Source organism: Pangasianodon hypophthalmus, chromosome 29, assembly GCF_027358585.1.
Source record: "Pangasianodon hypophthalmus isolate fPanHyp1 chromosome 29, fPanHyp1.pri, whole genome shotgun sequence".
NCBI classification, from domain to species: domain Eukaryota; kingdom Metazoa; phylum Chordata; class Actinopteri; order Siluriformes; family Pangasiidae; genus Pangasianodon; species Pangasianodon hypophthalmus.
In genome coordinates, this window is record NC_069738.1 from 14,660,359 (window position 1) to 14,715,844 (window position 55,486).

Here is a 55,486-nt window from a genome sequence, read left to right on the forward strand (position 1 = left end):
AAAGCGGTTCGGCCTTTCGCGTCATTTAAGCATAACGTACGGAAAACAAAATCGGTCTAACTACGAGAAAGTATTAGCATTTCTATATTTTTGCTTATTGGACAGAAAGCTTTATTAATGAAACCGTGCATGGGTTCAGCGAATTAAAAGTAATAAAGTTCCCCTCAGAAACTGTTAGGACTGAGTCTACATAATGCTTACTGCACAGAAAAGTCCACAACATGATGCTAAATTTAATTAGTTCAATTTCAAATATGTTCAGTTCCAATGTGTATTAAATCATACTAAATCACATAAACCCGCAAAGATGAATGAAAAGGATTTCAGGTACTCATGACCTGACTTTCACTATTTCATATTTCACTACTGATCAATAATTCTCTTCCATATGATCAGTTACACAATTTCCATAAAATTACCAAATTGTTTCCTGCAAACTGTAATATATTTATAAAGTGCAGAAGCTACAGTACCCATGGCACGACTTTCATCCAATTTTACTGTTTAAATTTAGTGTAATGACTTTTCAAAATCCCCTAAAATGGTGATTCAGTTCTATTTCTGCTACAATTTAAACTCCCATAAAAATTAATAAATCATGTGTTTGAGAATCGAGGGGCAATTACTTGATCTGAGTTTGATCAGAAGTTTTTCAAAAAATGTTAACGCTAACAGATGTAGATCTTGCCCGAATCGAGCAGGTGGCTTTTGTCGACACACTTCGGGCAAAATGTTTAACATTTTTGAGCGTAGTGGCTGCAGTTAAAAGTCGGGGAATGCTTCGTCCTCCCTGAATCTGATGATAAACCCATTTGTATGACCTGCTATTGCATCATTACTGGTAGATACAAGCTTACATATAGGTAGCTGAGTTTTGTCAACAAATTCCTGTAATGTACAAAATGTGTCCTCTCCCCTTGTGTGTTCTTTCAAAGATAAAACTGCAGGAAGCTCCTCTTTAGATGCCATAGCATCTAATACTATTCCGATAAAAATGCAGAGCTACGCTGTATGGATGAAATGCGTCAGACTGAAGTGAAAAGCACACCCAGTCTCTTATGTCTTTTTTAAGTTGCTGCACTAGATCCTGACATCTCGCAGTGTCACCTAACTGTGCTTCTAGACAATTGAACAGCTTTAATTGCAGACACATCGAGTTTGCTGCCTCGACTAAGGGCTCTTTATCCATTTCCCCATCCTGAAATCATTTCTTATGTTTCACAGTAACATGACTCACCTGAATGATGCTACAGCAGCGGCATTGCTTTCGACCTGGGCTTTGTGAAGCTCGACTTTTGGGCAATTAATTGCGATTTCAGTTCATTCACTTTTTTCTTCCTGAGTTCACATTTGGCTAGGAATTCGCCATTGGACTTTCTGTGTAAATGCCTCCGACTATTGTTTGGCATGAAGTACATAAATATTTGGGCGACTCCCCAGTGTTGTCTTTCTTTTGGGGAAATGAACACTGGGGCAATTAACATATAATTTTTTATCCCGGCTAAAACTCGTATGAGATTTAAAATATGGTTAAATAAGGGCATAATTAAATTACTGGATCTTTATGAGGACAACAATTTGATGTTGTTTGATGAGATGAACTTGAAGGATGTTGTACCACAGAAGCACTTCTTGAAGTATTTACAGCTTAGAGGTTTTATTCTGACATGCCTAAAAAATTCAGTAAAACAACCCCCATTGTCCACATTGGAAATGTTTTCCACGTAAACAAATTTTCAGTAAAGACAAGTTACCCAGTTATACAATATATTTGGTGGGAAACCATAAAAAAACTCTGAAAGTAAGAGACAAGATTGGATACAAGACTTACAAGAGGACATCATTGGATGAATTGGGTATAATAGGTTCAAAGGCACAAACACAAACCATCAATACTCCACTGAGATTAATACAATACAGTTATATAATGAGAATGTACATCACCCCCATGAAGTTAAATAAATTTAATCCTAATATTCCTAATCAATACTATACCACCTCTTTCCCAATACCACTAAATCCTAAACTGTGTATACTAATCATTTACCCAGACAATTGTTCTCTCTCTAATAGTGAAAGGAAAATGGTTGACCTATGTCTGCTACAAGCTAGATGCTCGATTGCCCTGTGTTGGAAGAATGTTAGTTGCCCCTCCCGTGGACACTGGTCGAAAAACTTAATATCAAATTTGGCTCATGAGAAGCTCATATGTAGTGAAGAAGAAAGCTTGTGAATTTTACATTTGAAAATATGTGCCATACGCAGCCAAGTGTTTGTGATTGTAATTACTTTGTTAGTACTTTTATTTTTATTTCATACACTGTCATTTGTTTGATTTGTTCAGCTGCATATATGCAATGTGTTAAATGTATAAAACCAATAAAGATATGCTTTTTAAAAAAACTCCTGATTAAAAAACCCAACCACCCCTTTATCTCCAAGGTCCTAGAAAAGGTTGGAGCACAGCAGTTAGGCTTATACTTGCATATTAATAACATTAATTAACTCTATCTGTCAGGAATTAGGCCTCATCACAGTACTGAGACAGTACTGGTTAAAGTGGTACATGACCTACTACTGGCGTCTTGTCAGAGTTGTGTCTCTTTGCTTGTGTTGCTTGACCTTAGTGCAGCTTTTTATACCATTGATCATAATATTCTCCTAGAAAATGTTGTTGAAATTAAGGGAACAGCTCTCTTCTGGCTCAAGTTTTATTTGACTGATCATTATCAGTAACTGATGGTGACTTCTTTATGCATACTAAAATTTGGTTTTCGACAAGATTCTGTTTTAGGCCCACTGCTCTTTTCTCTATACATACTACCTCTGTGTACCTCTGTGTAAGAAAGTTGAGGAGTGTGTAAAGGAAATATAACACTGGATGCTGAGTAACTTATATCTACTTAATTCTGATAAGACAGAAGTACTTCTACTAGGACCATAGGCAGCTAATACAATGTTTATGAAAAATTGTAGAAGCAAGCTTTCTGATAGCGTAGTAACTCTGGATGGCCTTTCTGTTTCAGCAGTGAAAGACCTGGGTGTGATTGTTGACTCCAGTCTCTTTTTGATGTTTATGTAGATAATATTTCTAGGATAGGCTTTTTCATCTCAGAAGTATTGCCAAGATAATGCCAATACATAATGCAGAAAAACTAGTTCATGCTTTTGTTACCTCTAGTTGGACTGCCTTGCTGTCTGGATGTTCCAGTAGCTGTATAAACATGTTCCAGTTAGTCCAGAATGCAACAACCATTACTAGAACTAAGATATGAGCACATCACCCCTATCTTATCCACACAAAATTACACATTGATTATAAAATACTGCTCATGACCTACAAAGCACTGAATGGTCTCACACCACAGTACCTGAGTGAACTTTTGGTCTTGTGCTGCAGTACCTAAGCAAACCTTTTGTCTTATATAATCTGCGCTGCCTCCTTTGATCAAAAGGTGCAGGCTCTTTGTTGGTACTTAGAATAATGAAGGCTACAGCAGAGGGCAGAGCTTTTTCTTTCAAAGTCCCACAGTTATGGAACAGTCTTCCAATTCGGGACTCAGACACTGTCTCAGTCTTTAAGTCTAGGTTGAAAACCTATTTGTTTAGTCAAATTTTGTTAATAGGTTTTCTCTTAGGTAAAGCTGCAGATGTGGAGGGTTCATAGGCATTGAGTGTTTTGGGATGTTTGGATGCTGTTGCCCAAAAACCTTCTTGCATTCACTCAGGTTTGTTGACGGGGGAGTGGCTGGCTGCTTTATGTCCCAGGGCATCCTTATGTCTGTGTTAATCTTCTGGCTCTCCCTTTTGCTGTTATGCTGTTATAGCTAGTCTTGCTAGCAGTGTATACCTTCTTAAACCATTACAGGACATCTAATCTATGTTCTCTCTCTCTCTCTCTCTCTCTCTCTCTGTTGAGCTAAACATGCTACTCCTGCTTCCTGATGAGATTGCTGTGAATGGTACCACACAGGCACCCTAAAGATGGCTGTGGCTGTTCTTACTTGGATAGCCTAAAGATTGTACTTGCTAAAACAGTTTATGCTCAAGTTTCAATGGGCTTGACCCATTTTTTATTGTTTTGCACGGGAATGTATGTGCTCATGAATATACGTTAGCCTGAATCTCAAGGGAACACAACAATAATGATAATTAAAGACAAATTATCAAAGACCTGTTGTCTGTTACCCTCACTCAAGTTTCCCATAGCCCTGGAAATGGCAGAGACTGTTTTCAAATAAGTTTTCAGGTACTATGGTATACCTGAGGATGTTTTGTCCAATCGAGGTGTACAACTCATGTCCCAGTTCAGAAAAGCTTTCTGTTATCAACTGAAAATCAGTCTCACATGCCACCTGCAGTTAAATGGTCAAGTGGAAAGACTAAACCAGGAGATTGGAAGAGTCCTCAGATCATATCAAATTTTTTTGAATTGTCAGATGTGCCAGCCATCAATAAGTGGATGCATTGAAGTAAGCAGACCTGGGAGATGGCTCATGTTAGACTATAGTGAGCAGTTAGAAGAAAAAAGATCCAAGCAGATCAATAACAACGTCCACACCCACCATTCTGACCTGGACTGATGGTCTGGCTATTGATTTTAAACTGAAACTACCATTAAAAAAGTCCACAATTCAATGGTCCACTCTGTCCTTTACATCCTTTAGAATCCTTAAGATTAGATTTGCCTGCCCTGTATTATTTTGCACAGACTTTCCATGTCTTTTTCTTAAAACCTGCTGTTATCTCGGCACAGGGGCAGACAGCCAGAGCTGAGCCACCACCCCTTCTAGACATTGAGACTGGCATATGCTAAGTCTGCTGGAGTGGGAGGAGTATGGGCCAGAGAAACTTTCCTGGGTCTCCTCTGAAAACATCCTAGATCCTTTTAGTTTCAGACTTCTGACAGGAACATCTGGACAGATCTGCTATCCAGACATTAGATTAGATATTGACGAAGGGATGGCATGGCTTTTCTCCTCCCTGCCAGCAGAAGTTGTATTCACCAGAATTCTAGCATGACCTTGGTCATCTCACTTCCTTACCACTTCCTGGATCTACACTATATAAACTAGTCATGGACACTGCCATATTGCGAAGTTTTGCTGTTCAGTTGTGTTTGTGCATGTTCTCAGGTATGTTCTTTTGTTTGCCTAAATGTGTTTTGAGCCTTGCTATATTTATTGGATTTGTGTACTGAATAACCCTCTGGCCTTGATACCTGATTGAACTCTGCCTGCTTCTTGACTTTGCTTTTGAATTGCATTTTGAAATATGTTAGCCATTGTGTTTTTATTAAAACTTCAACACATGGATCCTGATCCTGTGTCTGAGTCTGCCTTGTTACAGGTACATCATTCTGATTTGTTAGTGTAATCTTGTGCAATTTCTGTTTTGGTGAAGGAAATGGTGAAATGGCTAATGATGGAAAATGGCAAAAGAATTATTAATACTAAATTATGCTGACTTGAAAGATTCAACAATCAGAACAAAAGTATGTGTTTATTAAAGCCATCATCTCATTTCAGTTCAGAAAAAAAATCTTTGGAATAATGTTATAAATAATGACTGTGAGTTTCACCCTGCTTTTCTATGTTTGCTACATAAAATTCCAATTTTAGCTGAAACCATTACTACATTTGCTACAGGCTGTCATACTGGAACAGGTTTGTGCTCGATTCCTTAAGTCCACATGTTTGAAACACAATCTGGCCCACAGCCTCAATTCATTCAGCCCTGGTGAACTTGGAACAAATAATACTGAAATGTCCTGTAATACACTACTCCTCAACATTTTCACACTGTCCAGAATTCGCAGCAGATCCGCCATTCTACAGTGTATGCAAGCTTACATCTCACAGTGCTTAAATAAAACCGACGAACAGCAGCGTTTTTCCCCATCCGAAGGGTAGTTAAGCTAAAACAACGTATACAGGTACACTCCGGTTTCTATGGCGGCTGGCTTGACAGTGGTGTGAAATGCTGGTTAAAACCAGTTCCTCTGTGCTGCCTGTGTAAGTACACTTGTGTCTAAAAATGATTCAGAAGCATGTCGTGTGTTGTGCTGGCAGTGGCATAACCATTTTAGTGGGATTAGGAAATATACAAAATAAACTCACAATTATTTTCCTGATCTGTACAATTAAATTGCTAAGTGCGACATGCTTGTGCATTTCAGGTGGATGTCAGACAGTAGTAGGAGCAGGGATGACAGATTTTGTATTGAATTATTTAAGGCACAATCTACCATCAAATTACACCTTCTGTTATAAATGCTTTTATTACTTTTATTGCAGTAAACTCTAGCAGGCTAATTCACTGGTTCTAATATAATATCTCTGTGCTTATAGCTATCTGACTAGTAGCTTTCAAACAGACACAAGAAAAATGCATAATCCCAATTGGCTAATCACACCGAAAAAGCACACAGAAAATCAAAGTTAAAAAATTGAAATTACAGGCTGATCCAACTTGCATGAATTTCATCACAGCAACTCATAATCATACATCATAGTGTGTATGGCCCCCACGTGTCCTGTATGCACTCCCGACAATGTCTGGGCATGCTCCTGATGAGATGGCGAATGGTGTCCTGGGGGGATCTCCTCCCAGACCTGGATCAGGGCATCAGTGAGCTCCTGGACAGTTTGTGGTGTTACTTTGCCTCTTTGGATGCTCCGATAAATAATGTCCCAGAGGTTCTCAATTGGATTCAGGTCTGGGGAACGTGATGGCTAGTCAATGGCATCAATGCCTTCATCATCTAGAAACTGCCTACACACTATGGCCACATGAGGCCGGGCACTGTCCTGCACCAGGAGGAACCCAGGGCCCACTGCACCAGCATAAGGTCTGACAATGGCTCTGAGAAATTAATCCCGGTACCTAACAGCAGTAAGGGTACTGTTGGCTAGCAAGTGGAGGTCTGTGCGATCCTCCAAGTATATTTCTCCCCAAACCATCACTGACCCACTGCCAAACTGGTCATGCTGGATGATGTTGCAGGTAGCATAACATTCCCCACGGCATCTCCAGACTCTTTTACTTCTGTCACATATGATCAGTGTGAACCTGCTCTCATCCGTGAAGAGAATGGGGCGCCAATGATGGACCTGCCAATTCTGGTGTTCTCTGGTAAATGCCAGTCGAGCTGCACGGTGCTGGGCTGTGAGCACAGGTTCCACCAGAAGACATCGGGCCCTCATGCCACCCTCATGGAGTCTGTTTCTGACAGTTTGGTCAGAAACATGCACACCAGTAGCCTGCTGGAGGTCATTTTGTAGGGCTCTGGCAGTGCTCCTCCTGTTCCTCACACAAAGGAGCAGATACTGGTCCTGCTGCTGGGTTCTTGCCCTTCTACTGCCCTGTCCAGCTCTCCTCGTGTAACAGTCTGTCTCCCGGTATCTCCTCCATGCTCTTGAAACTGTGCTGGGAGACACACCAGACCTCCTTGCAACGGCATGAATGGATGTGCCACCCTGGAGGAGCTGGACTACCTGTGCAACCTGATTGGGTTGCAGGTACTGCCTCATGCTACAAGTAGTGACAAGGACCCTAACAAAACACAAAACTAGAGACAAATCAGTCAGGAAGGATAAGGAGAGAGCAAGTGTCTGTGGTCACCACCTGCAAAACCATTCCCTTTTTGGTGGTTGTCTTGCTGTTGCCTCTCCAGTGCACCTGTTATCACTTTCATTTGCACCAAAGCAGGTGAAACTGATAATTTATGCTTCCTAATTGGACAGATTGATATCCCTCAAGTTTAACTGACTTGGTGTTATACTGTAATGATTAAGTGTTCCCTTATTTTTTTGAGCAGTATATATACTGTACCTGGTGATCATGGACACCAAGCACATCACACAAAGAAACTGCTATTTTTTTGTCGTTGTTGTCTTGGGGACTCTCAGAAATTTCTCGTACACCAATGAGAGAATTTCATTAAATTTGTAAGCGTAACTGAAATACACATTCTCTTTAAACTGACAGCATAATCCATATTATATAAAAGTGCAGAAACTCAGTGCAAATCAAAAGAGTCGAAGCAAATCATTCAAGGTTTACATTAGTTAGTCTTCTTATGCGTAAATTTACACACACTCTGGACCATGAGCAGGATACAAATGTTTTTTTCTGAAATTACAGGATTTTTTTCATGAGTACCTACTTCCTGGTGGATTTTCTTGAACTGGCCAACTGTTGTGAAGGAGCTTTTCTTCATCAGGGAAAGAATTCTTCTGCCAGTCTGTTCTTTCTTTTTAAGAATGTACCAAATAATTGATTTGGCCACACCTAATGTTTTGCTATCTCTCTGATGGGTTTGTTTTATTTTCTGCCTAATGATGGCTTACTTCACTGGCAGTGACAGCAAATCTCCCGTTCTACCAAATCCCAAAGGTGTGATACTGGATTCAGATACAGTGACTGAGAAGGCCACTGAAGAACTCATTGTCATGTTCATGAAACCACTTTGAGATGACTTTTGCTTTGTGACATGGCACCACCTCCACCAGCCTGGACTTCAGGCCTTCCTTTTACACTGTTCTGTGTAGATGTTTTTAATATTAGGGAGGCTGGTGCCTGTGACTCGCTGGGCATTCTTCACGACCTTCTGGAGTCAGAACAGTTACCATACCAGACTGTAATGACTCAATGATTTTCCTGTAGAAGCTGGTAAGGATCACTGATTGCATACCTGCTTTTTTCATCTTCCTCATGAAGTAGCGGCATTGGCGTGCCTTTTTAGTTAAAAGTGAGGAGTTCAGAGTCCATGTGAGGTCGTTGGTGATGTTTACACCTAAGAACCTGAAACTGGACACCTGTTCCACAGGTGTTCCATTGATGTATATTGGCTGGTGTGTAGATCGTGTCCACCTAAATTCCACCATCATCTCCTTTGTTTTACTGACATTTAAGACAAGGTTATTATCTTTGCACCAGTCCTCAAGTTGTTGCACCTCATCCCTGTATGCCACCTCATCATTAGTTGTGATGAGTCCCACAACTGATCACAATTAATGATCTGGTTGCTCTGATGTTTAGTAACTCAATCATGTATGAACAGGGTGAGTTTGTCCATTAACTTCAGGGGAATAACAGTATTAAAAGCAGAGCTGACAACAGTTGTACATAAAAGTGTTTCTTCTCCAGACGTGTCAAAGATGCACAGAGGAGATGGCATCCTTGGTGGAGTGATAGTGCTGATACGCGTATTGATGAGGGTTTAGAGTGGATGGAATGGAGGCTTTTATGTATACCATGACCAATTGTTCAAAGGACTTCATAATGATGGAGGTTAGCACTATAGTATGATAGTCATTAAAGCATGTGGAGATTGAAACAGGTGGGAACAACAGCTGGGGTTAAGGAGATGTTAAAAATCTCAGTGAACACTTCTTTTATCTAATGGGTGCACTCCTTAATTACTCGTCCTGTGATGTTATCAGGTCCCGTGTGTTTCCTTGGGGAGTCCTTTAAGGAGAGTTCTTCTCACATCCATTGTGGTAAGAGATAGTGTCCAGTTGTCAAAGCTAGATGTTGCTCTTCCTCTCGTTGATGGGTTTGATGACTCAAATCGGGCATAAAAATAATTTAAAGCATCCAGAGAGAGTCGTCCTTATTACAGACAGGAAGGGACTTATTGTTGTAGTCCATTATTGTCATTGTCAAATGCTCTCCACAATTGCTGCAGATCATTGCTTTTGAAGTATTTCTGTACCTTTTGTGCATATGTGGTCTTGGATCTTTTAATGCCAGCATTTAACTTGATCCTGGCTATGCGTAGTGCTATCCTGCAAATCTAGTAATCTAGACAAATCTAGTATGCGTAGTGTACACCACTACATTTCTTGAGATCTACAAAGGTTAATAATTACATGCACCAGCAATCTGTGAGCCTCATAATTAGCAGGTAAATATGCACTAACATGCATTTAACTGCATTAAATGCCAGTCAAACCCACAATCGGCGTTGCCTGGGACACACTCTGACCACATTCAACACAAGCGTAAATTCTCATTTTATTGTCCTTGGTAGTGGCATTCTAGTATATCCTGGTGGAAGCACTCACCTTGCTCCTCTGAGTACGCTCCCATGTTCTCCTTGAATTTATCAAGATGAGCATCAAGGATATGGACTTTGAGAGACATCCTGCAGCCCATTGTGCCGTAGTTCTTCTCCAGAGTCTCAAACAGCTCCACATAGTTTTCAGCTTTGTGATTGCCCAGGAAACCCCAAACCACTGTGACAAAGCTGTTCCAAGCCACTTTCTCCTTCCTAGTGAGCTTCTTGGGGAATTCCTTGCACTCCAACATCTTCTTTGTCTGTGGTCTGAGGACGTCACCAGCTTTGACTTTTGCCTCAGACAACTTTCCAAAGAAGTCTTAAAGGTACTTGAATGCTGCCGACTCCTTATCTAGAACTGTGACAAATTTTTTCATAAAGCCCAATTTGATGGCATCAGCACTTTCCGGGGGTCCACCAATGGCTCCCACCTGATGTTGTTCCTCCCTACAGTGAAATAGTCCGCAGTGGCCAGTCCCGCCTTTGGTAGTGTCCTTTGGTGTCCCTGCTGTCCCAAAGACAACGATAGCAGGGAAACTTGGTAAAAACCTCTTTGGAGACCCATCAGGAATGCCACCATTTTGAAGTCTAAATCTAAAGTGTAATCTAAATTGTGTGTATGGGCTAAATCTGTGTTTGATCCACATTGTAACCTAATGTAATACCTTCATCTTAAATTTTTATCTAATTAAAGTCTAGGGAATATGTACTTGTGTTAAAATGGAAACTATCTAATTTTTGGTGTAGATGCTCACCAATTATAAATAAGAATTCTACCAACATTTATGCAATAATTGGTGAGCATCTACACCAAAAATTAGCATAGATTTGCAAATTTTCAGATAAAAGGTCAATTCTTCCCTTCACTATCTGTCAACTGTTTATAGATTCCAGGGGTCGAAGCTCCCCAATGTTTTTGACCAATGAATGTCATTGACACAGATATTTGCTTTTAGTCTCAAGTGTTCATCATAAAGGGATAACCATTTTCAAATTATTACAGGATTTTTTGGGGGAAGGGTTTTGATTTTTGGGGTTCTTTTTTTTTTTGTTTGTTTTTTGAAAAATGGCTTCACTGTGCCACCCTACTCTCACCCAGGTGTGCAGAAAATTTTCTTGTGCATGGGGTGAACAGTTCCTGCCAGAAAGGCACCTTGGTAGCCTCCCTTTTATGTTTATGTTTGTTTGTTTGTTGCAAACTCTCATTAAAGATTGAAAAGATCTAGTACAATCTACTTTAGATTTATCTGTTTGAGGAAATGTATAGGTAAGGGATCTTGGTAATGTATAGGTAAGCTGATGACTTTGAAGTGGACATTAGTGAAATTAGTTGTAGGCCTGTTGGATTGATGTAAAATATTCTAATCGCTGTACTCGTGTTTATATTTTTTCTTTTTTTTTTTCAAAATGTTAGGCTTCAAACTGTTAATACTGATGAATTGAGTAAAGTCATTTACTCAATCATTTGTCTAATATTTAAAATTTTGTCACTGAATTAAAGTTTGCCTCTCCTCAGTGTGACACATGAAAGCATAAAAACATGAAATTTGAATTTTTTTTTTCCAAATTCCAAGCAAGCTTTCATGCATCTTCCACTGAGGAGAGGCTTCTGTCTGGCCACTCGGCCATAAAGCCCAGATCAGTGGAGTGTTGCAGTGATGTTTGACCTTCTGGAAGTTTCCCCACACATGATCTCTGGAGCTCAACCAGAGTGACCATCAGGTTCTTGGTCATCTCTAGGAAGAGTTCTAGTTGTTCCAAACTTCTTCCATTTAAGAATTATGGAGGCCACTGCGCTCTTGGGAACCTTCAATGCAGCAGAAATCTTTTATAGCCTACGCCAGATCTGTGCCTCACCACAGTCCTGACTCTGAGCTCTGCAGGCAGTTCCTTTGACCTCATAGCTTGGTTTTATGGTTTAGACCTTATATAGACAGATGTGTGCCTTTCCAAATCATGTCCAATCAATTAAATTTGCCACAGGTGGACTCCAGTCAGAGTGTAACATCTCAAAGATGATTCAGAGAAATGGGATGCACCTGAGCTAAATTTCATAGCATTTCATTAAAGTGTCATAGCAAAGGGTCTGAATACTTATGTCAATGTGATATTTCAGTTATTTCTTTTTAATAAATCACAAATCTGTTTTTTGCTTTGTCATTATGGGGTATGGAGTGTAGATTGATATGGAAAAAAATAATAATTTGAAGCATTTTAGTATTATAAGGCTGCAACCTAAAATTAAAAAAAATGAAGGGGTCTGAATACTTTCTGAATGCACTGTATGTTGGGTGAACCATTCAAAGTTGACAACTATAGGATATAAGATTTTCAATAAAACCGTGTACAGTAGCTGACATGATTTTACACTTGATGCCATAGCATGGTGTAGTGCATACATTATAAGCAAAACAAAACTTAAATTTGACTACAGTAGTGTGACTATGTTTTCTACATTTAATTCAAATATCAGTATCAATCAAGGGTGTTTCTGCCATAATTAGTGGGTCCTATTATGCAATGATTATCCACCACTGAGCCTAGAATGGACACAAATGTTGTTCTCAGAGGGTCTTGCAGATTATCAAAATGAATATATTCAACAATTACTTCTTCATCTACAGAAACAACCAGGTTTGAGACGAAGTCCGCAAATTCATGTACAACTTCAGCCCTCGAGATCTGTAATTACTAATTAGTGGAAATGACTTTTTTTGTGGCCACCTATGTTATGTTAGTATAAAGAACTTCAGATAAGTTAAATTCACATCCAGATTTTTGTGTAATCATTATAAATGTCTCCTCCTCTGCAAGTTTCACAGGGTGGTGCATATATACACTATACCACCAAAAGTTTGTGGACACCTGACCATCACACCCATATGTGCTTGTTGAACATCTCATTATATATTTATTCCCCCTTTGCTGTTATAATAAGCTCCACCCTTCTAGGAAGACTTTCCACTAGATGTTGGAGCGTGGCTGTGGGGATTTGTGTTTGTTCAGCTACAAGAGCATTAGTGAGTTCAGGCACGGATGCTGATTGAGGAGGTCTGGGGTGCAGTCTGTGTTCCAGTTCATCCCAAAGATGTTCAGTGGGGTTGAGGTCAGGGCTCTGTGCAGGACAGTCGAGTTCTTCCACTCCAACAACATACAATGTCTTCATGGAGCTTGCAAAATGCTTACAAAAAACATTTGATTGCAAAATGTTGCATCACTTCTGCTGCATGCAAACTACATTTATCTACTGTTCATCTTAAACTGATGTATTTATTTAAAGAGTTTTCACCTGTATGTGACACAGGCTAAAGTTTTGGGTGAAGTCTTTCTTCAGTTTTTGAGGTGTAGTCATTTTTAACTGCTTTCTTGACTCCAAATAGAGAGAGGTCATTTCCTGCCATTATGGAACTTGAACATGAAAGTTATCACTTGCAAATACAGTGCAGCACACAGCACAGTTAACTTAAAGTAAAACCAGACAAGCATATTCAAGAGGACTGACAATGTTGGGACTGTGCCCAAGTTAAAGAACAGCTGTCCATGCTTGACCAAACTTTGACAAAACCAACTGGGGTCCAGAAGTGTGGAAATGCCCAAAGACTCACTAGCCTACTATCAAGTTCGCAGACAACACTACATTGGTCAGCCTGATCAGGATGATCAGATGAGGACGAGACAACCTACAGGGAAGGCCAATAACAACCTCGACCTTAACACACAGAAAACCAAAGAACTGATTGTGGACTACGGGAAGTCCTCGAGGAGCCACAAACACATCCTTGTTAATGGGACTGAGGTAGAGCAGGTCTCTAGCTTCAAGCTTCTGGGTGTCCACATATCTGCTGACCTTTCCTGGAACCTCAACACCTTCTCTCTTCTCAAAAAGGTGCAACAGCGCCTGTACTTTTTAAGAAGAATGAAGAAAACTCACTTTGCTCCTCAGATCATGGTGAACCTCTATCGCTACACAATTGAGAGCATCCTTACAAACTGCATCACAATATGGTACAACGACTGCACAGTTGTGTGACCAGTAGGCAATACAGCAGGTAGTGAAAACTGCTCAACACATCACTGGAACACGGTTGCCCAACATTTCAGAAATTTACCAAAAGCGTTGCTTGTGGAGAGTGAGAAGTATTATCAAGGACACTTCCCATCCCCACCATGGACTATTTGTGCATCTCCCATCAGGAAAACGCTACAGAAGTCTGTGTTGTCGCACAAAGCTTTTTCCCTTCAGCTATACTAATGCTGAACTCAGCTTCCAAGCACTAACTGCCAGCCTCCCCCTAAGCATTAGCAACTACTGTTCTCTGCACTTTGTCAATATTATTAATTACTATTACTTATATTCAGACTGTTATTTGCACATCTGCATTTTTATCCACTGTTTCTACACACTGCATCATATTGCATGCATCATGCTGCTTACCACTACCTTGTATACCGTCCATCTCAACTACCTGCACCATAATTCCTATTTATTCCATTTAATTTAATTGCTATTTGCATTACTGGTATGCATCATACTGTTTACCACTGTACACTGTTAATTTATTGCACCATAACCTTGTCACCTAATTTTATTTACTATTTGCACTACTGGTGGGATGCTAACTGCATTTCATTGTCTCTGTACTCGTACTCTGACAATGACAATAAAGTTGAACCTGAACTTTTGCCCTTGCAACTTGGCCAAAGCCATCACAGTATAGTGGAGAATTAGGTAGTAGGTAGATTTTAGCAGTTGTGAGAAAATGCAGTTAACCCTCAGGTCTACACTTGGATTGTATTCTGTCTCACTTTTGTGTCATTTTAAAATGTTTAAGTGTACTTGCATAGCATTTACTTGCATGGGACAAGGCCTTGAACTTTTTGTCCATGCAGAATTAGTAAACAAACAAGGTTCAATAAGATCAATTTTAAAACCGCATCATACTAGAAGAACAAAGTACATTATCTACATCATCAAGGCAGGTCTGATGAAGCATAGATACAAGATTGGGTTTGAGGATCCCAGAATATATGAGTATTAAAATATTAAATTTATAAAATATAATCCCTAGATTTAATATATTAAAAACAATGTGTAGTGTACAGGCTTAAAACTTCACAAAAAGTTTCTAGGAGCCAACATGACATTTTTTATTCCATTTTCTCAGAGGCATTTGACAAGTGGAAGTGTGTGAGGGCACAAGCACGGTCAGAGGGGTTGCAGCTCATGCTGAAATTGGACCACTTTCTGTAAACTCCACATCACATTCCCACTGAAACATGACTCACCACACAACACAGCCAAGAAATCGTATATTAGAATAAATGGTAGTATCATTTTACATAAGTATTGAGGGAAAACTTGACTCATTTGTAGTTCATAAATCAGAAGGCGAGTCCATTTTAAAGAAAACAAACAAAATCAAAACAAAAACTTCTGGGTTATTGATCAAATCCCAAATGAACAATGGCTTGATATAATATCTATGCATGAAATAAAGCCCAATACATGGAAGCCACACCACCAAAACTAAGAAACAGAAAAAGCAACACATTGAGGATTTAAATCAGCAATCAGATCACAATGCAGGCAAAAAGAAAATACATTAAAAATCACTCATTTGTCAAATATAACCATACGTGATTTTTTTTTTTAACATCTTCATTTTTTTCTGGTAGGGAAAGGAACTGAGAATTGACCCTAAATTCTAACAAATAGTAATATGCCTCTAATTCAAATGTGTCCAAGAGGTAGATCAACAATAGTGTAAGAGGAAGGCGGGGGGGGGGGGACGACAAAACACACACACACACACACACACACACACACACACACACACACACACACACACTTGTGCACTCCTGTGAACACAAGGCACGACACACTGAGCCAAAGCAGAACACGAGTGCCCACGAGGGGCTCAATGTATCGGCACAGATTTTTAACAAGGTAGCTAGAGGCACAAGCTTTAACGCCACCCACCCTTGATTCAGCTGAGGTAGACATTACTACTAGTGTGGAAGCATGAATATGCTCTTTCACCACAATCATATTTACATTCGCATGAAAAAAAAAAAAGAAACTCAGTTTTTCCTCCATATTTCTTCTAAAAGATTCATTATTTTTTTTTCTTGCTTTTCTAATTTTGAATTAAAAAAAAAAAAAAAAAAAAAAAAAAAAAAAAAAAAAAAAAAAAAAGTTCACATCCATTTCTACATTACTGCTGGCTATAAAGAAGCATCCATTAGTATTGTAACATCAAAAACATTTGAAACAGTGACTCCCCCAACCCTCACCATGCAGTGACGGACACTCAACACAGATGTCTGCAGTGTGGAAAAGCCTGGTGTGATGGAAGCCAGCCCACAAATAATGTCAAAAATAAAGGCTGGGAAAAGAAAAATGAACAAGTACCACAAAGGGCTGGGCTGTGATAATCTGATGAAAGCGCATCAGTGTGTTACAGCAGGACTTAACACGATCCCTGAACGCTGAAGCTAATCCCTGAATGCTAACTTGATGTTTGTGGGGAAAATGTACCTGCCAAAATGTTATAATTGCTAAACTAAATGGCATTGCTGCAATATGTATGGTCAGCATTTTTCGGCATCTATATCCTGTTTTTTGATGTTTCCAGAAGATGGTGGCTCCTCGGCAACACTGAGGCGCTTTACAATATTCCTATCTGCAAACAGCAAGCCCTCAAACCTCACACCTACCTACGTGCAGACATTCTTATGTACAGTTATTAGCTGTCTGCATCATAAACGTGGGGCTCAAGGTTCTTGTGTTAACAGCAGACTTTTACTTTTTCTTAAAAAAATAAAAATGTTCAAGAACTATTTAGGTTTTATAAAGTATACAAAATACCACAAAGCAAAATAAAAAAGAAAGGAACATTTTTTTCCATATATCATTTACTTCTTTTTTCTGAGGTACTCTAGCCTGAGGTAGATCAGTAAAAATGCATATTAACTTGGTTTCCTGGCTAACACCAATCAACACTTCCTGTAATCGTTAGTGGCAGTGTTGTTCTGCCACCTTTCATATTTCATCTGGTATCTATATATAATTATTTTCTTTATAAAATGCATCTGAATTTATAAAATGCCATTAGCAATACTAGGACAAAATATTTCTGACCACACCACTTCTAGTCCCATCTCATACCCAGAGCTTTCAGGACCCCACCCCTAGCCAGGCTAGGAGAGCAATGCCTTGACTTTTAGATGAAAAACTCAAAACCAATAAACAAAAAAGTAGCGTTAACAGGGAAAAACAAGAGGAAAAATATAGAGAGCGTTGTGCAGTTACCACACTACGGCAGTGAAGGGGAGACTAGTTTTCATAGCCGTGTTTTCTCATGTTTAGAACAAAACATTCTCAGAGAAAATCTGGGAGGTGGGTGGGGTGTAAGAGTAGGTGGGGTCAACTCCAGAGATGGGCACATCCCATGTCTGCTCTCTTGTCCATCACCATGCACTTGGTGAATCATTTCCTCCGTGGTATTGGAGCCCCAGTAGGCGAGGATTTGGGCTGCTGCCGCCTCACCTGTGAGAGGATCTCCTGAATCTTTCGCTGAGCCAGCTATGAAAGGAGATGCACACCCATCAATAACCCACAAATATATACAGTTAATAAAACAGATCTAAGAAATGGCAGCTTTGTTATAGTTTGTGAAACTTTCAAAATGCATTTTAATATGGTAATAAATTAATACCAGAAAGCATAACTGAACTTATACAACAGGGGCTACATTACCTGGCTTGCATAAAAGTGGCCAGTAATCTTCACTACCACTTGGTCATTTTCATCCGGTGTCTGATCGCGGGGGACGACCACCTCTGCACTAGTTAGGTTCTGTAGTTCATTCACCTATACAGGAATGTGACAATTTTGATCATGAAAGGCAAAAAAAAAAATGTTTATTTCAGAGAGTTTTACAACAGCTGAAACACACTGGTTTGGCTATTGCTCCTTAGGATCTCCGGTTATTGCTGTTCAAGCATCACTTTACACCACAAGTGATTGCTTTAAGACTACAAGCCCGGCTTCCACTAAAATTTCATTAAAATGTGGCAAAGAAATGTTTAAAATATCTATAATATTTATCAATCTTGGTGGAATTCAATATTTTATTAAATCAAATGATCAGCTCGCACTGCAATATCGTTTTGTTCATTCATTAAACTTGAACCGTTTCTAGCAAACAGCTTGCATGAAAATCATCTTTGAAGCCCTGACACAGAGCTAATACACAGCTATTGAGGCCAGGTGTACTCATGTACTCGTGGTCTCATGTACCATGGTTTAAATGGATTGAAAGGTTAATGTTCATTGGACAACAGGCTTTCAACAGTCATTTTGAGTCCTGCCCAGACACATGGCTTCACTGGGAGTGAATGGATTGTGGGTGGTTGCATATTGTACAGAAAAACACATCTAGACGTTATTAGACAGACTCGTTTGGAGCCTGTTGTAGTGGTGTAATTTGTAAATGTCTTTAATAAACTGCAAGTATAAAGTTCTGTTTATTTGCATTATTTCATTTCTGAAATTTTATGTTTATAAGTCTAGCTAGCTGCCACTTCCTTCTTCAGCTAGCAGCTTCGCAGACACTGTTATTGCAGAAATGGCAGACAATTACCTGATTTTAGAAAAAATGTCTTTTGATGCTCTTACTTATAAGGAGAGACTGAAAAATAAACACCAAAAGCTCTTGATTCAAAAGTTAGGGAGTCAAAAAAGTCCTTTTAGCTGTCTTGGTACATTAAAATTGGCTGTGTTTATTTTTTTTTGTCTTAGATTCCAAAATTCCTGTGAATGAGTGATAACATGTTAGAACGAATATACATTCACCATCCACTTTAATAGGAACACCTGCAGAGGGTCTGCAGGCTGAAACACCTTGTTGAGAGAGATCAGAGGAGAATGAGCAGACTGATCTGAGCTGACAGAAAGTCTACAGTAAATCAAATAAGCACTCTTTCAAACCATGGCAAGCAGAAATAGCATGCACAACACATCAAACATTGAGGTGGATGTGCTATAACAGCAGAAGGCCACATCAGTTTCCACTCCTGCCAGCCAAGAACAAGAATCTGAGGCTATCATGGGTACAGACCCTCACAAACTGGACAGTTGAAGACAGGAAAATGACCAGGTGTAGCCCATTCACCACAAGGTTCAATGTTTTGTGCATGCCAAGATGCTTTTCTGCTCACCACGGTTGTAAAAAGTGATGAGTTGCTACATCCATCCTGGCAGCTTGAACCAATCTGGCCATTTTCCTCTGACCTCTCTTATCAACAAGGCATTTCCACCCATAGAAGTGTTTTGTATTTCACATCACTCTGTGTAAATTCTAGAAACTGTTGTGTGTGACAACAGTTGTGTTGTCTGTTCTAAAATAGAATAGCAGTTTCTGAAATACTCAAACCAGCACATCTGGCACCAAGAACCATGCCACGGTTAGTCACAGATCACACTTTTTCATTACTTTTTTCTAATGTTTGATGTGAACATTACTTGAAGCTCTTGACGTGTATCTGCATGATTTTATGCATTGTGCTGCTGCTACATAACTGGCTAATTGGATAACTGCATAAATGAGCAGGTGTACAGGTGTTCCTATTAAACTGGATGGTCAGTATATTTATGTAGGTGTATACATACAGTCAGGTCCATAAGTATTTGGACAGTGATACAATTTTCCTAATTTTGCCTCTGTACACCACCACAATGGATTTGAAATGAAGCAATCAAGATGGGATTGAAGTGTAGACTTTCAGCTTATATTTCAAGGGGTTTAACAAAAATATGGCATTAACCGATTAAGAATTACAGCCATTTTTTATTTTTTTTTTAAATACAGAGTCTCTCCATTTTCACAGGCTCAAAAGTAATTAGACAATCAAATATTAGAATTTTTTTTAATACTTGTAAGCAAATCCTTTGCAGTCAATGACTGCCTGAAGTCTGGAACCCATGGACATCACCAAATGCTGAGTTTCCTTCCCTTGAGATGCTTTGCCAGGCTTTTACTGCAACCGCCTTCAGTTGCTGCTTGTTTGTGGGTCATTCTGCCTTCAGTTTTGTCTTCAGTAAGTGAAAAGCAGCTCAACTGGGTTGAGAACATGTGACTAACTTGGCCATTTAAGAACACCGCATTTCTTTGCCTTAAGAAGCTCTTGGGTTGCTTTCAGGGGTATGTTTTTGGTCATTTTCCACCTGCACTGAAGCGCAGTCCTAGCAGTTTTGCATTTGACGGAATCTGAGCAGAAAGTATAGCTCTATACACTTTAGAATTCATCCTGCTACTTCTATCGGCAGTCACATCATCAATAAACACCAGTGACCCAGTTCGATTGGCAGCCATACATGTCCATGCCATAACACTGCCTCCACATGTTTGACAGATGATGCGTTATACTTTGGATCATGAGCCCTTGCTTTCCTTCTCCCTACTCTTCTCGTCCCATCATTCTGGTACAAGTTAATCTTGCATCAGGACTGGTCAGGGTTTTTTTTTTTTTTTTTTTTTTTAAAAAGCAAAGTCTAATCTGGCTCTTCTGTTCTTGAGGGTTACCAGTGGTTTGCATCTTGAGGCAAACCATCTGTATTTACATTCATGAAGAAGTTTGTTGATTGTAGACTAACAATAATATGCCTACCTCCTTGACTGTTCTTGACTTGGCTTGATGTTGTGAAGGGGTTTCTGTGATCATCCACTTTAGTTGCCTTCCGTGGTCTTACAGGCCCTTTTGGTGTTGCTGAGGTCACCAGTGCATTCCTTCTTTTTCAAAATGTACCAAATTGTTAATTTGGCCACTTCTAAAGTTTCTGCCGTCTTTCTGATAGGTCTGTTTTTTTTTTCCAGCCTAATGATGGCCTCCTTCACTTGCATCGACACCTCTTTGGACCGCGTATTGAGAGTTCCCATGAACAGCTACCAAAAGCAAATTCAATGCTTGGAATCAACTCCAGACCTTTCATCACCTTTCATCTGGTCATGAAACACTGCTTATCAGTCAGTTGTCCATTTACTTTTGAGCCTGTGAAAATGGAGGGACTATATAAAAATGGCTGTGATGTTTAAACAGTTAATGCAATATTTTTATGAAACCCCTTGAATTAAAGCTGAAAGCCTACACTTCAATCACATCTTGATTGCTTCATTTCAAATCCACTGTGATGGTGTACGAAGTCAAAATTACAAAAACTGTGTCACGGTCCAAATACTTATGGACTTGACTGTATACACAGTACTGGGCAAAAGTCTTAGTCCTATTGTTTTTAGTACAAACTGTTATAGATTTTTACTTTATGACAACCATCAGTTTTTCAGCACAAAATTAAATGTTATGGAAAATGTATTTGTATGTCAGTAAAGAAAGTAGCAGATTACATAAGAGACACTTTTCAGAGAAAAAAAACATAATGAAGGCTGCTGGGTTTCGCTGCAAAAGTAAGAAGCAAGTGTGACAGTCAAAGACTCCAGAAGAACTGTGGCTGCTTCTGCAAGATGCTCAGTAACACTTACAGCTCATTTCCTTATAAAACTGCATATGTTGTACCCCAAGACTGGAATTTAAGTAAAGGATCATCATACCAAATATTGGCTTTGTTTTTAATGTAGAAACATTTAATTTCATTATTTTCACAGGCATCTTTGCTCTGCTGCATTTCTTTGCATGTGCATGAGACTTTTGCACAGTACTGTGTGTGTCTGCGTGCATATATATATAATCAATCTTTCTATTAGATAGTTGTGTTTCCCCATTTTGATAACCACCAGCCTCCAATGCTTTACATCATATTAGAATATCATGCAACAATTAAGGCTGGTATAAAAGGTGCAGGAACACGCTCCCTTGCACACTTCCTGCTGCTTTAACGACAACTGATGTAGATGACTGATCTTGTGAGACTGACCCTTATTTTTAAACTCAGTGTGAAACAGTTTAAGCATGCATTACATTGAGGAAGCACATTTGAAAATATAATGCTTCATGCATTATATAGTTCAGAAACATCCTACCACTAAATAGGTCCTTTACCGTTTTGCCCCCTTTACCAATGACCCTTCCAGCAGCAAATGATGGCACTTTAATGTGAGCTTCTAGTTTGACCTCCTCCTTTGGCCCAAAAAAGTTCTCTTCCTTCAGCTTTCCAAAGATACGTCCCTGAGCCTGAGAGATAAAGAGAGAGAGTGAGATAGACAGGGACTTTCATCCGTCATCAATTATGAGAGGTGTTAAGTAGAGGAGCCATGAACATTATTAAAACTGAGTAGCATTTTTCAGTCATCCTTGCATGTGAAATTAATTACCAAAATTAATGACTGGCAGGCCCAAACACCAAGGGTGCAGCAGAGTGCTTCAAGAGCAAGTACTGGCATGTGGATGTTATGTCACATCACTGAACATACATGTGAACATGCATTGAGCAACAGTGCATAATGTCACATTGATTAACACGTTAATTGCTTGCCTCGCCATGGCAATGCTGTTCCAGATGTACACACTGCCTTTCCTATTTAATGTCAAGGATATATTGACATCATTCTGATTATACGTGCTAGGACTGATGAAGAGAAGTATTAAAAAGGTTTGCATATAAGCCTCACTTTCTGTTGCCAGATGGTGGCACTATTGGCAATCAATATTGGCATGTGCGTGTGACTATGCCCCATCACTGAAAAAAAAATGTGAACCTTGGGCCATATTGCATGATGTGCTTTTCCTGTGCCATTTGCTATGCCATTTCCTGTTTGTGCAGCATAACCTGTTAATTGGTTGCCTTGCCATGGCAATAAAATTTAAGATTTCAAAAATTCGTTCACAATTTAGCATTGTGGACATTCACATCGTGCTGACCCAGTTTGGTTTGAATCTGATGAATCCCCTAGGAGGAATATTTCAAAGTTTGACACCTGTTAAAATGCACAAAACCCAAAATGGCTCACTTCTGTTGTGTGGAGTTAATGGATGCAATTGTGAAACTTGTTTAAGTAAACCCATATGCCTAACAAATTTGGTGCATGCTGGTGAAACTGGATGCTCAGGTTCAATCTTTTGCCAGATCCCGATGACCAGCATTTGCGATGTGTGTGCTATGTTTTGTGATTTTTTTTTTCCCAAGCACCTCAAAAATGCAAAATAAAATAATTAATAATCCTAACCAAGGTAATAGGGCACTGATTTAATAAAATTAGTTATAATTTAGTTTTGACATTAGACAAGGACTTAAAAGATTTTGCAGTCATGTAGCTTACCTACATCAAGATGTTGTTTCTCCTATCTGATAGATGCCAGGCTTTGTTTTATTTGAAACAGCTGGGTAAGAAATGTGCTTAGCATGACACTGACAGTTTAGAGGAGTTTGTCTCTTAAAATCAAGAAGTCAAATTGAGAAGTCTCTAGTCAGATAGGGAGATCCTGTGGACTGCTCAAACTCTGTTGCTATTAAAGCAGTAGCTACACCCTACAACTTCACACTTGCATCCTCTAATTAAAAACAAACTGGTCAGAAAATACATTTTAAAAACTGGCTATACAGTTATCTAAACTTTGTGCTTTTCTGAGATCTGCAACTCCAAGAAACAGCTATACCATAAGCCCAAGCAATTGGGATGATCATTATTATTAAGCTATGGGAGAGTTACATATTTTTAAAGATATGGTACATAGCTTGGCTAACAGTGTTAGCAAAACAGCAGTGCCTGCTCTAGTAGAAAAACTACAAATACAAAGATGCTTCATGACAATGCCTAATGTTAAAAGGGATATAAAACTTTAATTTATTTATTTATTTTTTTAAGGGGCATGATATCACTCCAAGAAGACTACACCAATGCCATGGAGTACCTCAGTGAGACATTTTTTCCATTTAACAGTTAGCATAATTCATTTTTCATAAAATTGCAAGATATAATTTCCTTACGAATGTAAATAATCCAGACATTGATTAGAGTAAAAAGAGTACAAAATCTGAATTTTGTGACATTTGATATTACTGAATCCTTCCTTTATATATTAACCTACCTCACGCAAAAAAAAAAAATTTAAAACACAAAACACACAAAAAGAAAACTACTGATTCCCCTCCAACACAGACACTAGTGCTGATTACTAGCACTTCTGCACCAAACTCATTAGCTGGAATAACAACCACCAGCTGCTAAATAAAACAAAAAAAAAAAAAGAAACATCTGTCCAATCACTGTAACATTAGAAAAACTGATAGCAGCTATTAGAAACAGAAACGAATCATATTTGGACACCTGGCCCCTGTTGCTGATTCCGCCAATTAAAAATATTTCTAAGGTGATTACCACCAAATGCTCTTATAAATCTGTAAGTAAGAGTAACACTGGGTAAATATGTCCTTGACTCACAGTGTTCTGTATCATTATATCAAAAAGTGCTATTCAAAATTAATTGCAAACTTGTTAGTGCAAGTCAATATGAAGTCATTCTGGGAGTCTTGGATCCAGTTGTCTTGCCCTTTAAGATAAAGCAGTATTTTAATTGTATAATTTTTTAATTTTAACTTTAATTGTAGCATTTATAAAATTTTACGATGTCAGTTTAAAAAAATTTAACATTAAAATTGTGCCAGTCTTAACTATGCTTATTTTTAAAGAATATATACAGTTGAGTCTATAATTACTTGGACAGTGACACAAAATTTGTAATTTTGCTTCCATACACCACTGCAATGGATTTGAAATGAAGCAATCAAGATGTGATTGAAGTGTGGACTTTCAACTTTGATTCAAGGGGTTTAACAAAAATACTGCATTAACCGTTTAGAAATTACAGCCATTTTTTTTTTTTAAAAACAGTCTCTCCATTTTCAGATGCTCAAAAGTAATTGGACAAGCTAATATGCCCATGCCATAACACTTCCACCACCATGTTTGTCAGATGATTTGTTATGCTTTGGATCATGAGCTCTTCCTTTCCTTCTCCATACTCTTCTCTTCCCATCATTCTGGTACAAGTTGATGTTGGTTTCATCTGTCTAAAGAATCTTATTCCAGAACTTTTTTTTTTTGAAGACGTTTTCTAGCAAAGTTTAACCTGGCCTTTCTGTTCGAGTGTTACCAGTGGTTTGGATATTGAGGTATTTACATTCCTGAAGGCGTCTCTTGATTGTAGATGTTGACAGGGATACGCCTACCTCCTCCAGAGTGTTACTGACTTGGCTAGATGTTGTGACTGGATTTTTCTTCACCAAGGAAAGAATTCTGTGATCATCCACATGTGGACATGTGGTCTTCCAAGCCTTTTGGTGTTGCTGAGCTCACCAACACATTCCTTCTTTTTCAAAATGTACCAAATTGTTGATCTGGCCACTCCTAAAGTTTCTGCTATCTCTCTGATAGGTCTGTTTTGTTTTTTCAGCCTAATGATGGCCTCCTTCACTTTGAATCGACACCTCTTTGGACCACATATTGAAAGTCCCCATGAACAGCTACCAAATACAAACTGAAAGCCTGGAATCGACTCGACCTTTTATCACCTTAATGTATAATGAAATAAGGAAACAGGTCACACCATGAAACTGCTCATCAGTCAATTGTCCATTTACTTTTGAGCCTGTGAAAATGGAGGGACTATGTAAAAAAAAAAAAAAAAAAAGGATGTAGTTCCTAAACAGTTAATGCAATATTTTTGTTAAACCGCTTGAATTAAAGCTGAAAGCCTACACTTCAATCACATCTTGATTGCTTCATTTCAAATCCATTGTGGCAGGCAAAATTACAAAAACTATGGTCACTGTTCAAATACTTATGGAGCCAACTGTACAGTCAAGGATATTTTAGTACACGGCCTTGACTATGGATCCTAGACCTATCAAACTGAATTTTGGTGGCTGACAGAGGGCTACAGGATGTGTCTTTATCTGCTCACATGTTCAGTACCTTGAACTGGGCTTCTGGTGGTCCTGAAATAATGACCATCCTCTGCTTGGCATCCATCCCATCAGCTGGAGCAATCTACACAGTGGAATTTAGAAAGGAAGAGAATAAAAATGCTTTAAAAAAAAAAAAAAAAAAAAAAAAATCCACTACACTTAAACATTAATTTTATTGTCACCTACTTTTATTGACGCACCAGCAAAACGGCTGAGCTGCTTTATATGCTGGCCCTGCTTCCCAATGATGGCACCCACTGCCAGTGCTGGGATAAAGAGATGCACTGTCTCTGACTCAGGCTGCTGCTGACAAAGAAAGTGACTGTACATACTTTCATATGTAAACAAATAAGACCTCATGTACAGTCAGGTCCATAAAAAAAATGACTGCAATTCCTAAACAATTAATGCAATATTTTTGTTAACCCCCTTGAATTAAAGCTGAAATGTCAATCACATCTTGATTGCTTGATTTCAAATCCATTGTGGTGGTGTACAGAGGCAAAATTACAAAAATTGTGTTACTGTCCAAATACTTATGGACCCAACAGTATAATGTAAACATGGTACAGAATGTCAGGCATGACTGAGGTCCACAGGTCACATATGTGATCCTGAGTTTTCAAATAAAAGGTTCCTGTTCTTATTTTTATTCCTGAAACAATAAAAATTGTGTGGGATCAAAGTCTGTACCCCTCCGCTTGTGTAGAATTTTCTAAAAATGTGAGGTTTGAAGCGAATTGCACACCATGTCAAATTCTGGCACAAGCAGAACCTTAAGTCTGTGAACAAGGTTCATCCTTGCTAACTCTCAGACAAAACAGCCAAATGTGTCTGCACATTTTTGACAACTGGCAAAATGCTCTAGTCCACTTCCCAGCTATAACAATATAATGCAGATTGCTTGGAAACACCGATTCACAGCTGTACCTATAAAGCCAGGCAAAGCAAAGTCACATGACTGGTTGCATAATGATGCTTTACATGCCAATCTTTCATATCCAAATGCATAAAACTGCTTTGAAGTGTATATTATAAAAGTATGTTAGAAAGCATGTTATCAAGCAATCAAAAGTCACCAGCATCTGCCCCGGATAAATCCCACACACTAATCGGTCCACACATGCAAAGGTGACAAGTTCAAGGTATTCTGATGGTGTAGGTGGACGAAGTCAAGCCATCACCTGGTCCAACTTCATTTACATACATCTCACACATACAAATACAGCACACAGTTTACCATGCTGCATTTTCTGCAGCTTTGTTACATGGGGGAGTTAGGCCACTTCATAGGATGCAGAAATACAGGAAGCCAAGGGTAACAACTGTGCCCTTTAGCCAATCAGGTAGAGAGCAGCCAACAGCCATGCAATGCATTGTGGTATGAGGGACTTACAGAAAGGGATGGGCTACCACTGGAGGACAAAAACGGCACCTCACTCCGAAACACGCTGCACTACAGGAGAAACACGCATTAACACACAGGCACACTGTTGCCTGCCTGTGCTTTCCTGCTGCAAGCTACACACATTAACACAATAATACTGCAACACTCCATCACAAACGAGCAAAAATACTCACTGGTCTCTCACACACAGTTACTTACTGGAGAGACACAGGACATACACACTTAACATGCCCAGATCATCCTAAAGCCTTCATGCATTCCCACAAAAGCAATTCTTGCAATTTAGAGTGTTAAGATTATGGCTTTTTCTTTCTTCAATGTCCACACCTTTTGTGAGCCTCAGTTTCGCTCACCAAGGTCAATGTAATATGCTAACTGGTCTAAGTAGAAAATTGGCATTACTCCTGTAAGGCTCTGTTCCTTCTTCAGAGTAGAACAATGGACTAAAAGTAAAAGTGTGCAGTGCTCACCAGACTTAAAATGTACTGACCCACTCACCCACACTTACCCCAAAAGATGGGTATCCAGCTTGTGCTCCAGATAAGGGTCCTGGCACCATAGAGGGGGATACTGCTCCTGTTGTCCCACCCGGGAAAAGACCCAGAGCATTCAAATTCAAGCCAGGAATCAGATTAGATTGGAGCTGCAGACACACAAACAGATAAATAAACTAGCGATAAATATCTTATTTAAGCGTTTAGCACAAACTTTAAAAGTGACGGACAGTTTTAAAACACACATCTTTGAGTGTTGCTTTTTGTTTTCTGCTTGACAAATAAATGTAGAGACTGTTTGCTCCCAACATACATTCATGGCAGCTACATCATTCTCATAGGCCTCTCTGATTTTCTTCATGACCTCCTCTTCAGCTCTGGCACATGCCTCTATTGAGCCCTTCACTGTGATTGTTCGCTCTGGGTTATACAGAGTCAGGTCCTGGAGACTGGAGAAAATAGCAAAAGATTACCTACTTGTTAGTTATGGATATTCAGCATCATATATGCTCAGTTTGGCAATAAACATTATGAAACACCCCAGTACTATTTACAAATCACTCACGGTGAGATGGTGATTTTGGTCCCAGTGTCTTGTTCAATTTTTTTCAAATTGCGGCCCTCTTTTCCAATCAGGCGCCCCACAAAGTTATTATGAGCCAAAATCTTCAGAGGAATCTCTTCAGAGCTGTACATGAGATACAAAGGCAGCAGATAAAGAGATACAGAAAATCTATAATGAGAAGAAATACAAATAGGTGCATAAAGATAAGCAAGAGGGCAACTGATCAAATGAAGCTAGTCAGCTTGTGTCTGTGGGTGCGAGTATATAAGAATGTTAACTGACATTTTTGTGTCTAAGGCCTCCTTCTGCATGATCTCCATGATGTTCCTGCAGGCAGAGCTACATCCCTCTGGAGTTGAATGGACTGTTATGGGTTTCTCTGCTGCTCCTGCATTTTCCTTACGATGGATATCAATTCTGCATGTTTGCATAGGGAGGGAAAAATCACAACATTCAGACATTGTCAAAATGCAGAACTATGTTCTAGTGCTATTATTTATTAATTGTACTTGTTAATACTTGTAATGTCTGCAGATATGAGCAAATCAAATCTTTATAAAAAAAAAAAAAAAAAAAAAAAAAAAAAAAAAAAGTAACACCACTACATCACTAGTCGTTCTACAAATGGACAATAAATGCACAAATTTGCTTGCAAAACCTCTGCATACATAAATATTTGCAATGCATAAAAATGCAACCAAAATCATGCTTACTTTGAGTGTGTTTGTTTGGTAATATTGCGAATGGTAGCACCCTCTTTGCCAATGATGGCACCCACAAACTGGGTGGGCACGAGCATGCGCAGCGGAATGTCAGACTGCAGCTTAGGGCGAGTACCCAAAGAGGGTGAGGCCTGGCGTGGTGGGCCACGTGGTGCCCCTCCTCTCCTGCTGCCCACTGCCGGGGGTTCAGAGAGCACAGTCTCATCTGGTATGTAGCACACCTTCAACGCATAGTTTTCCATCATGAAACCATTCAGTTTCTCAACTGCTCTAAAGACAGGGAAGAAAGAGGTTTGAGTGTGTGGGTGGACAGGACATCATGCTTAACATAACTTGCTTTAAATGCAGAGCATCATCATGCTTTCTGACATTTTACAGCTCCAAGCTTGTAGAGTTGGCTTGGTCACTGGGAAGATCAGTATCTACTATTGGCACATCTCAGTATCAATTTGAGATTGTATTAAAAATAGAAAAATGGGATCGAGACAATCCTAATGTGCAATTAAAGACTGACTGTGCCCACTGGGGGAAAAAAATAGAACAGTAAGAGCTTCATCTTGTTGAGAATTTTTCCGTAAGATTGAACATAAAAAGCTAAGGAATAACAAATGGAACAAAAATGGTATAAACATAAAAGCAGAAACCTATGCAAGGCTGATGAGCAAATGCATGGCTTAAAATAAATAAATATATATTTTAGAATCCCCTGTCCGTTTAAAAAAAAAAAAAATTAATTTAAATTAAAAAAAATAATTAAAAAAAAAAAAAAAAAAAAAAGACCCTTTAGCACTGAACACTAAGTCCTGCAATACCTCTGATCTGGCACTGGGTGGCAGCAGCAAAATAAAGCAGCTAGGAGTTTCACACATGGAACGATACAACACAATATCAGACAATGAGTGTTCCGGCTAAACACAGAAAGGGAAGTACTCACTGTCTGGCCTGCTCCTTAACGGCGTAACGCACGTTCACTACGGCTGTCTCCGTGTCCGTGTTGACTACAGAGGAAAAAAAATTTACATTACATCATTTAGAAGACACCCTTATCCAGAGTGACTAAAAGAAGTGCTTTGTAGTCTCTATCAAAAACACATGCTGATAGTACAAATAGGTCAGGGTCAAAGAATACTATCCAGCTAAAACCATGGTATAGATGAGTTAACCTGAAAGTTAAGTCTAAAAGGGTAGAACTGGGTTTAAAAATAAATAGAGATGTCTTGTGAATGTAGTAACCTTGTTCACAACTCTCCACTGTGCCATATTGAGCTAATAATCCATCCAACACCTGCACAAGGAAACAAGAAAAAACAATGTATGAGTAACCGGGCATTAGACACTGGAAAAAAGGAAGTGAGTGACAAAAACTGGCCCATAATATTAAGCACATCAAATTATTGAATCATTTTGTTAAATGTGGCCAGCTCCTCTGTAAGTATCTAAAGTGTCTGAAACATGAAAATGATTAGTTGCTGAAATGACTGGAGGCTTGTCCATAACTCACTAATTTTAGGTGCATTTTAGTTTCACACTCAAAATGACACTGTCACTTACACAACACTGAGCAACTCTTACAATGAATATTTCTTACCTGTGGCACACTTGTTTTAAATAGTGGTGTGCTGTATTGGTATGCTATTTAGTACAGTAGCATACAGTTTTATGTGAAAGAATGAGCAGGAGGAGCGGTGCCTGCAGGCCTAGAAGCACTCACCCCTCTATACATCCACCACTACACACCCACTTCCGGTCTCCTCTTCACATCCTCTTATTGGCTGACGCCAGCCTTACTATGGAAATCTCTTTTGCCACCAAAGAGCTCCAGCCATTGGCTGCTTGAGCGTCAATCATTCAAGCATGTTCAATAGTTGGCTAATGCTGTGTGTATAGGGGGTGGGGTAGCACACAGATGGAGAGCGGAGCCTTGCGAGTGCACAGGGGCAGTGGGTTATAATCCAAGCCAGACTGATCTTGCCTAAACACTGGAAGTGAAAAAGGGGCCTCTTTGCTACGCCGTAGTATATCCCACATACAGATACTCAGACGGCGCAAGCCCTCAACAAGAGCACATACTGCTCCTGGACAAAATGCTAAAGCGCAGACCCATGCTGTAAAACGTGAATAATCACATTGCTGGCTAAAATTCCCTAAGCATGGCCACTGACTTATTCCGATACGTGAAAATAACTGGTAGTTTATTCAATAACTGCATTATTTCTTTTTGACCTATTTAAAAGTTAAAATTGTATTGCTTTAAATATTTGCTCTCTTCAAGCACTTCACTAAAACAGATCAACAAAACCTCTGCATTCCCGAAACAAAATGCATCGTTCTGAAGATCTTGGTTTAAAATCGATAGTTTAATATTAGAAAGTATGGTAACAAAAAGTCAGGTTTCTGCAATAACATGCTGGTTTAAAATAAATAGACCTGCACATTCACAAATTAATTTACGTCAATATTAATTTAAGTCAATAGAGGCTGCGTAGCTTAACATACACGCTAATATAAATGACAGTTTGGCCCAAATTACATACAGATAAAATACCATGATGAATTTTGTAAAACCTGTATTTTATAAGTCACAGTTTAGGCCTAATCACCATGTTGGGAAAGAGCTCAGTCTTGACCACCTTCACAGATGCCACTGGCTTCTGATGGTCAAAGAGCACTATGTTCATTTTTCTTATCTTGGCACCACATAACCAATTTACACATTTCGCCGTTATGGCACGAGTAGTCACTCCTGCATGCCTGGACAGGCTGCTACACTGATGCTTTGCATTTAGTACAAGACGAATTTCAGCCCTTCAATAAGGGTGCAATAACTGATTATGTTTATTAACAGGACAAACTCAAAGTTTATCATTACTATGAAGTGAAGATACTATACCCAGTAAGGCATTAAAAAAAAAGAAAAACTAAACAAGCTGCATTTTCACTGTTCCAAGCAAGAGCACCACTGTAGTATTTGCTGTTAAAAGGCTTAATTTTGCTTTCAATAAATGCAAGAAAATGCTGTCTTTCCCTTTAGTGATGGTATCACAAATATCTTTGCTCATTATAAACATTTTACCAAAAGCCTAATTCAAATCACTAAAATTTAAGGCTTAAGGCACTACAAAAATGTAAATGTGTACCCCCCAAAAAAAGGTTAAAAAGAGCTCAGACAGTGCATATATTCTTTGCTTCAAGAGAATATAGTATGTCAAATACTCTGGACTTCATAGCCAACCTTCTACAAAAACAAAACTGATGTTTCTGTATGCATCTACTAAAATTACAGACATCAACAAACCAGTACATCAAAAATAGTTTTTGTAAATATACTTCAGTTATAATTTTACAGTTGCATTTCCCATTTAAAACTTATTAAAAAGATGAAATCTTGTGAGTGTGTACCAGATTTGCACTCTGCTTATCCACAAACCAGTTCTGCTGGTCATCAGTTTAGAGTAGCAGTTTAGTTAGGCAGAAAAACGTTACAGGGTTGTTTTGATTGTTCTGCTTGAATTCCTTTATTCTCTTCAAAAACCATACGCTGAAATAAAAGACGACCGTTGTTGATTGGATTTTGAAGAGTCTGCATACCATATCTTGGACAGCATTGGCTGTTATGGAAATAAAGACTTGATATGCCCCACCAAAACAACCATTTGGAAAGGACACACATGGCAAGTACAGAATATAGAATCAAATCATGACCCTGAACTCATCTCACAGACTAAGTAACAAGGGATCAAAAATCTCAACGCTCCTAATAGTAACTAGTCCTGATCCTAGTGGCATATGCACAAAAACTAAATTAAGTAGTGTGAATTGCAATTATTCCATACACTGTAAATAAAGCTAAAATAAAGCACTGTCATGTTTAACTTCAACCATTATAATAATCAACAGCAGAATATTAAAACAAACATTTTATCCAGTTCTGATTGTACAAATACTCAATTAACCTAATTATCATTTTTTCTAAATTTCATTAATTCCAAAGCATTGACATTAGGTCTATATATTACCTAGTATATGCCTCATAATTCAACTGGAATAACCTTTGTAAACTTGTAAACTTAATAAATAAATAAATAAAGACTGCTTTGTCTATTAAACATACTCCTTCAGTGGCATGATGTGCACTATTATTTGAACAAATAACTTTTCTCCTGACCATGGGAAAAGGATGAATACAAAATACAATACTCTGGTCCTGCCCTACATGCTGTATTTATTTAAAAAAATAAATAAATAAAAATAAAACTTCATCTTGTAACCAAGTAATATGCTGCATTCAACTAGAGTTCATAACTAGTAACTCCCAGGCTCCAACCATGAAAAAGCAAAGACCAAAACCCCTTTCAACTCAAAAACTTAGTATGGTCTCTTCCTTTCAGGGTATCTCAGAGCTCAGCAAGTGATGTCAAATCAAAATGGCTGCTCAAAGCATGAACAGTAAACAAAGTAGCACTTCTTACCTTTAAATGAGGTATATTGTATACACAAGTATTTGCTTGTGCAACACTGACTATACAGGTCACTGTTGTGAGGAGGTAAATATCACAGTCAGCCAGCTAGCTAGCTTACTAACAAAAGACAAACATGGAGGTGTCCATGTCTTCCCCCCCCCACTTTGCAGCTTTAATGGAGGCCAAAAATGAATTCATTCCAAGCTCAGACTTTCCACTTCCAAGGTAAGTCAACATGGTGGACATATGCTGCATTTAGGTTATGCACCAGCAGCCAAAGGGCCTAGTGGAAGAATCAAATCATTTAGATATCTTCTTAATGAAGATATTTATTTGGGGGGGGGGGGGGGGATGGTGTTCACTTCAATGACAATTGTATCACACGACGTATGGATGGAAGATACAGCTAGTGTTGATGTTTGACACTTTCCTCTTAAAAACTGAGCTATTTGTAATAATAGTGGACCAGGAAGTGATTCGTCAGCTTGGTATAAAATATTCATTAGAGGCATAGCCCCCGTTTTAAAGCATATTTTACTACCTTTATTTCTAGAGCTATAACTTTCTAACTCCAGGCAGCCACACTAATGTTTTATAGGACATCCAAAATTACTTCCCATTTCAGTAATTGTCTGCACTTTAATCTATTTATGAAGGATCATTTTTATGAAAATTTAGGGCTTATAGGCTGAAAATACAAAAATGTAGAAATAAATTTATAAATTCTAAAACCATCTACTTGAACTCAATTGATATAAAATACAAACGAGTATAAAGCAGGTATTTAGATTGCTTCATCTGCTCAAATCTTTTAGATATTCAATAAATACACAAATATCTCAAGGCAGTCAGAAGTGTGTGCATTACTCTCATCTCTGGTGATTTCTGCTGGTGATCAAATGAAGTAGTGAGTTTACTGGACATAAGTAATAGTATTTCTCACAAAAACCTGGCTGCATTTTGAGTAAAATGGGATACTAAAAATTTACAGTTGCCTGCCAAATCACTTGCAGCAATGAAAAAGAATCACTTTTCGCCGTACATTTTTGATGAATCTGCACTAGTACGACTACACTATTTGCACACTTCATAAACACTTTCACTGTGTCATGAGTATCAGAATTATATCTGATTGGGATTATCCAAATATAAATAATATTGTAAATGCACACAAGATGCATTTAAGGCAGATTTAAATCTGATCTCACACCACCTCAAGTGGTCTGAGATACATTTTAGCTACATGTAATACAAGTGGAAATACAGGTCTTTGAAAGCCACATTTCACAAGTGACCCAATAAAATAAGTGCAGAACTTTGAAAAAAGAGATACTAAAAATGTCGGGTGGGGGGTTGGGCAAAAAAATTATTTGATGCAGCAACCATCTTCTAAAAAAACACCACCTCTGAAGTTCTTAATGTAATTAGCTGATTTGCATATTAACACTCAACAGTGCAATCAGATTTCAGTCTGGCCAACTGGAGATATATTTGACTACAAGTGTAAATGCACATGGTTAAAATCTTATCAGGACACAATCTGGATACAAGAATTTTGTAATGCTTAATTGTCTTTTCACACACAGAACAAATAATATGAAAATGCAAGCTGGTCTGACGAATGATGCATTGCGTTAGTGTTACTCCATTCATGAGTTAAAACCGAAAAGACAGGGTAAGAAAGACAGCACACTGAGCCTGTGGTCCTCTAAGGGTTAGCTTCTGTGGGTTGGATTAATTTACGCAGCTGAGTGCTTTGTTATAGAAGTAAATCTAAATCATAATTTATCAGTACTTATATAGCAAACAAAATGGATTACTCCTTTTCACCTCGTTTTCACTGCAAAAGGAACTGTGTAAATAAAAACTTTACAAGAGAAATTTTGGCCAAACATCCCACCAGGAACATCTACTTATTTAGCTTAAGGGTTGAGGAAGATGTGCTGTGAGCAGTGTATTGGAGCAGAATTGGGAAACAGTGATATTAATGCCACAGCTTGTGTTGTCAAGAATCAAAATTGTCTGTTTGAATGTAAGCCTGAATAAGATTAAATATAGCACCATGTCTTAAATTAATCCAGAATTTCACTACTGTCAGCCATCAACAATCTATAGCAAGAAAAGTTAAAGTGTATCATTGTGCTTGGCTATGATTATAACCACAATAGTGCATTTGGGAACTTCACTTCAGATTCACAAATAGCCACTGAAATGGAAGGTTAAAAATGGCTTGGACACATGGCTTGGCTCATTATATTAAAAAAAACTGAATGTATAACAAAGCTTTAGCCTTACTAAGTCTACAGCAATAACTATGTATAATATTTCAGTGCACTAATTAGCCAGTGTGGTCACTTGCTGCAAGAAAGGCTGCTGGTCACCAGTATTTTGAAATACCTAAATATTTTCAGAGCAGACCATAATGAATTTCTCAATAAAAATTATGCACTACTTCATACACGGAAGCAAAAACATGCCACAGGTATTGATATACCTGTTAAAACCAAGAACAAAAAGCAAACACTTTAATCTAGATTGCAAAAACTGAGAACTGTGTAGATGGAATGGAACTGAATGGAAGTGGCTTCTGAATGTGTAATATTACAGATCGTGAACAAATCACAAACTGTAGTAGGGCTGTGCGATTATATATATATATATTATACACACACACACACACACACACACACACACACACACATACAGAGAGAGAGAGAATTATATTTTTTCATGTATCGCCATTGGCAGCTGATTTAAGTCACTAATGTTGGAGCTACTAACGGTTTGCTGTAACAAAAACAAGCATGGAAGAGCATGACAGAGAGAAACTCCCTGCAACATCCCAACACAGAACAGGCATCAGTCTGACAAAAGATGAGGAACTTGTCCCTAAGAAGGTAGGTACTTCTGTTATTTGGATGTGGTTTGGGTATAACAGACACTAAACTAGAAAACAGTCATTTGTAAGGTTTGCAAGGTTTGCCACAAATCAGTCATGAATGCATGCAGTTATTTTGTATAGACAATTTTTTGCATGATTTTTATAAAAGTAATATATTGTGATACCATTTCAAGATATGAACGTATCCATATCATGATATGATTTTGTCCATATCGCCCAGCCCTATACTGTAGTGTAGTGAAATTAATATGCAAGTGATCAAAATCCAAATGTCTGTGTACCAGAATTTATCCCCTTTTAATGCAAAATGGCCAGTCATAATCTAAACCTTTCATTAATCTGAACGGTATAGCGTGAGTCTTGGACAGAGGAGGTCCACAAAGTGAGAGCATTTAAAGATTAGTCCACACCCAAACAGATCTGAGATCAATCCAGTGAGTGAATTTATCTGGTTTTTGATCAAAGTTCATCATATTGCCAACTTTGCTCGACTTAAACGTACACTCACCTCCCATTGCATGTGTGGTGGGATATTCCTGATCTGCAGTTTACAGCTCCTGAGAGAGGAATTTAAAAGAGAATACAACACGTAAATTCAGAGGGAAATATTGACATTACCATGTCACAGCAAGCACATTTACTCCTCAAAAGAATGACCAAGAAACAGCTTGTGTCATGATATGATTTTATAAACAAATCCTTTAGAGCAACTTAAGGAAAAAGAGCAAGCCATGATCAAATAATAATAATATTCAAACTTTAACATCTAAATGGTTCCAATTAGATTCAAAGTTCTGAACAGGTCTAGAAAAATGTATTTAGTTTTGTAACACTGTAGATAATTAAATAAACCTAAATGTAATTAAATTGTATAAAACAGTCTGATGTCATTAAAGCTCAGTGTTTATTTAAAAATAGTTTTAAGGCATTATTCAAAGCATTTTACTTACTGACCTGATAAAATAAAGGTGTATGTTTATGAAAAGCTGTAAGAGGGATTCATGTGAAGCACACTGTATCAGTGGGTATAAAATAGCACATGAATGGACGACCTAGGCCAAGTTTTTGTCTAAACATTTGTGTCTCGCCTCACTCACAAATACACAAATTAAAAAAAAAAAAAATTCAAATACTATGAAGACTTTACTAACATTAAAATACACCAGCTTGTCAAATATAAATATACTCAGACATATTTTAAGACAATTTGCATTTGAAAACAGCCATCTGATCAATCTGAAGGCAGACCTATCAAAAATATACCTTTTTTTTTTTTTTAGCTCATACATCCTATTATAAAATGTTTAATGCTTTAAAAATAAATATAGGATAATTTAACAGCGAGCTCTATATTTTCAGCCTCTTTATGTAATCTGGTCAGTTCTGTCACTACTGTACAAAACAGGACAAAGGTGGGTTGTCAACACCTGTAGTGATAACAAGGGAGCATAGCAATGCCCAAATGCTGCAGATCAACTGTGTGTAAATCCACTGAACTTGAAAAGAAATACTGTATATACAGAGCTGTAATCCTGACGATCTATAATAAAAGCCTGAAGCATATGAACAGTTATTCCATCACAGACATTGTCAGGCTTTATGTACCCCACACCATATTGCGCTTCACCATACACAGACTATGATCACAACGTATTCTGCACGCTATTACTGTTAATGTAGATTGGGGTAACTCATACAATTTTGTAAATGTATCTCTAGTAAGCTTTAAGATTAAACTCCCCCTTGTAAGGCCTCTACTGTAAATTTGAACAACCAGCCTAGCAAGATAAAGTTTAAACTCAACAAACACAAACTTCTAAAAAGTACAAATTATTCCAGTAAAATAAAACCATGTAGGTGGCCAGCTAAGTCCACAAACAGTTTAACATCACAAAGGTTTAAGACAAAAAATCTCTAACAGGGTGACAAAATTAGCATTTTGATTCATGAGCTTTTGTAAAGGTTTGGGCAGAGCCATTACAGTGCAGACATTGAAAAATGTAAATTTAGCCACATTTTTACGTAAAATTGTTAACAGGGTGAATTTTTATTTAAAGTACTGTTTGCATGGCACGGTCTCCTGCTTTGGGCTAGAGTGTTTTCCCTGTTGTGTCTGGTATCTCGGGCTCTGGTTCCATAAATGTGTACATTTCGACAGCCTGAAACTGTCAGTGTCACATTACTACAAAGTTCAAACGCCATGTGTGTTTGCACATTTCCATCTATATTTGCTAAATGCATACAGAGCATTGTTCACAAAATAGGGTACAAATGAAACCTGACTCAAACACACAGTTTCTGTGCATTTCTTATGAAAACACACCACAGAGAATATAAGAGAATTTGAACAATTGTAATAAATGTCAGGGAAGATAAGTGAACCAGCTAACTGTCATTAACAGCTTTTTTTTTTTTTTAAAAAAACTTCCTAGTTTGTCCAGGAGTGTGTCCATTAATGAAGTGTATCAAGAGAAGTCTAAAAAAGCCAGAGTTACCCTAAAGGCTCATTGGTCCTGGCCAGATGTTAGAAAGAAACTGAATGTGTGTTTATACAATTGCAGTGGAAATGCTTTTGATTTTTCTAGCTGTGTGAACCTTTTTTGTCAGAATGCACACTAGCAGACACACTCAGTTTATTAGCATATTGGGCAGAGAGTAACCCTTTTCTTGTTTTTTTTTTTTTTAAAAAAAAAAAAAAAAAAAAAAAAAGCATAGTTGAATTAGTTCAAAATGCCAAAATGATAAATGACTTTTCCTATATGTATATTATCTCTAGAAAATTAGTTTCTGTTTCAACTGCATAGTTGAAAAAATCCATCTCTGACACCTATATTTCCTGTTATGTTTAGTTAGTGGATTCGTATTTTCTATTACACCTACCCTCACAAAGGAATAAACTGAATTAATTTATTTTATCAAAGATCTGTGCTATAAGAGATTGCACAATTAAACACTACTTTTCTTTTCATATGAAGGGGTGTATGATTGGGAGAGGAATCCTATTGATGATGCATTCATTATATAGATAAAGACCCATTACAATGCAGTGTGTACTTGGTCCAGATTATGAGCGCCAGTGCTACTCGTTCATCTGAAATGTGTGGCACTGTAACTGATCATTATAAAACACTGCCCCTGATAACAGTCTTAAAAATAACTGCACACTTCCAAACCCTCTAAAATTACACCATAAACACTGAGAATTTTTGCAAGGACCTTTCTATAATCCAGACCCTAAATATCCGCCAGCACACAAGCTATGCTTCCATTTAAATCTTTCCAAAAAAAAATTTTCCTCTTCTACAAAACTAGTAGGAATGAGGTTTTTTCCAGCTCTGATCCGCATTACAGTGGGAATGCCTTATGGACCATTCTTCTCTGGTGTATTAACTTATAGGAGTAAGTGTGGAGAAAGTATGTGTGTGTGTGTGTGTGTGTGTGTGTGTGTAGGGGATGGGCGAGTTGTCAGTGCCCCATTTCAGGCCAACAGAGCCCCCTTCTGCCCGGGGCTGGAGTATGGTTACTATAGTGACAGGTTAGCCTACAGACATGAATTAACTGTGTGTGTGTTTTGAAGATATGTACCTATAACTATAAAAGACTGTATTTTAAATTTAGTGGCCTTTCTTCACTATCATACATGTGAGTACAAGAAGTCACCCAGCATAACAGCAATTCCCTTATGTTAAAAACTACTAAAAATTTCCAAAACTAAAACAAACAAAAAAAACTGTGTAGCCTTGTGATTCATAACCCACATGAACAAGACACTCAACTAGAGGACTGGCTTACATGATACACTTAACAGCAACACTACCCCTCCCAAAATAATGAATTTTAATAATAATAAACCATACACTTTCCACTTTGCACCAACAATTACCGTCTAAAAAGATTAAAATGACCCAATTTGACTTGTCATATTTTCCCACACAAAAGTGAGTTGGTATGTATGTATTGTTATGAAATACACCATAAATACACACTTATTTCTGCACAGCAAATTCCAAAACTCAAAAAGCGGTACAATAAAATACACATAACCTAATTACACTATTAAGAGCAACAAATAAAACCAAAATAAGGTTACATTAAAATTAAATATGACTCTTTTGAAGTCAGTCATCACAGAAAAGTATGTGCAGACATTATGATTTGGAGGAAAAATCTAAATTAAATTTATGATCCATAAGAGAATATGATCCATGTTTGGCCATCATTCAGTTTTAGCTTTAAACGGCTCATCATAGGAAATCCTACATACCTTCCCTCCAACATGCACTGAAGAGACTTCTTAGAATCTTAAATGTAGCTTTAAAAAATAAATAAATAAAAATTTTAAAAAATAAAAATAAAGAAAAAAATAAATAAATAAAAATAACTCAGCCAGTGCACTACCGAAAACAAAAACACTGACACAGCAGCAACTTTCACAACTATACAAAGACGTTGACCATGTCTTGCAATTTCATTAGTAGACATGTTTCTAATGAAATTTTTGCCTACACAAAGATAGCTTTTTTTTTTGCAAGGATCTGGATCTACTTTAGAAGCCTTTCCTACCTTGCCCCCAACTCCCCAACCACACACAAACACACAGTACAAGATCACAGAAAACAGCCATTTCAGCCACCCAGGAGGACCCAAAGAAAGGGGACAAAACTCCCACAGTAGTGAAGTTCCAAAGAATATCACAGCTTACGCAGACTCAACACACACTCCAGGCTGAATTATGAACTCTACTCAAATTAATTACTGACTCCAGTACCACCCCTTTCCAAAACCATTGTGACCATTCTAATAAGATTTCTTTCTTTAAAATACATGTAGAAAAAAAAGGCAAGAAGGTAATTTAAAATTTTGAAGCTATCCACACGCCTACTACACACTAAAAGAATACAAATCACAGCCAAGGCGCACACAAAGACTCATGTGCTGCGTCATGACTGCGAGCACGTGCGGCAGACTGGGAAATCGTCTCTCCCTGGGTGGAATGCAGCAGATTTCCCAGCGTTCACCTCGCTGTACTTTGTTCATACTAGGTCACGATCCAAATCCACTTTTACATACATGACCTCTAACACACACATTAGCCTGTATATACTCAGTATACTTTAACATCACTCAGTCTAAATATCACTACAACCTGAAATTTCACCTAAAATTAAAAAAAAATAAAAATACGTCAGTTAGATAATAGCACTTTAAGCTGTTTTAAGTTACCTTTTAATAAGTTGTAGCAATAATTACAACAATCAACATTAAACACCTACGAAAACAGTCCATCGTCTGTGCTCACCTACACAAAAAACCTATTCAGCCATACGAGCAAAATAAAGGGGACATTTTTGAGGGTGTGGCCAGATTTAATTGTACCCAGATCTCCTCAGACTCGCCATTTTAAGACTACAAGCTTTCACTGAAGGCTCTTTAGCTTTCGTACGGATTTCACAAAACATTTCACCCCAGGTACATTTTGTAAATACGTAAATCGTTTTAGCACCATTACGCAGCCGATTTGTGAACGTAGTAGGACTAAAATCAGTCTTATCAAAATAAATATTTTTGTCCAATTGCTTGTAGTTTGAAAACCAACTCCCCTAACGTGAAGACAATTCTGTTACGTGCTTCGTTCAAATTCAGAGCGAGTGAAAAGCTGGCATTTCTGTTACACACATGCTCAAGTAAGTTACTGTTAAACTGAACAGCAGTGCTTTTTTCAAAGTACGCGGAAATGCAATGGCAGACCCTGCCTAAGCTAAAGCTGCTTTTTGTAACTAGGCCTCGAACCCTTCTGTGTCTGGGCGCTGTGGGGAGTTCACACACCGCGCATGAGCAAACACAAGCGGAAGCGACAGGGGACACGAGGAAAAAGCAGTTCCTTCTCAAATGGTCACCACAGTAAAAAGCGTGGCCTTGTGAGCTAACGTGCTCAAGTGCAGGATTTCTTGCGGCCTTTGCCGACGGCTTGGAGTGAGTTGTTTATTGAAAGAACATAGCCGTGCATTTGTACGTGTTTGTTTAAGGCGCAAAAATAGAAGGTTTAAGGTTAAATAGGCCCATACACACATTTCTCGCTCATTGTGGTGTCCATTCCGAAATACACAAGTTGAAATCAATTTGAGGACACAAAGCAACTTATTTGTGAGAACACTGAAACTAGTTACCATATCCACGCTACTAAATAATTTAACCAGAACCAATATTTAAGACCATGAACGCAATTTTCTATTACGAGAGAAAGCTAGGTTAGGATTAGTGTTAAAGTGGTGAATTTCAATTACCTTTGACGCTTGGGGACTGAATGCTCTACCTCTAGAAGTTTTCCGTGAAGTTCTACTTTTCCTGGAAAAAATAAATTACATTTTATTAGTCAAAAGACTCAATTTTAATGGCTTGCAACCGTGAAGATATTTTTAAAATGATGTTTTTTATTTTACGTATAATGGAAATTACTTAAAATGAATGACATTTACATCGTAAATGAAAATTCATTTGCTAAATGATAAAAGGAGAGAGAGATCCTCGCTAGTTCCTGGAGGTTAAACATGGAAGACAGAGTTGCCCCCTGCACCACGAGCAGGCCTCAGCCGAGCACAGCGAGAAACTCCCTCACTCAGGAGAGCAGGACGGAAACTACACTCCACTCTTACAAACTCTATACACATTAACACACAAAAGCTAATTAATGGTTGGCGTATATGTGATGACGTCTTAAAATGTTTAGTGTTAATCAGAGGAACCTTCGGAACAGACTCCAGGCCACCAGCCCCACACCTGGCGGGTCAGCGTTCATGCCTGCGACAAAGTGAACGCAGTTCTAACAATGGAAGCTGGGTTTATAACCCAAACAAGATAGTTTGTAATACTCACAATATCCGAAATTACTTCAAGTACCAAGGAAAATAGGCCTATATGAACGCGAAGAGAGGGTGAACACGACTTGCTCGAGTTAGAGCATTCAAAATACACACAGCGAAACGGATTTGCCAAGAGTTTGAATTGAAACTGATTTTACACTCATCTGACTGTGTGTATAGCCTGTTCACAGAACGGAGCGCTTTTCATTGAAAGGCGGTATGTGGCCTATTCGAGCAGAGACTGGCCACTTTGTGTCCTCGGCGCGGAAAACCTGCGGTTTAAAAAAAAAAACCAACCGGTCAAATGGACACACACTTCCCCAGACACCATCACTCCCTCACACAGCATTTCAGCCGCAAAGCGCCTAACACGCCTTGTGCGAGTGTGCACATATTAGAGGGATACAAAATGCCAAAATTAAAATTAGTCTCCATTCTCACCTGAAAGTGTGTCAATGGCCTTCATCGCGATCTTTTCGTCGGGGCAGTCCACGAACGCGTAGCCACTTTTGACTAAAAAGGGCGCGCTGAACGGTATCTTCCACTGCTCAAAGATAGTTTCCAAGTCGAGCGCGCTCGTCTGCTCGCTTACGTTACCGATGTATAGCTTGTTCATGTTGCTGCACGGTCAGAGAAAGAGCAGAAAGAAAGAGCGACCGCGTTTGCAAAAGAGCAGCCCTTGTTAATCGCGTCCCTCGGACGGCCAGTGCTGGGAGAGAGCGGCGCGCTGTCCTGTCTATCAGCCGGAGCGGGCGTGTTCTCCTCACTCGCTCCAAAGCTGCCTGGATAGATAGAAGAGAATTATGACGGACAGGAACTGCGCACTGGCTGCCTCCAGGATCTTATTGCATGTCCTCCCTCTCTCGTTCTCAGACTTCAAAAAAACAAACAAAAAAAAAAACTACTTTTTTGTGTGTATCTTTGCCCGAAGTTCTTAACCAATGCGACTGGGGGAAAAAAAAGTCACACGTTAATGCAGGCGCCGCCTCCAAACAAAACCGAGGGAAGACAATGGGACCAAAAACCCACGGTTATTCCGTTTTTTTAGTGAGCCACGTGTTCAAACTGCAAATCAACGCCGCACGTGAGTAAGGAGGGCCGCTTGATCAATTAGGATAAGTGCAGGACTTGTGGAAGGATGGCACAGGAGAAAGACTGGAGTATGGATAGAGACTGGATAGTGAAAGAGATATTGGATTTGAGGTAAAACCTGGATGTGTGGACTGAGGGATTCCGTGCGGACTCCCGTAGTATTCCTTTCGGCGAACTTTTTTTTCCTGGCTTGTGATTGGCTGTCAGTGATGTAGTAAAGCGGCGTGGCGCGCGCCCGCTACACACTACACAACGGGAAGGGCGGGGGGACAAACCTATGGAGGCCTGCCGTATAGGGGCAGAGGGGGAGGGACTGACATTCATAAAACACATCCTGCATGATGGGGCTCTAAACGCCATTTACTTTACTCGCCTTTATTATATCATGTTAACATTTTACACAGTTAAAATAGTATATTAATACACACAGTTTACACTTTTGACTCTTCCTCAAATGCATGGAGTGAAACATACTACCACACACGTAGTAAGACTAACCCTTGCTCCTTGGCCTATGTTTGTATCCTGTGTGCTTGTTATATGAGTGTGGTAGACAGGAACAGCAGCTGTGTCTTCAGGTTTTATACAAATAGTTGTAATTTGTTGCAACTGTATCGTTTAATTGTTTAAAAGTTTAATGGTTTCAGTGAAAACCGTATACTCTCCCGCTGCACGTTTGTAGCCTGTAAGGAACGTGATGTTTTTCCAACATGGGAGACTGTAAGAGCGCTAGAACAGCCCTGTATGCTCACAATGAGCCATGCTGCTGCTTTAAGACATAAGACTAATCACTTCCTAAAAGAAACTGGGAAGAAAAAATGGAGCTCGGCGGTCCATAGGAGCAGTGAACAATTCCACAGGACGCTTTCATACATAAACAGAACACGATTATAAATATTTCTAATTGCTTTATAATAAATGCACATTTGTATTACCAAAGCTCAGGTTAAACGCATGTGAATAGTAATATAATAAGAATTAGAACATTTTAAGGCCTGCATAAGTGGAATGTTGGATCTGCTCACAGGCGAAGACCACAGCTCACCTTGCACACTGCTAAAATCTAATGTCATTTCTTTCAGTATTTGTGAATATTTGGTCGTTAAATTCAACATATTTAGTGGTAAGTTCACTGAAGAATTCTTCAGCTGTTCTTCAGTGAATTTTGAGCCTTCACTTGGAAGTGCAATTTTGTTTTAGGTGTGATTTGCTGGCATATCCATCCTGCAGGCAGGATTGTGTGTTTCTGCTAATCTCTATAGCCAGCCAGTGTTACAGTCACTACCTATCCCTATGCTTAGGTAGTGTGCCATTGCATCAGCACCTAACAGCACTGCATTTTCTCTCAGTTTAGGTGATGTATTATTGCTGTGTCTTAATTTGGATGCTTCTGACTGAGTCTGTTGTTTTGTTCTGGTCCTGACACTGAGGTGTTAGTGAGCATAGTGAACAGTGGTGTTTTCAGTTAAAGAATGGCTCAGGATCAGTTGAGTGAGAGGGCTGCTGTTTTTACTTAGGTCTTAGCATTATAATGAAGTGTAGGGGTCTCTATTTTAAAGATGCTTCCAAAATTTGGTTGACATTTTATATCTGTATTATTACACATTGTCTGTTGTATTCCTATACACTTTTAGGAAGCAGAAACAATTTTTTACCTCTAAATTCTAATTGGAATCACCACAAAAAAGCATTGTATGGTACTGAAATCTCTCAGTTAATTCACCACTTGGGAAACACCTAAATACCTAAATAAGTGACTAAATAATTATAACTGAAAGAGTGATTAATTTCTTTTCTTCCTAATACACATTTATATTTTGTTCACAGAGATCTGCAAAGTTTTTGGAATATCATAACTTTAGTTTTGTTCAGGTTTACTGCCAAAGCCCAAATCTGACATCACTGCTCCAGAATGTCCAGGTTCTACTGTAGGATCTGTTTAGTAGGAGATATCACAACCAGGTCTTCTACGTACAACATGAATTTGACCTCTGAGACATGTATTTCTGTAATGCTGCTTTGTGACAATGTCCATTGTTAAAAGTGCTATACAAATAAAATTGAATTAGAATTGAATGTACAATTCACTACGGAAGTTCACTACCAGGAGCTGCCTAAATCTTTGCCATGAATTAATAAAATTATTAAATAGTATTATGCATAAACAAAAGTATTCTCTTACTGTGTTCTTGTAAGTAATGAAACTGGCAGAGGGAAAGTTGTTATTTACCTGTCATGTTGTTTTTAATGTACACATTACCCTTTATGAAATCAGACAGCGTTCAATTTCAAGTGTTCATGTCCCCAAGGACAGACACATTTCCCGGAGCCCAGAAATGACACTCCCCTCTGGAAGCATCTCCTGTTCCAAATGTAATATTTTCCTATTTCCTATGTATTTATGAAATAGTATCTTGTTTATTTACAACAAATCACTATTCCTCCTGAATTCTTTCCCTGGTGTGCCACAGGGTAATTTATGAGTATATTATTGCTTTTTGTTTTAAATGAAATAGATACGTGAAAACCAAGTGAAATCTGGAGATTGTTGGTAAGCTGGTAGTAGTTAATGTAATGTCCTGGCATATTCTCTGTTTGAATGCTTGTTTAGGCGTGCATCGTCATTGAGTTGTTGAAGGGTGATTGTGAGCCAGGTGCACATCAGGTGGGAGGGAAAATCCACTAGAGACATGCACATACACTTTGAATGGCGGCAGGATAGAAGGCTTTATGGATGACATAGAATGTTATGTGCGCCAAGGCTGGTGTCAGGGAGTATTTGGTGGGCATCTCTTGCTTTTTGGTATTTGAACTGGAAAGTGTTTGTTCTTCTTGTAAGGTGCCAAAAGACCAACTGGCTAATCATAGAAAGTCTGTTGATTTACATATTTATGATTATATTTACCAACATATTTACAACTCAACCGGCTAGGTTAGCAAGCGTATCAGTGTTAATTACTTTTCATTAACTGGTAGCCAGTGTGTAGCATTTTACATAAATACATTTTAAATATCTATTACACTCCTATGTTTTATTTTATTTTATTTATTTATTTGGTAGTTCTTCTCTTACCCCATGTTGGCACTGATTGTTGTTGTTGTTGTTGTTGGGGGGGATAGTTCAAGGTTTTCCCCCTCACTGTGTCCCATTAAAATTTCTTTGTGACCGCAGTTTTGTATTTGCTCTTCTCTCTGCCCCTGTAATAACAGCTGCTTTGTAGACTTTGGTGTTAGGTTTACTGGCTAATGTTAGTTGCTAATTTTTTATGCTTTTGTGAGAGACCTTTTCATATTTACTGTCAATGTTAATTTTTAGTTTGTTGTTGATTTCTATTAGCTAGTTAATTTAAAAAAAAAAAAAAAAAAAACACCCAAACAATTCAGAGTTCACACCTAATATTAACCCCCATTTCCCTCTCTCTCACACACTCTCTCACTCTGACATACACAGACACACAAAGTGGGAAACATATGAAGCGCTCCGATTGGTTGGTATGAAAACCCAATCAGAAGAGAGCGTCTCGCCCCTTGCCACGCCCACCGGCGCGCACAGCAGTGTTCATTCATTGGTGCCTCTGGTGCTATTCGATACGAATCCGGGCGGGAGAAAAGGCGACTTTCTCCTTATAGAAGAGTTTGTATTTTGACGTTATAGTATTCTTACTCTAGTAGTTTAGTCTATAACGACGTCGTTATACAGTTTTCTCTCCACAGATTTTCCTAATGGAAAATAGTATGTCTTGTCTTACAGTAAGGTGGACACATGATGTGTATTTAGTGAAGCCTCAGTACCTGCGCGCGTCGCTGTGCGTTTATTCTCATTTTTTAAATTGTTTTATTCTATGTGTATTTTAAAACATATTTAATACGACTTTTTTATATAGTCAGTGCTATTGTGCCAGTGGCTCGTTGTGTGAGTGTGTGTGTGTGTGTGTGTGTGTGTGTGTGTGTGTGTGTGTGTGTGAGAGAGAGAGAGAGATATGGACGTTGCTCCGCCCGGTATCTGACAGTTTCTATAGGCTGCATTGTCTCCTGGTTTGTGCGCGCGCATTCAACATGGGATTTTTGTAGGAAGAACAGTTTTTAAACCTAAAAATCGGTTTCACCTACAATTATTAAATTAATATATTTAAATTTCGAACGTCAGTTTAGAGTACTTATAATCTTATAGAGTCAGGGCTAAGAGTTCAGGGTCTATAGACTGTAAGACTATAGCAACAGGCTGCCGATGGCGTGGAGAGAAATAATGTCTCCTGCGTTTCCGATAGGAATATGGACTTAAACCCATTTGTAAGTCGACCGCCTTTTTTCGTACTAACTGCTTGTTGTGTCTGAATTTGAAAACGATCGGAATGAAAGATTTCTCCCCGATTTAGTCGCCTAATGCGGGTCCCAGTGGTGTAATCATTCGGATGTATGGATGTTTTCTGTGCAAGCGCCATGTTTGATTCAAATCAAAGGAAATGTTGCTGAGAAGTTCACTAGCTCGCAAAGCGCCTGTCTACTTTGATTTTTAAGTTAGAAGGAGTTGGAGGAATCCATCCGCATATTTCCTTACACTAATTGTCTCCTTAAGTCGATCTTTTCCATATTTTCGTCAGTTTTTCGGAAGTTCTTCAGTGTAGTCGGTCCATAGGCTAAAATGAGAAAATGGCGGTGCATATTAACACTGAACTCTGGTCCACTGTGTAAAAGACTAAGATCAGACTATTTCTATTTGTTTAACTTATTCAGTAAAATAATACATTTTATAAGCAACAATGACACAACTTAACTGCCTAATAAAGTTCGCTTGTTTAATTTTAGACATTGTCTGGTTCATTCACTTGAATTTGGCAGAATCCTTTCACACTGCAAACATTTACCACAAACGATCACTGTAAAATAATGTTAGTTCTTAATTTAAATGTGTTATTAGTTATTTTATTACATTATTCTGTGGTACAAATGTTGAAACGAAAATTAACTGGGGCTATTTAATTTATAGGGTGGACATTCATTTGTAGGAAGAATCACATGTTTCATAATGTGAAAACTTTGTAAAAAACAAATATCTAGACTTTCTAGTTGCTCTCTTGACAATCAATGTTACAAAACAAAACAGGTTATACAAACCATGTCAAGTTCCCCACTCGGTCACAGAGAATATGAGCATTTAACCTTTTTCTGAGCAGTATATGTATCTAGCATAACAAACAACTGCATGAAGAATTCAGTGGAAGTGTAACTGTGCAGTGACAGACTTTGTTTTTAAAAAGTGATGAATACATATAAAATTTTAAAAAATTCAATTGCAGTTTAAGTGCATAAAAGCTAACTAAATATCAGATTGTGGTTTAAGAATGAAACTACTGATGTGTGTTTATATATTGGTTAAACACAACACCCACTATACATCTTTTAACTGTATATATTTTCAACAGTCTATAACATTGGTATTGATACAAATACTTTGCAATGTAAATGATGTAAATGTTTGATGTAAATACCATGCAAAACTTTATTCTTATATCCTGTTCTTTACATTGCAGTAATCAATCCTGAAACCTCAAACAAATCCTTGTACATCTTGTACTTCAATCTCATTCTGTTCTCAAACAAGATGTAATAATAAATTAACAGATAAAATAGGTCTGGTGGTAATTGCAACTGTTTCAAATTGAAGTATACATGATTGTAAAATGTTTATAGACTGTCTACCATACAAAAAAACAGTATACATGAGTCCAGTAAAGGCAGGTACTATTGTCCTAAGGAGCTTTACAAACCCCCTAAAAAATAAATTAATTTACAATAAATATATTATCTGAATAAAAATTAAATAAATTTCTGTTTAGACTTGCTGACTGAATATGATCAGATGCAATAGAATTGAGATCAACAGTATCAGCTGTTTACATGTTTGATAAAGTTGAAATGAAAAATTTAAACCAGAATGTATATTTGGTTTACTTACTTTATATTTGTTTAATGACTGAATCGGTTGAACCGTCAATGTTGTTGAACCAATGAAAAAAACGTTTCTGTAAACTAAATTGTGTGGTGACATAAATCACAAATATTATTTTGTCAGTGTTTACAATTTATATCAGGATGGTTTTTTAGATAAATGGGGAAAAATCCAGATCTGGATATGCACATAATGGCATAAAAGATTTACAATGGCAGTATTTCTGCGTTCCACGCAAACCTCTAGTTGAATATTGACATATAAATAATAACAACCTAATGCTTAAACCTAATGTTTATCTAGGGTGTACAGATTAAAATGAATTGATTGATAAGATGCAATAGTTAAAAATCTCATTACTGTTATTATAACTGCTAATTCTCCTAATAAGTATTTCAGTCAGAGTCTGATTAGCTCATCTTTATTTCAGTGTATGCAGCAAAGTATTCAAGAGCATTGACAAAACACAGCTGAATGCATGTTGAAATCTGAAGGTGTAAAACATTTGTGTGTGTGTGGGTGTTTGTCATATCACTTTAATGCGAGGAGTTGCAGCTTCCTCCTGGATGTCAAATGTAACGCAGTTTAGTTGTTAGAATTTAAATGATTTTAAAATGTATATTTATTATACATATTTTTTCTGAACGTCTGAGTCTGAATGAGAATGAGGTAGTGTATCCAGTCATGGGCATGGGCATTAATTATGTGGTGGACTTTAAAATAGTTTAAAATAGTTTAATAAGTAAGGAATAAAACATGAGCATGCTGTTATAGCAAAATAATCAGCGAGGGGGTGGTGTGATGTTACCATGATGAAGATGATCAGTTTCCTACGACAACACAGTCAGAATTGATAATTCAAGAGTGCTGTGGTGTAACATCAATGGCATAATTATTCTGATTGGTATAATTAAAATTTATATCATTTTATATAGTAGCACATCTCAGACAGTAGTTCCAGCTTCATGGCAAATCACAGGTTCATCTTAATGTGTGCATACTTATACATATTTACACTCATCATCCACTTTGTTAGGAACATCCGTACACTTGCACATCATGCAGTTACCTAATCAGCCAATCCTTCTGCAGCAGCACAATGCAAAAATCATGCAGATACAGGTCAAGAGCTTCAAGTAATGTTCATATCTGAGGCTATTATGGACACAGACTCACCCAAACTGGACAGTTGAAGATTAGAAAAAAATCACCTGGTCTCAGGAGTAGAGCCCAATGTGGTCTTCTGCTGTTGTAGCCCATCCACATCAAGGTTTGATGTGTTGTGCATGCTGATATGCTTGTCTGCTCACCACGGTTGTAAAGAGTGATTATTTGAGTTACTATAGACTTCCTGTCAGCTCAGACCAGTCTGGTCATTCTCTGATCTCTCTCATCAACAAGATGCTTCAGCCTGCAGACCGTCCGCTCACAGGATGTTTTTCCACACCATTTTGTGTAAACTCTAGACTGTTGTGTGTGAAAATCACAGGAGATCAGGGAGAGAGTGTCTCCATACATAGGGGACTATGTTTGCCAGAACCACGTTGGTTGTGCCTTCATCAGTGGATGTCCACTCTTCAGTTAGTCTGCAACACTTCCAGTCTTTTTGAATTTGTTAATAAGTTTGGCAGCAGTGTCTTGTATGATGTGCTTGTCATGTTTTCTGTTAAAGTCCATGGCAACTTTGCATCAGCTTCCCTATCCAGCCATGAGTATGATTTCAATACATTTCTTCTTTTGTCATAGCCATTCTTAAAGACTATCTGCGTTTTGCTAAAAAGTGTTAATTTCCTCTATGTATGGAGACTTTTGGTACATCCTGTATGTGTGTGTGTGTGTGTGTGTGCGTGTATATATATATATATATATATATATATATATATATATATATATATATATATATATATAAAACCTTTGGGTAACCATGGACAATCAACTGTCCTTTTCCTCTCACATTGCACTGCACCACGCTCCCTCTGATCCTCTAGCACTGCTCGACTGATCCCATCATCTCTCAGGGTACAAGGAAGGCCTGCGTCAAGACTCTTCTCTGTTCTGGCACCGAGGTGGTGGAATGAACTTCCCCTAGATGTCCGAACAGCTGAGTCACTGGCAGTCTTCAAACGACGTCTAAAGACTTACCTCTTCCTGAAGTACTTAAATTAGTGCTTTTAAAAAAAACTTTGTATTGTCTTAATGCTTGTTACTATATCAGCTCTCCAACAGAGTTTTTGGACTGATGGTATTCTTAGTTTGTGACCTAGCAAACCAGTATCAGAATGTATTTATTGATAGAGACTTCAAAGCATTTTTGTAAGTCGCTCTGGATAAGGGCATCTGCCAAATGCCATAATATATATATATATATATATATGTTAGATAGATAGATAGTACGGTACTGTTCAAAAGCAAAGATGCCCTCAAAAATAATGAAATTAAATGTTTCTACATTTTAAAAAAATACTGTAAAGAGCTGTAAATTGTAATAAATGAATCAAAGTCAGTATTTAGTGTGACGACCCTTTGCTTTAAAAAAGAAATTAGTAGTCTCAGGTACAATTTGTGCAGTTTTATAAGGAAATTAGCTGGTGAGCATCTTGCAGAACCAGCCGTAATTCTTCTGGAGACTTTGACTGTCGCACTTGCTTCTTATTATCGCAGTGAAACCCAGCAGCCTTCATTATGTTTTTTGTCTGAAAACTGGTCTCATACATAATATGCTGCTTTCTTTACTTCAAACGAAAAAAAAAAATTAAATAGCGTGCCTAAGACTTTTGCACAGTTGTGTGTGTGTGTGTGTGTGTGTGTGTGTGTGTGTGTATATATACCCAGCTCTGCATGTTGTTTGGATGTGTTTTTCGCCAGATTTGCTCCACGTTCTTCAGGTTGGTTAGATGTTGTTTGTTGACTGCAATTTTCAAATAGTGCCACAGATTCTCAAAGGGATTCAAATATGGTCTTAGACTTAACCACTGTAGGACAATTACCTTTTTCTTTTTAACTATTCCTGCAATGCTTTGGCCTTGTGTTTGGGACAATTGTTCTGCTGAAAGGTAAAGTTTCTAACAAGCTTTAGTTTTTAGTAGGCTTAAGCAGGTGCTCTTGTAATATCCCACTATATTTTGCTCCATCCATTCTCCCTTCAGTTTTGACAAGAAGCCCGGTTCTGAAGATGAAAAGCGTTCTCAGAGCATGATACCGTCACCATCATTTTTCACTGTAGAGGTGGTGTTAATTGAGTTATGGCCTGCGTTAAGTTTGCACCACACATAATGTTTTGAAACTTGCCCAAATACAGTATCGCAATCTTGGTCTCATCACACCAAAAAAAAAAAATCTTCACTGGGTCAGTCTCATGCTTTCATATGGCTCTTCCTGAGCAATGGTTTCTTTCTAGCCACCCTCCCATACAGTCCTCAATTATGTAGAGCTCTTGAAATAGTTGTCTGGTGCAACTTCACTCCACTCTCAGCCACTGTACTCTGCAACTCCTTCAGAATGACTGTTGGCCTCACTGTGGCTTCCCTCACCAGTCTCCGTCTTGTTTTGCTCTGGGTTTTGAGGGGCTTCCTTGTCTAGGTAGTGCTTGTCTAGGTAGTGCTTTTTAGAAATTTTGCCAGCTTCAGCATGCCTTATGAAAATAAATGCGAGACCTGTCTATCATGTGTGTGTATATGTGTGTATGTGTGTGTGTGACTTTTTTGTGGGGAAAAAAAACAAGAAGAAGGAGAAATAAGAGAAAATGTGGAAGAAGGATTGGTTGGTAGAAGTGGTCAGTGAGGATTTTGCAAACCAATGGCATATAGCAACAAACGTAGCTATTATACATTGTGCACTGCCAGGAATCATGTCTTGTTTATTTTTATTTAAAATACATAGTTATGTAATTACGTACTAACAACCATTTGGGTATGACATGCCAAATAATTTACTAAAGAACCAATATTATTGTGTTATATTTTGCTCCTACCCTCCAATAGATGGGTGATAAACTGGATTCAGAGAACTTTTGTGCATGAGAACAGATCAATTTGATTTTCTCTCAAACTTTCATTGACTGTTTCTCAGTGTTGTTCTTACTACTTAGTCACTGAGTGGTTCACACTCTACAGTTCATCACAGAGAATATCAAAGATGTAGGAACTTTGCCAGCAAACTCCCAAAAATGCTGTGGTGCCCAAGCTTTCATGTCATCACAACCTGCTTATCCAGCAGGCTCTGACCTTAATGCAAATTTGGGAGACCTTTTCCCATAGAAGGTCACTTGAGGTTATTTGCCAAATAGCCTTCCATCAACGATAAGACTGTCTCTCCAAAAACTTGGTACAATGGGATAGAAGAATATCACCAAATATGTTCTTTTTAACATATCAAATTAGAAAATTGCTTAGGACATTCATTACCTCTTTTTTTATGTACTGTGGTGTTCGCATGCTCCATGACACTGTAATCCCTCTGTTTTTCTCAAAATCACAGGGAAAGATCATGCTTAGAACTTATAATAGTTCCACAAATGTACAACACTACTGTTTCATGATCTTGTCATCTGATGAACATACATAATGTTTTCTCCAAAGCATAGTCTTTAGGGAGGTGGGAATTGAAATTGCACCCCAGGACATCCCTTTTGGATGACCTGTCTACTTATCTACAGCACCACTCATCAATGTAAAGCCAGGAAGCTCACATTCCACTGTGAATTGTCTTATCAATCTGTTATATTCATTACATTTGTATATACACTGCCTGGCCAAAAAAAAGTCGCACAATCTAATAGTTTGTTGCGCTGCATTTAGCTTTGATTACGGCACGCATTCATCCTGACATTGTTTCAACAACCTTATGCAACTTCACAACATTTATTTCCATCCAGAGTTGCATTAATTTTTGGCTGAGATCTTGCACTGAGGACAGGAGAGTGTAACCACTCCGTGAAGTCTTCTCCAGCACGTTCCAAACACTTTCAATGGGGTTAAAGTCAGGACTCTGTGGTGGCCAATTCTTGTGTGAAAATGATTCCTCATGCTCCCTGAACGATTCTTTCACAA

General features: G+C 38.3%; 1 protein-coding gene across 8 annotated transcripts; it reads right to left on the reverse strand.

The window, feature by feature from the left end:
- Nucleotides 1-15,186: 15,186 nt before the first annotated feature.
- Nucleotides 15,187-44,646, reverse strand: igf2bp3 (insulin-like growth factor 2 mRNA binding protein 3). 8 transcript variants are annotated; one of them, XM_053231399.1, is made up of 17 exons: nt 43,838-43,976; nt 43,410-43,668; nt 42,821-42,881; nt 37,045-37,093; nt 30,408-30,459; nt 30,109-30,172; nt 29,166-29,444; nt 28,735-28,869; nt 28,453-28,575; nt 28,201-28,336; nt 27,902-28,036; nt 27,382-27,441; nt 26,172-26,291; nt 25,993-26,067; nt 22,121-22,252; nt 17,823-17,936; nt 15,187-17,648 (listed from the first exon to the last, which is right to left on the reverse strand). In XM_053231399.1, exons 4-17 carry the CDS (start codon nt 37,054-37,056, stop codon nt 17,553-17,555), a joined length of 1,533 nt encoding a protein of 510 aa, XP_053087374.1. In that variant the 5' UTR covers nt 37,057-37,093; nt 42,821-42,881; nt 43,410-43,668; nt 43,838-43,976; the 3' UTR covers nt 15,187-17,552. The 8 variants fall into 8 exon arrangements, with proteins under 8 accessions (XP_053087374.1, XP_034157489.1, XP_034157488.1 ...); XM_034301598.2 differs by lacking the exon at nt 43,410-43,668 and having other exon boundaries at nt 26,172-26,288; nt 43,838-44,634; XM_034301597.2 differs by lacking the exon at nt 43,410-43,668 and having other exon boundaries at nt 43,838-44,634.
- Between the last annotated feature and the right edge of the window lie 10,840 nt (nt 44,647-55,486).

Bases quoted from the DNA above. Each gene is read 5' to 3' on its own strand.
- igf2bp3 (XM_034301597.2), bottom strand. From the start codon at position 44,012: ATGAACAAGCTATACATCGGTAACGTAAGCGAGCAGACGAGCGCGCTC. The intron at 37,094-42,820 runs GTAATTGAAATT...TTCCTCTCTCAG, and splicing joins TCAGTCCCCAAGCGTCAAAG to GAGCTGTAAACTGCAGATCA. The intron at 30,460-37,044 runs GTGAGTGTACGT...TTCCTTGTGCAG, and splicing joins CACCACACATGCAATGGGAG to GTGTTGGATGGATTATTAGC.